The sequence below is a fragment of the Neodiprion lecontei genome, chromosome 5 (assembly GCF_021901455.1).
Source record: "Neodiprion lecontei isolate iyNeoLeco1 chromosome 5, iyNeoLeco1.1, whole genome shotgun sequence".
NCBI classification, from domain to species: Eukaryota; Metazoa; Arthropoda; class Insecta; order Hymenoptera; family Diprionidae; genus Neodiprion; species Neodiprion lecontei.
This window is the reverse complement of record NC_060264.1, coordinates 3,564,495-3,635,349: the sequence shown is the minus strand read 5'-3', so window position 1 is coordinate 3,635,349 and position 70,855 is coordinate 3,564,495. Positions and strand designations below refer to the sequence as shown.

At 39.0% G+C, this 70,855-nt stretch overlaps 5 protein-coding genes and 1 long non-coding RNA gene across 19 annotated transcripts in view; 2 read left to right on the top strand and 4 right to left on the bottom strand.

The window, feature by feature from the left end:
• Positions 1–4,676, top strand: part of LOC107220896 (transcriptional regulator ATRX) — a 7,275-nt gene extending 2,599 nt beyond the window's left edge. The window contains exon 4 of the mRNA XM_015659670.2: positions 1–4,676. This exon is cut by the window's left edge and continues 900 nt beyond it. Coding sequence (XP_015515156.1) covers positions 1–3,884 — 3,884 coding nt within the window. The 3' untranslated portion in view covers positions 3,885–4,676.
• A 14,478-nt stretch (positions 4,677–19,154) lies between these two features.
• LOC107217453 (proline hydroxylase buaE) lies at positions 19,155–41,941 on the bottom strand. Of its 5 annotated transcripts, XM_015654988.2 has the most exons (8): positions 41,171–41,941; positions 40,946–40,999; positions 37,428–37,578; positions 25,834–25,949; positions 22,385–22,500; positions 22,025–22,175; positions 21,245–21,427; positions 19,155–20,834 (listed from the first exon to the last, which is right to left on the bottom strand). In XM_015654988.2, the coding sequence occupies exons 3-8, from the start codon at positions 37,519–37,521 to the stop codon at positions 20,481–20,483; spliced, it is 1,014 nt and encodes a 337-aa protein (XP_015510474.1). In that variant the 5' UTR covers positions 37,522–37,578; positions 40,946–40,999; positions 41,171–41,941; the 3' UTR covers positions 19,155–20,480. The 5 variants fall into 5 exon arrangements, with proteins under 5 accessions (XP_015510474.1, XP_015510482.1, XP_015510489.1 ...); XM_015654996.2 differs by lacking the exons at positions 40,946–40,999; positions 41,171–41,941 and adding an exon at positions 37,873–38,058; XM_015655003.2 differs by lacking the exons at positions 40,946–40,999; positions 41,171–41,941 and adding an exon at positions 37,886–38,058.
• Positions 41,942–42,074: 133 nt separating this feature from the next.
• LOC107217519 lies at positions 42,075–45,453 on the bottom strand. Of its 3 annotated transcripts, none has more exons than XM_015655083.2 (5): positions 45,161–45,453; positions 44,385–44,658; positions 43,979–44,251; positions 43,659–43,768; positions 42,075–43,299 (listed from the first exon to the last, which is right to left on the bottom strand). In XM_015655083.2, exons 1-5 carry the CDS (start codon positions 45,451–45,453, stop codon positions 43,002–43,004), a joined length of 1,248 nt encoding a protein of 415 aa, XP_015510569.2. In that variant the 3' UTR covers positions 42,075–43,001. The 3 variants fall into 3 exon arrangements, with proteins under 3 accessions (XP_015510569.2, XP_046597579.1, XP_046597578.1); XM_046741623.1 differs by lacking the exon at positions 45,161–45,453 and adding an exon at positions 44,810–45,067; XM_046741622.1 differs by lacking the exon at positions 45,161–45,453 and adding an exon at positions 44,957–45,044.
• On the top strand, positions 44,410–46,927 carry LOC124294744. 2 transcript variants are annotated; one of them, XR_006904677.1, is made up of 2 exons: positions 44,410–44,543; positions 46,413–46,927. It is a non-coding gene; the product is annotated as an uncharacterized LOC124294744 (long non-coding RNA). The 2 variants fall into 2 exon arrangements; XR_006904676.1 differs by lacking the exon at positions 44,410–44,543 and adding an exon at positions 45,940–46,032.
• A 244-nt stretch (positions 46,928–47,171) lies between these two features.
• Positions 47,172–53,025, bottom strand: LOC107217125. 2 transcript variants are annotated; one of them, XM_015654503.2, is made up of 5 exons: positions 52,649–53,021; positions 50,098–50,422; positions 48,570–48,803; positions 47,983–48,218; positions 47,172–47,781 (listed from the first exon to the last, which is right to left on the bottom strand). In XM_015654503.2, exons 1-5 carry the CDS (start codon positions 52,680–52,682, stop codon positions 47,555–47,557), a joined length of 1,056 nt encoding a protein of 351 aa, XP_015509989.1. In that variant the 5' UTR covers positions 52,683–53,021; the 3' UTR covers positions 47,172–47,554. The 2 variants fall into 2 exon arrangements, with proteins under 2 accessions (XP_015509989.1, XP_046597584.1); XM_046741628.1 differs by lacking the exon at positions 48,570–48,803 and having other exon boundaries at positions 52,649–53,025.
• A 4,197-nt stretch (positions 53,026–57,222) lies between these two features.
• On the bottom strand, positions 57,223–61,443 carry LOC107217511. 6 transcript variants are annotated; one of them, XR_006904674.1, is made up of 5 exons: positions 60,650–61,443; positions 60,270–60,388; positions 59,970–60,170; positions 57,891–59,797; positions 57,223–57,466 (listed from the first exon to the last, which is right to left on the bottom strand). XR_006904674.1 is itself a non-coding variant. In XM_046741607.1 (5 exons), the coding sequence occupies exons 3-5, from the start codon at positions 60,378–60,380 to the stop codon at positions 57,947–57,949; spliced, it is 2,163 nt and encodes a 720-aa protein (XP_046597563.1). In that variant the 5' UTR covers positions 60,381–60,388; positions 60,650–60,992; positions 61,110–61,443; the 3' UTR covers positions 57,223–57,946. The 6 variants fall into 6 exon arrangements, 5 of the variants coding, with proteins under 5 accessions (XP_046597563.1, XP_046597567.1, XP_046597564.1 ...); XM_046741607.1 differs by having other exon boundaries at positions 57,223–59,797; positions 60,650–60,992; positions 61,110–61,443; XM_046741611.1 differs by having other exon boundaries at positions 57,223–59,797; positions 60,650–60,933; positions 61,110–61,443.
• Between the last annotated feature and the right edge of the window lie 9,412 nt (positions 61,444–70,855).

Sequence of the window (70,855 nt, the reverse complement as noted above, 5' to 3'; positions counted from 1 at the left end):
TTTTTGAAAAACCAATTCTGCCGAGTCGTAGGTCTAGAAAAAGTGGCAGTGATATTATTGAGAAAAAACAGCGGGATACGCAAACAAAGAGATTCTGTTTAAACTTGGAACGAATTGATAATGTTGTCAAGTTTACAACAAAGACCTCGTCCAAAATATCAGCAGATGAAAATGATGACAGCTTGTTGACTCCTCAGTCACAGGTGAAACAAGGTAAAAGGAGACAGTCTTTAGATAAGAAAAATACCAGTGATGAAGAAACAGACAAAACCAATACATCTCCTTCCAAAAATGATCGTCCACTTAATTCTAACATTAAAACTCATGGCGATATAAATTCCAAAAATAATGCTAATGAAGATGAATATCTTGATGAAAAAGAATGCAGAGAAATGAAGAAGCAGTTGGTACGTGAAAATTCGCCCGCAAAACGGCACTCAAAACAGCTTGAATTAGTGACACGTGAGAAAGATCAGCTTTCAGGACACAATTGTCAAAATGTAGTTTCTGACAGCGATGCTAGCATTGGAATTGCTGATTTGTTCCAAGACATATCTGCTGATGAGTGGAATAAGAAGGTGAAGAAAGATATTTCAAAAGCAAGTCCAACCAAAAGTAATCTGACTCCCACAATGAAAAAAGTGTCTGATACTTTAGCAGCATGTGAATCAAAGAATGAAAGTGATTCTGAAGAGGATCTAGTTCTTGTAATGGATAACTCAGGGGGCAAGAATTCAAATAATAAAGATTATTCTAAACACAATGAAGCTTCAGATTCTGATGAAACAGTTATAGTGGACAAAAGTGCCTATCGTGGAAAAGCTGATAAAAAGAGGAGATCTGCGAGTCAAAAAATCGCAGAAAAGTTAGAGAATGAAGATGTGGACATGGATGAAATGGAAGAAGCAACACAGACTGAAAAATCGCTAGGCCAATCTCTGAATCCGAACGCATCGATGGACTGTGGAATCAGCGATCAAGCCAAGGAAGAAAGCAATAGGAAATCAGTAGCAACATCTCAGGAAGAAGACATGGAGATGCAAGAAATCTTGAGTGATGCAGAAACAATACCTATAAGTATAGCAGCTGAAGAAGAGATTGGAGGTGAACAAGAACCATTATCGCCACGAAAGTCTCAGACAGATAAGAAACGGAAGTCAAAATCAAAAACACCAAAAAAATCTATCGACGTTTACAAATTTAATGAAAGTTCAAAAGATGAGAAGAGCGATAAAGCATCTGATGAAGACTCTGGCGAAGATGTAAAAAAAAATGTCGAAAGTTGGGACAAGACATCTCCCATGACACAAACACCTGGTATGTCGAGGGGCCATTTGAACAGAAACTACTCCATCGTAGCTGTTGTAGATTCTGATTCTCGCTCCGACAATCTTGATGATTCAGAAGAGGCAAGTTCGGACGAAAACCTTCCATTAACTGGTTCTCTGTTCAACATCGAGTCCAGTGAAGACGAAGCTATTTCTAATCAAAATAAAGGTGATTTCAATAATACAATCGATCCAGATGTGGCTAAGGAGTTGAATCTTGCCGGAGATGACGATGTTGAGTACTCTGATGATAATGTTGCTGCTGATGAATGTCGTGCGTCGGAATCAGAGCAATCGGATGAAGATGACGATGGATCTGACCTAGAAGACTTTGTTGTCGCTGATGATGCAGTAGAATCATCTGAAGCTTCTGAAGACGAAGTCACAGAAGAAGAAAGTGCGACTGTTAAAAGCAAATACAGGAGAATCTTGAAAAAATCTTCATCCGAAGATGAAGCGGAAAATCAAGAAGAGGGAGAGAATGAAAAAGAGGGGAAGAAAGTAGAAGAGGAAGAGAATGAAAAAGATTACGTCGAAGACGTCGACAACCAAACTGAAACAGAAAGAACAGATAAGAAATCAAAGCGAAAATCGGATCGTTCAACTCCCGTGTACCGTCGTCAAGTCAGAAGTGAAGAGCTGATCACAAAATCCCCAGAAATCAGCGACGGGCCAGAGAGGTTAAATTTCTCCCTAAACAGGAATGAAACTTCATCTGGTAAAAAGATAAGGAAAAACACAGTTGTACTAGACTTGGGCAAAGTTGAACGTACGGCATCGCCACGTGTGGAGGAACTTGAGAAAAGCGTTCCCAAGAAGAAACACTCTAGAGTAGAATTGTGGTCAAATAATACAATAGATCTGTGTACACCAGATCAAAACTCTTCATCTGAAGTTAATGATCAAAACAGAAGTCAATCTTCTAGTTTAGATAATTCGGTTGGTAAAAAGTCTGCAAAGAAACTTAAGCAAAAAAATTTGGTAGAAGAGTTAGCAATTTCTACACCTTATACAATCAACGTGATGGAAGAAGGAAACAAATTGGGAACACCAGAAACTAAAACACCTAAGAGTGGAAAGAAAATCTCTAAAGAGAAGAGCCCGAAATCGAACAACAAAAATCAGAGAGATTCAATACAGATTATAAGAGAATCTGAAGTCCTCAAGGCCAAGGTTTCAGACTTGAATCTAAGCGTAAAAACTCCCAACTCTGAGAGTCCGATAACGAAATTTTTGATGAAAGAAAAACTGAACGAGAGTTTGCCACTGTTGGAATTAAATAAAAAGGTGAAAAAACTTTACGATAAAGAAGGGTTGAGTAAAATGAAAGAAGAGGAGCTCGTAGATAATAATGCATCAGAAATAGATGAAGATAAAAATGAAGATGATGCTGAGGAGTTTAACATTGAAGACAACGATATGAACGATGAGGTCCAAGAAGCAGGTAATGAATTGAACGGTAATCATGAAGACGATAAAAGAGACGATGAAACAGATGAAGAATCCGACAAACGTGAGTCGAATAGAAACGAAGATGGGGAAAGTGATAATGAAGATGAGGATGAAGAGGAGGAAGATTCTAACGACGACGAAGTTTTTGAAAATGAGAAAAATAAGTCGATTACAGAAATAACAGAACAGCCAGAGACTAAAATGTTGGAAAAAAGGCGAAAATCCAAAAGTAAGAAGTTTGAACCAAAACCAGAAGATAGTATAATTAGTCAAAATGAAAGTAGTATCACTTCAAATAGAAAAGCACAAAACAAAGCATCAACAACAAGCACGATGAATGGAGCTGAAAATTTCACAGAAGATCCCAGTGAGGATGAAGAGAATTCAACGAAAAAACGTAAATCTTTGAAAGAATCCACAGCCAGAAAGAAACGTGCAAGATTAGAATCCAGTGGAACACCTCAAACCCCACAATTAACGAAGAAAATGAGATTATTATCAAACACAGGTAAATCACAGCAAGAGGATTCTGATTCTGATGAGGGACCTGACAGCATAGGATTTCGCGAAGCTCGTACTGAGGCACTTCAAGCAATGAAAAATGTTGCGACTAGTTTGAAGGCAGCGAAAGAGGCGAAGAAGAAGAAGAAACAAGATCAGCTCGAAAGAGTGAGACAGGAACGAGAAGTCAAGGTTGGCAAAAAATCAGCTTCCAAAGAACCAGCAATAGGTAGACTCAAGAGGCTACCTGACGATCTACTCAACAACTTATCTGACCTACCTCAGAGGCCTCAAAAGAGAAAGAAGCTCTCAAAGAAGACGGAACAGATAATGCCTTCCAGGCAAATGTTTGCTCCAGGCGAACCACTTAAATCATCAATACGTATAGAAAATCATTCTTCTCCACTTAGCACTGCCGGTGGAACGACACAGTTCAGCGTAGTCAATTTACAGAAGGTCAAAAAACATCCGCCAAAAGCACCAAGCGTTGCTTCATTCCGAGAGCAGATGCTGGCTCGTAATCCCAGACAACCAGTTTCCGCCTTTTTTATGTACCAAGCAAAACAAAAAGCCTCAGGCAAGCATCTGTTGTTTCAAAAATAGGTGTCAAGTATCTTTGAGAGATTACGACACTTCTATTGAATTTCTTTAGCTTTTTACAAGCTGTATACCAATTCCAACTGGCGTTTTCTTTGTAATAGTACTTTTTGAGTATTTTCGCGATACACATGTTTTTCATCGATTGAAATTTTATACGCATGTACGTCACTACCCGTTATTGTTCAATTATATTATTATTAAACAATGTTAAAACTGAAATGAGGCAACAGTCTCTTTCATTTAAGTTCCAAATATTTAGTTCCGTGGATAAATTTGCTTTTCTTCTTATGATAGTCGTGTTCGTTCTAACAACCGATTCACTGTGATACATAGTATGTACTGAGCCTGAACCATTCATGCGTTTATTCATTTTCATCCTTGGTTCAAAATGGTTTTGCAGGTAATTTGCTCGTCAAATCTACTATCTATTAAGAAAGTAAACCATCCTGTGGGATTGTTGTCACGACATTCATTTTTATTATAATATAGCCACGAACTAGGCCTATCATATGTTGCTCATTGGGACAAGTAATACTGAGTAATAAAATGTTTTTAAACTATTTGAAATAAAATATATTATAATTTCAAATTCTTCCCTTTTTACAATGAGTGAGATACATCCCTGTCTACAAATCCTACGTAATGTATCATTACTAAAGACAAAATGTTTGATCGAAAATGGACCCAGTTGTTTATTTTTACCGTTATCGAACAATTTGAATAATAATATTTTTCATACACTTATATCACGTAACATATGCCCACAGAGTAAATAAAAAAAATATTTTTAAAACATTTATAAAAAAGAGAAGAAATCTTTCAAAATATCCTTTTCACGCTTAACTTAAGTTACCCAAAATCACTTTACAATGGCATTAAAATTAGTCATCTCTTGAAAGCTTATAATCACGTGAAAGCTAATTACGTTATCTTCTGAGGTACAGAGAAAAATACGTAGATAAGTTTTTTTTACCTAGCGCTTTGCAGTTTAGCCAGAGATTTTTCTGTAAAACTTCACTCACTTACGACGTCCAGTCATCGGTAATAATCAAAGAAAATTTATCTCGTTATCGCAATCGCTTCAAACTCTGTAAGAACGTATCGCAGTTCACGAATGTACACGTATACATACGCACGTACGTAGGTTATAAAAATCAGGTTTTTGTGATATTCTAAAAATAAAAATGAGTGGTAATAACGGCGAACCACGTTACGGCTAACCCCTTTGCATTTTTGGCAAAAATTTTCGCAATTTTGAAAAGTGCTGGAATAAATTCTTTCATGCACTATTCCGACGTAATTTTGCGAGAGAAATCGATTGGGCGCAGTCCCAATACGCTGCGATCAACGCATCAAAAGTTACAGCCGAAAAACGAAAACCTGTGTTTTCGACATTTTTCAGCAGGTGCTTTTTCGCTCGCCATTTCTCTCCTGTTGGTCCTACGCTCTTTTTGCTGCGTTTTCTGAGTTCCTGGGTGTCCGATTGATCAGAAAACGGTCGTTTGAATCAAATCTGAGACCAAAAGATTTTCGGCCAAAAAAAAAGCAAGGCTAACCCCTTTGCATTTTTGGCGAAAATTTTCGCAATTTTGAAAAGTGCTGGAATAAATTCTTTCATGCACTATTCCGACGTAATTTTGCGAGAGAAATCGATTGGGCGCAGTCCCAATACGCTGCGATCAACGCATCAAAAGTTACAGCCGAAAAACGAAAACCTGTGTTTTCGACATTTTTCAGCAGGTGCTTTTTCGCTCGCCATTTCTCTCCTGTTGGTCCTACGCTCTTTTCGCTGCGTTTTCTGTGTTCCTGGGTGTCCGATTGATCAGAAAACGGTCGTTTGAATCAAATCTAAGACCAAAAATTTTTCGGCCAAAAAAAAAGCAAGGCTAACCCCTTTGTATTTTTGGCGAAAATTTTCGCGATCTTGAAAAGTGCTGGAATAAATTCTTTCATGCACTGTTCCGACGTAATTTTGCGAGAGAAATCGATTGCGCGAAGTCCCAATACGCTGCGATCAATGCATTAAAAGTTACAGCCGAAAAACGAAAACCTGTGTTTTCGACATTTTTCAGCAGGTGCTTTTCGCTCGCCATTTCTCTCCTGTTGGTCCTACGCTCTTTTCGCTGCGTTTTCCGAGTTCCTGGGTGTCCGATTGATCAGAAAACGGTCGTTTGAATCAAATCTAAGACCAAAAATTTTTCAGCCAAAAAAAAAGCAAGGCTAACCCCTTTGCATTTTTGGCGAAAATTGTAGCGATTTTGAAAAGTGCTGGAATAAATTCTTTCATGCACTGTTCCGACGTAATTTTGCGAGAGAAATCGATTGCGCGCAGTCCCAATACGCTGCGATCAACGCATTAAAAGTTACAGCCGAAAAACGAAAACCTGTGTTTTCGACATTTTTCAGCAGGTGCTTTTTCGCTCGCCATTTCTCTCCTGTTGGTCCTACGCTCTTTTTGCTGCGTTTTCTGAGTTCCTGGGTGTCCGCTTGATCAGAAAACGGTCGTTTGAATTAGATCTGAGACCAACAATTTTTCGGCCAAAAAACAAGCAAGGCTAACCCCTTTGTATTTTTGGCGAAAATTTTCGCGATCTTGAAAAGTGCTGGAATAAATTCTTTCATGCACTGTTCCGACGTAATTTTGCGAGAGAAATCGATTGCGCGCAGTCCCAATACGCTGCGATCAACGCATGAAAAGTTACAGCCGAAAAACGAAAACCTGTGTTTTCGACATTTTTCAGCAGGTGCTTTTTCGCTCGCCATTTCTCTCCTGTTGGTCCTACGCTCTTTTCGCTGCTTTTTCTGTGTTCCTGGGTGTCCGATTGATCAGAAAACGGTCGTTTGAATCAAATCTAAGACCAAAAATTTTTCGGCCAAAAAAAAAGCAAGGCTAACCCCTTTGTATTTTTGGCGAAAATTTTCGCGATCTTGAAAAGTGCTGGAATAAATTCTTTCATGCACTATTCCGACGTAATTTTGCGAGAGAAATCGATTGGGCGCAGTCCCAATACGCTGCGATCAACGCATCAAAAGTTACAGCCGAAAAACGAAAACCTGTGTTTTCGACATTTTTCAGCAGGTGCTTTTTCGCTCGCCATTTCTCTCCTGTTGGTCCTACGCTCTTTTCGCTGCTTTTTCTGTGTTCCTGGGTGTCCGATTGATCAGAAAACGGTCGTTTGAATCAAATCTAAGACCAAAAATTTTTCGGCCAAAAAAAAAGCAAGGCTAACCCCTTTGTATTTTTGGCGAAAATTTTCGCGATCTTGAAAAGTGCTGGAATAAATTCTTTCATGCACTATTCCGACGTATCTATGCGAGAGAAATCGATTGGGCGCAGTCCCAATACGCTGCGATCAACGCATGAAAAGTTACAGCCGAAAAACGAAAACCTGTGTTTTCGACATTTTTCAGCAGGTGCTTTTTCGCTCGCCATTTCTCTCCTGTTGGTCCTACGCTCTTTTCGCTGCTTTTTCTGTGTTCCTGGGTGTCCGATTGATCAGAAAACGGTCGTTTGAATCAAATCTAAGACCAAAAATTTTTCGGCCAAAAAAAAAGCAAGGCTAACCCCTTTGTATTTTTGGCGAAAATTTTCGCGATCTTGAAAAGTGCTGGAATAAATTCTTTCATGCACTGTTCCGACGTAATTTTGCGAGGGAAATCGATTGGGCGCAGTCCCAATACGCTGCGATCAACGCATCAAAAGTTACAGCCGAAAAACGAAAACCTGTGTTTTCGACATTTTTCAGCAGGTGCTTTTTCGCTCGCCATTTCTCTCCTGTTGGTCCTACGCTCTTTTCGCTGCGTTTTCTGTGTTCCTGGGTGTCCGATTGATCAGAAAACGGTCGTTTGAATCAAATCTAAGACCAAAAATTTTTCGGCCAAAAAAAAAGCAAGGCTAACCCCTTTGCATTTTTGGCGAAAATTTTCGCGATTTTGAAAAGTGCTGGAATAAATTCTTTCATGCACCATTTCGACGTAATTTTGCGAGAGAAATCGATTGGGCGCAGTCTAAATACGCTGCGATCAACGCATCAAAAGTTACAGCCGAAAAACGAAAACCTGTGTTTTCGACATTTTTCAGCAGGTGCTTTTTCGCTCGCCATTTCTCTCCTGTTGGTCCTACGCTCTTTTCGCTGCGTTTTCTGTGTTCCTGGGTGTCCGATTGATCAGAAAACGGTCGTTTGAATCAAATCTAAGACCAAAAATTTTTCGGCCAAAAAAAAAGCAAGGCTAACCCCTTTGCATTTTTGGCGAAAATTGTAGCGATTTTGAAAAGTGCTGGAATAAATTCTTTCATGCACTGTTTCGACGTAATTTTGCGAGAGAAATCGATTGCGCGCAGTCCCAATACGCTGCGATCAACGCATTAAAAGTTACAGCCGAAAAACGAAAACCTGTGTTTTGACATTTTTCAGCAGGTGCTTTTTCGCTCGCCATTTCTCTCCTGTTGGTCCTACGCTCTTTTCGCTGCGTTTTCTGTGTTCCTGGGTGTCCGATTGATCAGAAAACGGTCGTTTGAATCAAATCTAAGACCAAAAATTTTTCGGCCAAAAAAAAAGCAAGGCTAACCCCTTTGTATTTTTGGCGAAAATTTTCGCGATCTTGAAAAGTGCTTGAATAAATTCTTTCATGCACTGTTCCGACGTAATTTTGCGAGAGAAATCGATTGGGCGCAGTCCCAATACGCTGCGATCAATGCATTAAAAGTTACAGCCGAAAAACGAAAACCTGTGTTTTCGACATTTTTCAGCAGGTGCTTTTCGCTCGCCATTTCTCTCCTGTTGGTCCTACGCTCTTTTCGCTGCGTTTTCCGAGTTCCTGGGTGTCCGATTGATCAGAAAACGGTCGTTTGAATCAAATCTAAGACCAAAAATTTTTCGGCCAAAAAAAAAGCAAGGCTAACCCCTTTGTATTTTTGGCGAAAATTTTCGCGATCTTGAAAAGTGCTGGAATAAATTCTTTCATGCACTATTCCGACGTATCTATGCGAGAGAAATCGATTGGGCGCAGTCCCAATACGCTGCGATCAACGCATGAAAAGTTACAGCCGAAAAACGAAAACCTGTGTTTTCGACATTTTTCAGCAGGTGCTTTTTCGCTCGCCATTTCTCTCCTGTTGGTCCTACGCTCTTTTCGCTGCTTTTTCTGTGTTCCTGGGTGTCCGATTGATCAGAAAACGGTCGTTTGAATCAAATCTAAGACCAAAAATTTTTCGGCCAAAAAAAAAGCAAGGCTAACCCCTTTGTATTTTTGGCGAAAATTTTCGCGATCTTGAAAAGTGCTGGAATAAATTCTTTCATGCACTGTTCCGACGTAATTTTGCGAGGGAAATCGATTGGGCGCAGTCCCAATACGCTGCGATCAACGCATCAAAAGTTACAGCCGAAAAACGAAAACCTGTGTTTTCGACATTTTTCAGCAGGTGCTTTTTCGCTCGCCATTTCTCTCCTGTTGGTCCTACGCTCTTTTCGCTGCGTTTTCTGTGTTCCTGGGTGTCCGATTGATCAGAAAACGGTCGTTTGAATCAAATCTAAGACCAAAAATTTTTCGGCCAAAAAAAAAGCAAGGCTAACCCCTTTGCATTTTTGGCGAAAATTTTCGCGATTTTGAAAAGTGCTGGAATAAATTCTTTCATGCACCATTTCGACGTAATTTTGCGAGAGAAATCGATTGGGCGCAGTCTAAATACGCTGCGATCAACGCATCAAAAGTTACAGCCGAAAAACGAAAACCTGTGTTTTCGACATTTTTCAGCAGGTGCTTTTTCACTCGCCATTTCTCTCCTGTTGGTCCTACGCTCTTTCCGCTGCGTTTTCTGAGTTCTTGGGTGTCCGATTGATCAGAAAACGGTCGTTTGAATCTAATCTGAGACCAAAAATTTTTCGGCAAAAAAAAAAGCAAGGCTAACCCCTTTGTATTTTTGGCGAAAATTTTCGCGATTTTGAAAAGTGCTGGAATAAATTCTTTCATGCACCATTTCGACGTAATTTTGCGAGAGAAATCGATTGGGCGCAGTCTAAATACGCTGCGATCAACGCATCAAAAGTTACAGCCGAAAAACGAAAACCTGTGTTTTCGACATTTTTCAGCAGGTGCTTTTTCGCTCGCCATTTCTCTCCTGTTGGTCCTACGCTCTTTTCGCTGCGTTTTCTGTGTTCCTGGGTGTCCGATTGATCAGAAAACGGTCGTTTGAATCAAATCTAAGACCAAAAATTTTTCGGCCAAAAAAAAAGCAAGGCTAACCCCTTTGTATTTTTGGCGAAAATTTTCGCGATCTTGAAAAGTGCTTGAATAAATTCTTTCATACACTATTCCGACGTAATTTTGCGAGAGAAATCGATTGGGCGCAGTCCCAATACGCTGCGATCAACGCATCAAAAGTTACAGCCGAAAAACGAAAACCTGTGTTTTCGACATTTTTCAGCAGGTGCTTTTTCGCTCGCCATTTCTCTCCTGTTGGTCCTACGCTCTTTTCGCTGCGTTTTCTGTGTTCCTGGGTGTCCGATTGATCAGAAAACGGTCGTTTGAATCAAATCTAAGACCAAAAATTTTTCGGCCAAAAAAAAAGCAAGGCTAACCCCTTTGTATTTTTGGCGAAAATTTTCGCGATCTTGAAAAGTGCTTGAATAAATTCTTTCATGCACTATTCCGACGTAATTTTGCGAGAGAAATCGATTGGGCGCAGTCCCAATACGCTGCGATCAACGCATCAAAAGTTACAGCCGAAAAACGAAAACCTGTGTTTTCGACATTTTTCAGCAGGTGCTTTTTCGCTCGCCATTTCTCTCCTGTTGGTCCTACGCTCTTTTCGCTGCGTTTTCTGTGTTCCTGGGTGTCCGATTGATCAGAAAACGGTCGTTTGAATCAAATCTAAGACCAAAAATTTTTCGGCCAAAAAAAAAGCAAGGCTAACCCCTTTGTATTTTTGGCGAAAATTTTCGCGATCTTGAAAAGTGCTGGAATAAATTCTTTCATGCACTGTTCCGACGTAATTTTGCGAGAGAAATCGATTGCGCGCAGTCCCAATACGCTGCGATCAACGCATGAAAAGTTACAGCCGAAAAACGAAAACCTGTGTTTTCGACATTTTTCAGCAGGTGCTTTTTCGCTCGCCATTTCTCTCCTGTTGGTCCTACGCTCTTTTCGCTGCGTTTTCTGTGTTCCTGGGTGTCCGATTGATCAGAAAACGGTCGTTTGAATCAAATCTAAGACCAAAAATTTTTCGGCCAAAAAAAAAGCAAGGCTAACCCCTTTGCATTTTTGGCGAAAATTGTAGCGATTTTGAAAAGTGCTGGAATAAATTCTTTCATGCACTGTTTCGACGTAATTTTGCGAGAGAAATCGATTGCGCGCAGTCCCAATACGCTGCGATCAACGCATTAAAAGTTACAGCCGAAAAACGAAAACCTGTGTTTCGACATTTTTCAGCAGGTGCTTTTTCGCTCGCCATTTCTCTCCTGTTGGTCCTACGCTCTTTTCGCTGCGTTTTCTGTGTTCCTGGGTGTCCGATTGATCAGAAAACGGTCGTTTGAATCAAATCTAAGACCAAAAATTTTTCGGCCAAAAAAAAAGCAAGGCTAACCCCTTTGTATTTTTGGCGAAAATTTTCGCGATCTTGAAAAGTGCTGGAATAAATTCTTTCATGCACTATTCCGACGTAATTTTGCGAGAGAAATCGATTGCGCGAAGTCCCAATACGCTGCGATCAATGCATTAAAAGTTACAGCGGAAAAACGAAAACCTGTGTTTTCGACATTTTTCAGCAGGTGCTTTTTCGCTCGCCATTTCTCTCCTGTTGGTCCTACGCTCTTTTCGCTGCGTTTTCTGTGTTCCTGGGTGTCCGATTGATCAGAAAACGGTCGTTTGAATCAAATCTAAGACCAAAAATTTTTCGGCCAAAAAAAAAGCAAGGCTAACCCCTTTGTATTTTTGGCGAAAATTTTCGCGATCTTGAAAAGTGCTGGAATAAATTCTTTCATGCACTATTCCGACGTATCTATGCGAGAGAAATCGATTGGGCGCAGTCCCAATACGCTGCGATCAACGCATGAAAAGTTACAGCCGAAAAACGAAAACCTGTGTTTTCGACATTTTTCAGCAGGTGCTTTTTCGCTCGCCATTTCTCTCCTGTTGGTCCTACGCTCTTTTTGCTGCGTTTTCTGAGTTCCTGGGTGTCCAATTGATCAGAAAACGGTCGTTTGAATTAGATCTGAGACCAAAAATTTTTCGGCCAAAAAAAAAGCAAGGCTAACCCCTTTGCATTTTTGGCGAAAATTGTAGCGATTTTGAAAAGTGCTGGAATAAATTCTTTCATGCACTGTTCCGACGTAATTTTGCGAGGGAAATCGATTGGGCGCAGTCCCAATACGCTGCGATCAACGCATCAAAAGTTACAGCCGAAAAACGAAAACCTGTGTTTTCGACATTTTTCAGCAGGTGCTTTTTCGCTCGCCATTTCCCTCCTGTTGGTCCTACGCTCTTTTCGCTGCGTTTTCTGTGTTCCTGGGTGTCCGATTGATCAGAAAACGGTCGTTTGAATCAAATCTAAGACCAAAAATTTTTCGGCCAAAAAAAAAGCAAGGCTAACCCCTTTGTATTTTTGGCGAAAATTTTCGCGATCTTGAAAAGTGCTGGAATAAATTCTTTCATGCACTGTTCCGACGTAATTTTGCGAGAGAAATCGATTGCGCGCAGTCCCAATACGCTGCGATCAACGCATGAAAAGTTACAGCCGAAAAACGAAAACCTGTGTTTTCGACATTTTTCAGCAGGTGCTTTTTCGCTCGCCATTTCTCTCCTGTTGGTCCTACGCTCTTTTCGCTGCGTTTTCTGTGTTCCTGGGTGTCCGATTGATCAGAAAACGGTCGTTTGAATCAAATCTAAGACCAAAAATTTTTCGGCCAAAAAAAAAGCAAGGCTAACCCCTTTGCATTTTTGGCGAAAATTTTCGCGATTTTGAAAAGTGCTGGAATAAATTCTTTCATGCACCATTTCGACGTAATTTTGCGAGAGAAATCGATTGGGCGCAGTCTAAATACGCTGCGATCAACGCATCAAAAGTTACAGCCGAAAAACGAAAACCTGTGTTTTCGACATTTTTCAGCAGGTGCTTTTTCACTCGCCATTTCTCTCCTGTTGGTCCTACGCTCTTTCCGCTGCGTTTTCTGAGTTCTTGGGTGTCCGATTGATCAGAAAACGGTCGTTTGAATCAAATCTGAGACCAAAAATTTTTCGGCAAAAAAAAAAGCAAGGCTAACCCCTTTGTATTTTTGGCGAAAATTTTCGCGATTTTGAAAAGTGCTGGAATAAATTCTTTCATGCACCATTTCGACGTAATTTTGCGAGAGAAATCGATTGGGCGCAGTCTAAATACGCTGCGATCAACGCATCAAAAGTTACAGCCGAAAAACGAAAACCTGTGTTTTCGACATTTTTCAGCAGGTGCTTTTTCACTCGCCATTTCTCTCCTGTTGGTCCTACGCTCTTTTCGCTGCGTTTTCTGTGTTCCTGGGTGTCCAATTGATCAGAAAACGGTCGTTTGAATCAAATCTGAGACCAAAAATTTTTCGGCCAAAAAAAAAGCAAGGCTTTTGAAAACGGTCGTTTGAATCAAATTTTTTTTTTTTCTCACTCCATTTATTTCATACAATCTGTCTTACATATTCAAGACAATAAGTATTTTCTTTATATACAAGCATTTAAATAACATGTTAAGCACTGCTCCATTGAGTAGTGCTTCTTCAATTTTGTTATAATTAACAATTTTAACAATTAACACAAAATAGGTTTATGTACATAAAATATATATAAGGTATAAAAAAAAAACAAAAAAATATAACGTGAATACAATCTGAAATGTTTGTAACAGTTATTAAAATATCGGTTGGTACTTCTTCAGTCTTGAATTTGCTGAATGCGGAGTGGCCAGTGCTTGGGCCAGTTGGTTCGGATGATTAATGATCCTTTCTTTATAATTTGATCGCAGTATTTTAGCTTCCTCTTTGGCACTGTTTATCTTCAGGTCTTTCCTTATAAGTTCATCGGTTACAAACCACGGTGCATTAATAAGCCTCCTAAGTGTTTTATTTTGAAATCTCTCCATGATTTCAATATTTGACTTAGCCGCTGTGCCCCATAGCTGTATGCCGTAAGTCCAGACAGGTTTCAAAATACATTTATATATTAAAACTTTGTTTGACGTTGATAGCTTTGAGTTTCTTCCTGTCAACCAGTAGAATTTTCGTAGTTTAGTGTCTAGGTATTTTCTTTTTATCCAGATATGGTCTTTCCAAGTGAGGCGTCTATCCAAGTGCATACCTAAGTATTTCACCGATTCTGCTTGTGGAATTATAGTGTCGTCCAAATTGACTGGAGGACATGTTTCCTTTTTTAATGTAAAAGTCACTTGGGTAGATTTCAGCGTGTTTACATGCGTTCTCCAGTTTTTACGCCAGATTTCATACTTGTTGAGATACTTTTGAACTAGTGCCGATGCTCGTGATACAATTGGGCTTGTTGCCAACACCCCAGTATCGTCAGCAAACGTTCCAACTGTTACGCCTTGCATTGTAGGTAAATCTGCTGTGTAAAAAATGTAGAGTTTTGGTCCTAAGACGCTTCCTTGTGGCACACCAGCTTTGATGTCGAATAGCTTCGTAACCTCTTCATTTAACTTTACACGAAATGTTCTATTTTCTAAGTAAGATTCGAGCAGCTGATATAGTTGACCTGGTAATTCATTTTTCATTTTACTAAGCAGTCCTTCATGCCGTACTTTGTCGAAAGCTTGTGCTACATCGAGAAATACTGCAGAACAGTATCTTTTTTTCTCGAAGGCATTCCGTATCACTGAGACGATTCTATTTACTTTTCCGATTGTACCATGCTTGTTCCTAAATCCGAATTGATGGTCCGGAATTAGTTTTTCTTCTGATAGTACAGCCGATAACCTTTTAGATATTACTTTCTCGCATATCTTAGAGAGCACTGGTAACAAACTAATCGGGCGATAGGATGTTGTTTGCTCCGTAGGTTTACCTGGTTTATTTATAAGTATAATTTGGGCTACTTTCCATTGAGTTGGGAAATAGCGCAGACGAAAGGTGGCGTTTATTAGTATAGTTATTAGTCTTATTACTTTTGGAGGTAACTCTTTTATCATTTTCCCTGAAACAGCATCATACCCTGGTGACTTTTTAGAGTTTATACTCTTAATAATTCCTTTTATTTCTTTCACCGTCGCATTTGCAATTTTATAGTTATTGAATTTCGGTTTTTCCGATGCTAAGAGTAATAGGTCTTCTTCCTCTTCAGTTATTTCCCGCGGATAAGGTGTAAATACTGACTCTAGGTGTTCAGCAAATACATTTGCTTTATCAGCATCTCTTCTGGCCCAGCTTCCATCTTGTTTTTTTATAGGAGGAATATGCACTTGTGGACGATTTATTTTTTTTGTTGCCTTCCAGAGTGAATAGTCGGTTGATTCAGTGGGAGTTAAATTTACTAGATATTTTTCTATATTTTGATTTTTTTCGTCGTACAACATTTTTTTGAGTTCTTTCACTGCTTTGTTGAACCTTTTTTTATTGTTGTTCGTTCTATTATCTTGCCAGATTTTTCTTAATTTTCGTTTTTCTTCTAATTTATCTAGTATACTTTTACTAGTACTATCTTTTTTATTCGAATGATGTGCTGGTGGTGTTGCATACATTGCTGCTTCGTGTAATTTTATGTTTAGACTTTCTATTGCATTATCTAGATCTACATTTGTTTTTAGTGGTATATTGCACGTAATTTCCTTTTCTAAATAACTTCGGTAGAGTTCCCAGTTGGTCATTTTGTTATGCGGGATGAATTTATTTTCATTAAATACGATATCAGAATACATGTGTATGATTACTGGTGAGTGATCTGATGTCAGTTCAAAACATGATTCAGCTTTCATTAAATTGGGGTTAATACCTTTTAGCACTGCAAAATCTAATAGATCAGGTCGCTTTTTTTTGTCTGTGGGCCAGTACGTGGGTTCGCCAGTTGAAATTGTTGCCAGATTTTCCGTTGTGATCGTTTGGTAGAGCTGCCTGCCTTTTGGGTTGGGGCTTAATGAGTGTGAACCCCACCAAGAGTGTTTAGCGTTCCAATCTCCACCAGCTATAGATCTATTACCTAGTGTTTTGAAGAATTCACTAAATTGATCTTGACTTACCGAATGCCTCGGAGGACAATAAATTGCCGAGAGTGTCATGTATCCACTCTTGTCTTCTACCGTGATGCTTGTTGCTTGCAAGTAATCCTTTGCGTAGTGTTCACTTTCGTGGTGTTTTATGTTCTCTTTTATTATAATAGCAGTTCCACCATGTGCTTTGCCATCTGGGTGGTTGGTGGTATATATCTTGTATTTAGGTATATTTAAGTAGTTTCTTGTTGTAAAGTGTGTTTCAGAGATGAGAACTACATCTATTTTATTTATTTTCAAGAACTTTTTAAGTTCAGTTGTACTTTGGGCTAAGCCGTTTGAGTTCCATAATACTATGTTGAGTTTAACAGCCATTATTTGTTTTCGAACAATCTGAGAATAACATTCATGATTTTGTCAATTTTGTTCATTAGTGTATGAACTAAATTTTCGAGTTTAGCAATGGTATCCATTGGAGATTGGCTTTGGTTTTCGTTTTGTTCTGGTACACTATTTATGTTACTGATATTGCTTGCGAATAGGAGACATTATTTCTCATTCGATTGTCTCTGAGTGGTTCAGTGGTTTACTGCATAGGTTGAATAGGTTGAGGATTTCTCTTTTCTCTTAGTTTTGGATAGAATTTTTGTTGCAGTTCTTTGTGAACACTGCAACCTCTGTAGCTCGCTGGATGGTTACCACCACAGTTTGCACAGACGACATTTTCTGTTTTTTCTTTGATTGAGCAGTTGGAAGTCAAGTGGTTCCCTGCACATTTTACACAAACTGGCTGTTTGTAACAATAATTCTTAGTGTGTCCGAATGCTTGGCACTTGGTGCACTGCGGTATTATTCTCTTTTTTCTAGGTGGTTCGAAAGAAATTATAAGGTTAAGTAGTTTTTCAACCTTATAAATTTCTTTGTTGTTTTCATTGACCTCTAGATCAACGAAGAACAGCGGTAGTGGCTGTTTTGTTTTACTATTTTTAACATTGGTGATTCTAATGACTTTATGTCCAAGCTTTTCTATCTCTGTCTTTAGTTCTTCATTGTCAGCTGAAGGATGCATGTTCCGTAAAACCGTTTTGTATGGCTTATTGTATTTTGCTTGGTATGTATGAAATTCAGTATTTTTTGCTTTAAGTTCAGTTACGACTTTTTGGAACTCTTCTGGAGTGTTGATTTTGAGTTTAATAGCATCATTTGGTAGTACTTTTAGAGTGTACTGGTTTGGAGCTATTTTATCTAATAGTTCATACAATGGTTTGATATTTGTCACGCCATCTATATACAAGGTGGGAGGAGTTTGAACTTTTTCTCCTTTCCCTTCACCTGAAGAATTTGATTCTTCATTTTGTTTGTCAGTCACGCTTTCATTTTGATGTTGCATTGGTGACTGTATTGATAGCGCCTCGAATTTATTATGAGTTGATGCACCTAACCAGTAATCTTTCAAGTTGAGTTGTTTTCGCTTTCGCTGATACAGTTCAGGACTTATGCTTCCTCTTCCTCTCTTGCCTGACGTCATTGTCCATTGTGAAGTGCCTTCAGTTTTATTTCCCGGGCTTTTTGAATTTCCCGCATTTGCGGGGACACCCGCGCCACCTACAGTGAGCATAAGTAGTTTATTAGGCGCATGCGCGCAACTCCGAGTAAACGGGCGCGCAGGACGCTATCCTGGCTCTACCTACTATTTTTACCGCGTAATTTTTCTAGGTTATCTGTTTTAAATTAACTATAAAAACAAGAATCGAATTATTTTTTTTTTGTTTTAATTATTCAAATCTTACTGCTGTTATTTTCTACACTATTTGACCACTTTATATGTATTTTGTACTGTTATTAACGCCTAATAAAATGAAAAATTTTGCTAGCATTACACTGTGTGTTACTGTGCTAACTGCTAGCAGAAGACGTTGAATCAAATCTAAGACAAAAAATTTTTCGGCCAAAAAAAAAAGCAAGGCTAACCCCTTTGTATTTTTGGCGAAAATTTTCGCGATCTTGAAAAGTGCTGGAATAAATTCTTTCATGCACTATTCCGACGTAATTTTGCGAGAGAAATCGATTGGGCGCAGTCTAAATACGCTGCGATCAACGCATCAAAAGTTACAGCCGAAAAACGAAAACCTGTGTTTTCGACATTTTTCAGCAGGTGCTTTTTCGCTCGCCATTTCTCTCCTGTTGGTCCTACGCTCTTTTCGCTGCGTTTTCTGAGTTCCTGGGTGTCCAATTGATCAGAAAACGGTCGTTTGAATCAAATCTAAGACCAAAAATTTTTCGGCCAAGAAAAAAGCAAGGCTAACCCCTTTGTATTTTTGGCGAAAATTTTCGCGATCTTAAAAAGTGCTGGAATAAATTCTTTCATGCACTATTCCGACGTAATTTTGCGAAAGAAATCGATTGGGCGCAGTCCCAATACGCTGCGATCAACGCATCAAAAGTTACAGCCGAAAAACGAAAACCTGTGTTTTCGACATTTTTCAGCAGGTGCTTTTTCGCTCGCCATTTCTCTCCTGTTGGTCCTACGCTCTTTTCGCTGCGTTTTCTGAGTTCCTGGGTGTCCAATTGATCAGAAAACGGTCGTTTGAATCAAATCTAAGACCAAAAATTTTTCGGCCAAGAAAAAAGCAAGGCTAACCCCTTTGTATTTTTGGCGAAAATTTTCGCGATCTTAAAAAGTGCTGGAATAAATTCTTTCATGCACTATTCCGACGTAATTTTGCGAAAGAAATCGATTGGGCGCAGTCCCAATACGCTGCGATCAACGCATCAAAAGTTACAGCCGAAAAACGAAAACCTGTGTTTTCGACATTTTTCAGCAGGTGCTTTTTCGCTCGCCATTTCTCTCCTGTTGGTCCTACGCTCTTTTCGCTGCGTTTTCTGAGTTCCAGGGTGTCCGATTGGTCAGAAAACGGTCGTTTGAATCAAATCTGAGACCAAAAATTTTTCGGCCAAAAAAAAAGCAAGGCTAACGTGACTGCCTAATCGACAAAAAATCGCTTGAACTAATATTCAAATTTCGGTGAAATTTGATTAATAAATAGGATAGCATATACATAATACATATGGAGGAGGAGAATTATAAAATCCAAATATTTATCGAACGGTAAGTACAAATTCATTTTATTATTGCTTGAGACTCCACAGTATGCTCGTGTGTGTGTGTGTTTGTGTGCGTGTTTTTTCTCTATATTTCGCTTTCAATATTGTTATTATTGTTATTATATAATTCACGGTTTTTTCTTTCATATATCAAGCAGTTTATTTTTGTGGTATTTTTTTTTATACAAGAATAATCAGTATAATTTCAATTTCCGATGATAAAGAGTCTATCCGTTCTTTCTCAATTTAGAATATAAAACGGTAAACATGTTATCCAAAAATATCTTATCGCCCGATCGAATAAGTATATCTATCATTAACGTACACTTTTACTTCGGTTTTTTCGATTGTAATTTCGCAATTAATTTATTTACAGTAAAACGTGGGCGTAGTTTTAATTTTTGCGCGTCATTACAACAATTACGGTGACGATACACGGATACATACATCAATACGTGTGAATTACTACAAATATTACTTGGAATTTGTTTAATTAAAATCATGTTGTCGTAAAAAAAAAAAAAAAAAAATAGATTGACACAACACATCAATATTTCATTTATTTCCAAGATGAACTACGTTATCATTAAAAGATTTAAGTAGACAAACTAAGGATGAAAAAAAATAGACGCATGAGCAATGCTGACTTAATTTTCTTTCTCATGTGTTCGGGAGTAAAAGCAACAACAACAATATTAATAATAATAACTAGCCCACGGCATTTGCATGATACAAGTACATTGAATTCATCTAACTAGGAGATAAGAAAAACGGATGAACCGATCTTCTTGAATCGCTGCGTCCACGTCAATAAAACGTAAGCCATTATCAAGTTCATACACAAGGCGTATTCGGTATTGTAAAATGAAAAATAAAAACCTCGTTCTCTGTCCAATAAATACATCTCTTCTTTTTCACGCGCGTGTATTGTATATTGAAATTTCTCAGCGCGATAGGTATTTGATCACCGTGAATTAAACCCGCGGTTTGTTATTTCGTAAAATAATAACAATAATCAAAATTAAACCCGCGACCGTACTGCAAACGATATTATACGCTATGTATATCGTATTATCAATTTTATAATAATAAAAATAAAGATGATAATAATAACAATACATACTGTGTACGAAGAAAAAAATCATTAACGGTAACGAGTAACAATAACTCAACACCTAAGTATAAATCGCATGTGCGGATAATACAAGCCGATCGATCGGCATCGAAGCGACCAAGAAAACAGCAAAAAAGAAATTACATTTCGCTTTGAAGGTATACTTTAATTAAATAAGACAAACGGAAGGAAAGGAAAATTTTCGTTAAGACGCGTATGTTTCCCGAAACCGACGTTGAAGGTGTTGGTAGGCGGTCAGAACGCCGTTCTTCTTCTTCTGCAGTCTGCACGGCGCTGATTCCTGAACGCTGGTAGTCAATTTAGTGTCCAGCGGTTCTATCCGCGTATCGTTGTCCGGATGAACGAAAAATGCTATCGAATGACGTCCTCGACCGCACAACTCTGGTATCACGACTCTGTGTCGAAGGGCTGGAAGCTGATCTCTCGTCCATGCGGCCAATATGTCACCGGTGTTCACCAATATCGCACCCGGCAGATGACCAACACGACTCCAACGCTCGCCGTGAGGCGTTTGCACCTCAAGACCACCTTCGCTGTCCTGCAATTCGTGAATGCCAAGAATAAAAAAACCAAAAAAAAAAAAGATTCAACGGTTAAGAAACGGAAAATGTAAAAACAAAAGAATACTCTGAGTTTCGAAAAGCGTTCTCCAGATCCGAATGTATTTCAAAATCAGGCTGGTCAGTCGTCCTGAAAACCTTAAAAACCATGAATTACGTTTTATGTATTGTATATTGAAAAGTCAGGGAACTTTAGCAAACGTTTGCAGTTTTTCTTGGAAATTTTTGAATTACAGAACTGAGTGGCCAACCTGATTTTTGTTTTCTTGGATATCGCAAGAAACTGGTAAGTATAAGGTGTACAAAGATTTTTCGTGACATGTTTTAATATCAGAGCAACAAACGTTATCGAATAACATTAAATGAATGTTATAAGGATCATCCTCACCTGTGCGAGTAACGTGAAAGTTCCGTAATCTCGATGGGCACCGCAACGCGTTAGTCCTGGAACAGGAGCTCCCAATGGTGGATAATATAGTAGACGCAAGGTAGATTCGTTGCCTGGGCCCAAAATTTTGGTGTGTTTCGAAAGCAGGAAATCCGCCGGTTGTTCAAGCGCCACGGCGAGGGTCTGTTTTAAGAATTTTTTTTTTAAATAAACATAAATATTTGTCAATTAACTCGCCGAAACTTGAAATATAATTATAATCGTTTATCGTAATACGATAAAATGAAAGAATAAAGAATAGAAAAAAAATTCAATACACTTATCTCGATCTTATAATCTTTTCAAATCTGCACGGGTTTGATCGATATTAGGATTATTATACTATAATAATTTTGATGTATAATCTTATCGGGGCAAATCGCGTTTTAAGATTTTAAAACCGCAAACGGCGACGATGATTTTTTTCTATCTCATCTTTCACAGTGAATGCATATTTCTCTCTCTCTCTCTCTCTTAACAATGTACGTATACACATATTTCAATCTTGCCGGTAAAGCACCGCGTGTAATCGGTTCCGCTTATATACTTATCAATCATTATTTGCGACTCCTGATAAACTATGAATCAATTTTATTACAACGACAGATGTTATTGGCATGCCCTGTCTATTAATTTCGTAATTTTCATTAATATTTTGATAAACAACTTGACGGCATGTTTGAAATTAGAATAAATCCTTATTGTTGCTATAACTATTATCGTTATTTTTCAATAACGTACGGTTAGAAGCATCGCAGAGAGAGATTTTAAATCACGGGCAAGTTCGTCGACCGCATCGCGAAAACCGGGAACTTCCTTTTCCGGCAAAACACCGCCGCTCCCAGTTACGTTGAACGCATGCCTCGATTCCTTCTCGTCGTCTTCCGAAACTCTGTAAAAATATTACGTGAATCACACAAAATTTAGATTGTGACAATAGGTGATGCGTGTCAGTATATCTACCGCGCGTAAAACAATGTCTAACGATATTTGATGCGGTGAAATTATGTAAAGACAAAAACAAGAAACGAACAAATTTGCCAATTTTATAATAAGTGTACTCGTATTATACCAGCTGTTAAAAAAATACGAAAAACTCACTTTTCCAGTCCAGGTTTCACGTAGCCGTGATTAGATGCCGAATTTCTTTCATACTTGACGCGCTCCTCGTCAGGTAATTCGCAAAATCCATCCAACGCTCTGTAAACCGCTTTCAGCTGAAATTAAAGATAACTCGTCGTAAGATTAATATATTTAATACAACGATAATCGATTCGAGTAAAATAAATGTCATTCAAAAACCCGACAAAGTAATAAGTTAAAAGATGAAAAAGAACAGTAGAAAGAAAAGAAGAAGTCCGAACAGAAATGAATATTCGCAAATTCGCAGACATCCTTGACCCTATAAACAAAGTTCTGTAATTCAGACGTTTCAAATTCGCGTCTGACACATATGGTCACCGGTTAATCAAGGATTTCAGCTCTTACAATTGTTACACTTGTTCGTATCATTATTACTGTTGTTGTTATTATAACCTCGGGTTGCACAGATGTGAACCTGAGCCAAAAACGTCGTGTCAAAGCGTACACATATACAGGTATAATAATATAATGTATACGCTGCGGACACACTTTAATTGGCACAATTTAATTTACACTATACGTACAAAAACATGATATATACATATATAATATATTGTTAATTTATCGTCGTGGGAAACTAATGAAATTAAAAAAAAAAAAAAAAACAATTTTTTAACAACAACAATGATACAAAGTTACGTATAACGTGGGCGAAAATTAGCCGCGAATGTTGCGAAATGGTTTTCTAAAAATGCCAATAAATTCGTCGGTAAAGACTAACAATAAATAGAATAGCTGACGGGATATAAGAAGACATAAAGCAACGAGACGGGTAAAAGGTGCAAAAATAAAATAAAATAAATAAAAAATAAAGACATAAAAATTCAGGCGATATAATACGAACTATTACACGTATAACATAATATGTATATAATTTTACTACCGTTCGCGCAATAAAAGATTGTTTAATCGCGCGCAGGAAATTTTACGGGGTAGAATAAGGCCCGGAGGAAGTAATTGGCACACGCACACATTGCCCGCAATGTGTTTATAATAACAGTTGTACGCATGTAACATGAATTGGGTATACATGACGTTGGCGGTTTTCAATTGTTTGCACAGATGTTTCGCTTATGCAGAATGTAATTAATAGTTTGCGTGTGTTGCCGCTGCTCTTTACGATGTACGTATAATAACAGTGATAATGATGATGATGGTAAAAATAATAATAATCTACACTGAGAAACATTTCATTTGTTACAGTAACTAGAAAAATTGAGTAAAACAGGTATCGTTAAAAAAAAAACTGTTCGAATATTGTAGGAATAACGAAAAACGAGGTACGCCTAACCATTTTGCGCTATCGTCGATCCTTTTTTTGTTATTGCAAAGCAAAATCGGTTTCCGAGGTTTAATCTACTTTTTTAGTCAAACAAGGCTTTAACGTCAATTTATCCTTGCACGAGCGTTAAATTTTCGCAACAGTTGCAAGAAAATCTAGCAACAGCGATCGCAATGAGAAAGAATAGTAACGGATAGCAGACTTTCCGGTATCAGCTGGTAAACTAATTTTCATTTTTTACCTAGAACTGTATTTTTCGATTGTGGTAAAAAAAAAAAAAAATGAAAATAGTCAAGAACCGAGCGGTAACCGAAACTAAAATTTTTTCTCAGCGTACAGGGTATTCCGTGCAAACTTGAAAAACAAGTTAAACCTGTATTACCGTAAAAATTATTGTATACGGTCAACTGATATAGAAATTTTGCAACACCGATCCTACGTTACAAAAAAAAAAAAAAAAAACCAAATAAAATATTATCTCGCAAGTGAAAATTTACAATTTTGCAGCCTCTCTCTTTCCCTCCCATCTCTGCGCATTACACCTACATCGATACATCATTCCAACTTTCGATACGTTATTCAACTCTATCTGTGTGTATCTATACGTCGGTAATAAGTATATATATAATATATATATATTGCATACACACACACACACACACACACACACACACACACACACACACACACACACACACACACACACGTATGTATGGTATGCACACGATCCACGATGCGCAAGATAATGACTGGGGGACCGGGGGAGGGGGGCGGTTACGAAAGTACGACATTTACGTGCGTACGGTTAATACGGTATGTATATATGCATGTCGAAACGAGTACATCGCATGACGAACATCGAACGCGTCGGTGTATTTTACGTTGCACACACTCGCACACGCTGCACTCTGCGAACGCGATTAGAGACACTAGCGCTGCATACGGGTATACATCTATGTATTTTATGTATGATGCGTGTACATACGAGTAGGCAAGACTCTCTCGCCCTAGTTTCCCTCACTCACTCTCTCTCTCTCTCTGGTGTTGCGATTTTGCAGAGAATCGTATTATACGAACTTAGGCAGCATATACATGCCTATACTAAATCTACATATCTATACGCATATGTAAATTTATATAAATACAGGTATGTATGTATACATACTTATACCACGTGCCAGTCTCTCTGTGTCCTACTGGCCCACTATTCTCAATTCTTCGATATATATGTGTAGCTGGCATGGACCGATGATTCATTATTATACTTTTGAGAGAAAGAAAGAAACAGGTGGGAGGGGGAGGGAAGGGGGGGGGGGGAGGAACGGCGAGAGCGAGAAACGCCTACAGATAAATTATATTTTAAAAACCAGCCGCAGCCATCCGCGGGTATGCCTTTTTATTTATTACATGCCGATTCATTTGCGTATATAATATACATACCTATATAATGCATATAATACCGTGCTTAATTATAATCGTTTGTATTTGTTTAAAGTTTCCGTCGCGAAGGACGTACGAATACATTTATTTTTTTCAAGCGTTACGTTGATGTAGAAAAAAAAAAGAAAAGAAATTTACTATTTTTATTTTTATTTTTTCATTTATACTCCTTGTTCCTACCTTTACCCTCGAATGTCGGGCAAATTTTTTTCAAACCGGCTAGGCGAAAAGAAAATAAAATAAAAAAAAAAAATTAAGAAATGACGCAAAATAACGTGATAAAGTATAAATCGTGTGGTGAGAAGAAAATAAAAAAAAAAAAAAAAAGACGTAATATATCTGCAGGTAAACAATGAAACGAGACGCAATAAATAATTTTAAAATCTCGACTGCGGCGCATAAATATATATTATACGTTATTACAATAAATCAAATTATTCACATTATTTATAAGTATAACAAGGCTGAGAATGTTGATAAGGATGAAAGGCCAAGATATTGTAATATTGTTCGCTAAAATGGCAAAATTAATTACAGACAAGTTTTTGTTTTGTTGTTTTTTTTTTGTTTTTTTAATCCCGATATTGGTTTAAAGAACGGTTTTTTTTTTTTTCTCTCTTGTTCTTCTTTTTCAACGTGTCAATCGTATATAAATATAAGTATATGTGTTAAAAATGAAAGGTACCTTGCAGTCCGGTATCCCGTGGTTAACAAGAAGGGCCAATCCTCTTTCGGAAAGTGCTTTAAGGAGCTTCGGGGCAACTTGTTTAACAACTCCTTTTTGGGGACAGCGTTCCGTCCCTGGAATCAGTCAAAAACCCATTTGTCGCGATATTATTATTATTGTCATTATTATTATTAACAATAACTGTAATAATAATAAAATGAGATACTCGACTTTTTTTTTTCTTTTTCTTTCTTCAATTCGGGGATTTAAAATAGGGAGGCAAAAGTGGAAAAAAAAATTAATGCTACAATTATCTCGCTTCTCAAATTTTACCTTAAAATGGATGGAAAAAAAAAAAAAAATAGTTTTGTTTCCTTTCGCTGACGGTTTTTAATTCTCATGAATTATTATTTGGCAACGCATTATATGTATACGTGATCATGTTACTATATCTGTAGTACATACGTACGTACATATGTTGCGTATAATGTATAAAGGTTTATAAAACGGTGATAATAAATCAGGGATTGATCAACGTTAAATGTTGCATTACGTAATACAGTGTAAACAAAAAGAAGAAAGAAGAAAAAAAAAAAAAAGATAGAAAGAAAGAAAAGCTATAGTGATAAATTAATCAAAGTCGCAATTATCGAACAATTTAACGCAAGATATATTATATTTGTGTGTATTAATGCATAAATACACGTACGTAAACATCTGTGCGGTGTATAATTGTAATAAGATGCTAATTAGAAGAGTACATATCTATTTATATACTGTGTTCGCGCGTTAAAAAGCGAAAAATACACGTACATACGTATGCATACTATATCGTTTTCCAATTAGCATCCGATTGTGATTAACGCGTTATATGCGCGTCGTATGATTATAAAAGCCACCGTGTATAATAATTCGTTTTTTATTATCACCTATGCAAATTAAAACCGCGAACTACGCGGTTATGAAGTTTATTTTTTTAATATTTTCCTTCCATTTTGTGGCCAAGAAAGCGACGTCGTCAAAACACGCTCAAGTATATTCGAATTCGATGAATTTTTTGATCGCAAACATTTTGGCGAAAAAAAACGTTTAACGCTCCGAGTCAGTGGTAAGTAGGATTTTTACTAACCGTGTTATATCCTTTTTTTTGTACAACTAGAAAACTTTTTTACGTATTTCTTTATGCTTTTTTTTTTTGTTATTTAAACCGACTTGTTTTTGTTGCTCATACTTTCTTTCTACAACAAACATCCAGCTCCCTTAGAATATTATTAGTTAATAATTTTTATATATTTCCATACGCGAATGATTAGCTTTTTAAATATTCATTAATTATATGTCATCAATGAAATATTTTTTTCAAAAATATTTAACCTTCTTGTTTTTTTTTTTTTATGCTCGTCTCGAAATAAATTGCGCGCGAAATCGAGAAGGTCTTGCAGCTTGAGAGGAACTCGTTTATAATTATCATTACTATACGTATTTGTCATCTCATATTCAATTAATTCATTATCGTCATTTCTTTTCCGCACGATACCAACGAATAATAAATTTTCTTTTAAATTTCATTTTGATATAGAATATAAGAAATAGAAGATAAATAAGAAAATGATGAATAAAAACGGAATAAAAATCATCTCGAATCTTCTGGGCAATCGATTGACGTCAGAATTACTTGCAAATATTATTTACGCGCGTAACGTTTATAATCTTCGTAGAATTATCATACGAGAATCTAGTTTTACACCTACGAGTCGTTGAAAATGAAGCACAAAAAAAAATAAAAAAATTGCCGCGAAAGAAACTGTTTCGCAAAAATGAAAAAAAAAAGAAGAAGAAATCAAGTCAAATTTTCATTTATGTGTACATATATATATATAATATCAATAATATTTGCGATACACGTCATGATTAGTTTGTCTTTTAATTATTATATATATATATATATATATATATAAATTTTCACTGCAGTAATTATAATTTCATTCCAAATCTTTTCAATCATATTCTGTTTACTTCGCGATATCGTCGCGAATAACGCACACACGTAGGTATATAATATTAATAATTTTCAAACGCGTTTCGTAACTCGACTATACGTGATAATAAATCCTATACGATTCTAATATATAACTTATACAACAAACACTTACGGGCCTATTTGTTATACGAATAGTTTCGCGTTCGCATCAGCGTCGTTTGAATTCTTGTTATCATTATTAGTTTTTCTCTAATTATGTGTTTATATTTAATTTACTTGTAAGTATATATATATATATATATATATATGCACACTTTATAGATAATTTTTTACTCGAATGAGACAATAGATATGTACAGGAAACGCGATTATTATATATATATACAATAATCGCGTCTATATATATATATATATAGACGCACACACACGTACATAACGTAGTTACATACCTATGACGATTGGCACGTATTGTACGTATCTCGTATATGCCGTTTTCATCGAACGTATGCCTAGGCGTATCTCGAAATAGCAAACATTGCACGAACCAACCAACCAACCAACCAAGCAGGAAGTCAAGAATTATAATAAGGCACATACAGCAGTGTAACGCAGTTATGCAGGAAAGACTTTTGTCGTAGGTATGTTTGTATATATACACATTGTTTTAATACCACAGATTATCTCTCTCTCTTTCTGTATTTGTACAAAAAAGAAAAGAAAAAACAAAAACCTAGTATTCTCCTTCTTGTAATAGATAAAAAAAATAAAATAAAAATAAATAAAAAGTAACGACACGCATAATTTGTTACACGTTGTACGTATATTGATGCGTGCATACGCATAATTACAATCGATTGTCCAAGTTGTAAGAAAAAAGAGAAAAGAAAGAAAGAAAGGAAGAATGTTCTGCGGCTCATCTTCGCGCGTCGCTATAATGTTTATGTATTTATATAAAACTGTATTCATTCTATTAACCGACAATATTATGTTGCTACATTTTTTTTAAGCAATCTTTGCTATACCATCTTATTTTCTTATGTGTTACACACACACACACACACAAAACAACATAAAAAAAAAAAATTTTACGTTATAATGTAGTATTTTTCCACCCTTATATTATATGAATATGTGTGTGTGTGTGTGTGTGTGTTTGCATATTTGTAAACGCACGTAAATTACGTGTAATCTACGTATTAATGGATGTCACATGTTTATATATCACCAACGTTATACATAGGTGTATAATAATATAATATACGTCACGTGTATGCGATATGCGACACTTTTGTTGAATGAACAAATTTAGGTACGTTATACCTATATGTATAAACGCGCATGTAAATAATTTACTGCAGATATTTCCTGGCCGATTGTTATAATATATAATATATAATAATAATAATAATAGTAATAATAAATATGTCGATCAGGCTTGATAATATTTTTTTCGGTTTTTCAACGATCCCAACAGATAAAATAAAGAAAAAGAAAACACAAAAAGTTGAAAGATATGTTCATTTATATTTCCTCGGTTCAATTACGACATTATACGCGTGTGTGTTTATATATGTGTACACACAATTGCGGCATATTGTCGACTTTGTAAAACAAGCCGTGAGTCATATACATGCGGTGATGTATACTTTTCATTATATTTCATTTCCTTCTTTTCTTCTTATTCTCCTTCTTCCTCTTCTTCTACCCAGGAAAAAAAACCTTTCGTCTCAATCCTTGTACATACTGTTTCGTTCTTTCTTTCTTTCTTTCTTTCCTTCCTTCCTTATGTATTTCGTCTTTTCCTTTTTTTGCCTTTTGTCTCAACGAGAGAATGGAAAACGGAAACACTCCGCCTCGAAAAATTCCATACTATATATAATATACATATATATACGCATATAAAAAGGTTGCTTAGTTTCCCATACAAGTGTATTTACAATACGTATGTATGTAGATTCTAGATAGTTTCGAAACGACGCAACTCGCCTGACGACAAAACGATCAAGGTGGTATATAGTCGACACGACTCCGTGCTTTTAACTGCCTCGGCGATAAACGATCGCGTTTGTATTGTACGTGTACGTACACTTGGGGAGAATGAATCAAGACGGCTAATTTTTTACACTAGACAGTTACGTTGGCAACGCAGAGAAACCTACAGCGCCACAGTCGGCCGAGCGCGAAACAAACTCAATCTCGATAAACGTAACATAACCCATGACCGTCGAATCTAACCTTAGAATACCGTGGAGATAATGACGTGTTGGATTGGCACGTATTTTAAGGTTAGATTCGACGGTCATGGTTTATGTTACGTTTATTGAGATTGAGTTTGTTTCGCACTCGGCCGACTGTGGCGCTGCAGGTTTCTCGGTGTTGCCAACGTAACTGTCTAGTGTAAAAAATTAGCCGTTTCGGTGTCAGATTCATTGTCCCCAACTGTACGTGACTGTGAGGTCATACGGTGTGTGTATAACGTACATGTAGGTACGTTACACGTTGTACGTAGATTATCGTCGGCAATATTCAGCCACTGACGTCTGCACGAATTCTTACAGTTATAAGCGAATGTAAAAGAAACAGGGAAGGAAGAAAGAGAAACAGAAAAACGGATGGAGAAAGAGAGAAGGTAAACAAACAGAGTCTATATCTAACTAGGTGAACCTGAACGTGAAACAGGAAGTGCAGTATTCAAGCCATAATCGAGTGTCATTGGTATTCTATTTATACGCAGTAAAAATCGTTTTACATAGCGGTAAAACAAAATTGGCCACGTGCAATTTCAATAATATACGAATATAGAAATAACGTTTAATTGTAAGACTTGCGATTAAATTTATCCAAGTTAATTCAGCGTGAATGATTGTTAAAATCGATTTCTTCGTACTGGCTTGAAAAAATCATGACTTATCAAGCAAGTGTACATCATAGAAATAGGGAAAGGATACAATCTTTCTGTTTTTCAACCTAGCTCCGCCTTAATAGCATATATAGATATGCTATAAAATATATTACATACTTGAAAAATAAATATGAAAACAAAAGTAGAAAGAAAGAAAGAAAATACCTGTAAAGAGAGGAAGGAAAATCAGGAGTAAGCGATCCGTACAAAGGATAGAAAGGCTCCGTACACACTGTAGCGTAAAGGCCTTGATGCAGAATACAATGCGCAATGCTGCATCTTTGTCTGTAGCTTTATATGCATATAACATTTAGTATATATTTAACTCACACCGATATATTATAATAAATTTCATTTGAACCTTGCGAAACTTCGAGAACGACGGGAATTAACGGGAAACAATTTTTCTTTTTCGCGTCTTGATCATATTGAAGTTTGGCAATGTATGCATCGTGACGATTCATGCCGAGGAAAAACCGTTATTCCGCCATTTTGGAATTGCCTGAAATTCGGTAAACCGTAATAAAACAAAGTACACTAAAATTTCGAAATCTTACTTCCTGAAAAAACGTTGCAAGATTTAAAAAAATAGTGATTTTATTTTCCCCCAAAGTTTCGTTACGACAACGTTACCAGCTTCAACCTCGTGCTTCTTTTAAAAACTTATTCCAAGTTTCGTCGTATGAAAATTAAAATTCGCATACTTACACATGACTAATGTATAAACTTGTAACTGGGTATATTATAATATAAACGTAAATTGCGTATAACCGGCGTCCACGGTCACCCAGCTTTCGAAAATTCTCGTAACGGTTTTATGCGCATATTATATACATATATACAAACAGATATGCGAATTCAGAGTCGAAGTAAGCGAAATCGGGCTTCGATTATAGGTCGTAAAATCGATTTGTATCCCTGTATAAAGCGTAGAGGAGAAAAAAGAAGTTTCGAAAATCGTTGCGTGTTTTAAATATGAACAAAGTCTTTACGACGGAAAGAAACATTTCATTTTTACAAAGAACGAAAGAAAGCAAAAATAAAACGTACCTACATGTACATGTAGTACATCTACAATAGATCGAATATGTAATGTGCATAATGTACAAGTGTACGTTAAATTGTACGAAAAGACAAGAAATTCAATCAATCAATTAATCAATCAATCGACGATAAGGATATCTTAATTAAATTTTGTCCCCTATACGGTAGTAAGAAAAAAAAAAAAATAGAATTTAAGGCATCAAATCGAATGAAAAATCTAATTTTTAACTTCTGTACCATTATGTATGCATACAGGTATATATGTGTATATATATTTATACAATATGTACACAAGAGGAGGGAAAGTTGACGTCTAGACGCACGACACAGCAGAACGGTGCAACATCAATGTCACGTCACGTTGCGTACAGTTTTAGTACATAAAAGCAGCACATATGATATACGTGTGGGGATGTGTCGTATGTACGTACATATTATCATACATACACGATACGAGCAGCTGTTCAACTGTTAATTTAAAATCACCCGACGAACTAGCGTCATCTCATATGGCAGCATAATATGAAATTAACCGCCTCTTCTTGTAATTCAAAGTCATTCGTTCGTTCACTCGTCGCTTTATTCCATCGTGTTGTACGTAATCTAGATTCTCTTTTTATCGCACCGATAAATAACAGATAAAGATTTCTGGGAAAGGTTTTACACACAGAGACGTATAATAATAATCGGCAGTGAAAAGGGATGAGAGAAAAAAAAAAGCCAAACAAGTAAACATGCAAAAAGAATAAATTCAATAACGGTGGAAGAAAAAATCGCTAGAAGAATAGACACAGAGTATATTAATTTTTGGACTTTTCTTTCTTTTTTCTTCCATCAACGTTGAATACAGACTTTTTTTTTATTCCACGTCGTTTCACTATTAATTTTCTTTCGTTCTTTTTTCTCCTACGTCCGCACTTCGGCGTTATTAACATTTTTTCATATTCGGTTTTTCGTTGTTGTATTTTTAATTTTTTACAATTTATCACGAGGCAAGTAATTAAACGCCACACCGCTTATCGTTAGCCTTGATCAATCAGTCTCGCCAAATGTGTGCAAAGAGGAGAGCAAGAAAGCAAGAGAGCAAGAGAGCAAGAGAGAGAGAGAGAGAGAGAGAGGGCAAAATTTCAACGGTCGTTCTCTCGCGGTTTAAAATCTTTCGGTTGCGAATACGTTACACTGCATATATTTATATATTATATACACGTTATATACGTTATTATATATTATATATATATATATATATATATATATACGTACGAGGAGCGTTCAAGAGGGGATAAACAGACATTCGTATCTATGAGCTGTGTGCATGCACGCACACACACACGCACACGCACACACACACACACACACACGCACACACGCGCGCGCGCGCGCGCGCGTATATAACGTACACTTGCAAAGTTTTTCGTTGTTAAAACAGGTTCGAAGTTACAATATATCCGCGTGCAGAAGTTCGCCGATATAAAATATTCTCAATTTATCGCGATCGTTGTTAATCGTTATTACATACACTCAATATTTCAATACAAAGATCGATTCGATTAAACAGTAAGTAATTGAAGTATATGTAACAATATAGGATCAAGGATAAATCACTGAAGGATAATATTGAAAATTAAGAAAAAAAAAAAAAAACAACGTTCCAAGATTCGAAAACTGCACGTGTATCACACAACTCTGCGATAATTATTACCAATGTATAAATGCTTTGTAACTTTTGCCTACGGACGCACACGCACGCATGAAATTGCAAAAATTTCGTTGACTTGCGAGGTTTTATATAGCAAAACGAAATGAATAATCCGCAACCGCATGCCACTGAAATTATTCTACATGTACGTATATATAATATTCCTCTTATATTTTTTTCAAATTTAAAATTTCATTATTCGAACGTGTTTTTTTTTTTAAACAATATAATATTTATGAAACACAAGATTCGGAATAAAAAAGTAGAAATAAATGACTAGAAATCGATCGAATCGGTAAAATTTTTAGGTAAAAACAATAATTAAAATAAAATTAAACCGCCGTTCAAGAATTTACACAAACATAGCATCATTTATAGGATATATGAGATTATATTTATACAGAGGTTGAAGGTTTGAAATTTTTCTATCTTATCGAAACAATTTTCCCTGTAATATGTGCATGAGTTGTTATTTATTTTTAGACACAAGTCACGTATAATTGATTATACAGTATCAAAAAATTATCGTCTTCGTTCCTATTTTTAATTTTATTTGTTTCATTCAATTTTTCTAATTAAATTAATTCGAAATTACGCGTAATTATTATTCCCAGTATTGCACAGATTATATATATATATATATATATATATATCTCTTCTTATTAGTCGCGCGTTAATATTACAGAATACAGAATATAATCTTTTGAAACAAAGGAGATAAGTGCTGAATATTCTTCAATGATAATACACAGGTACACATACACGTTATTGTTTCGGCATGAGAAGCAGCAGCGAGGTGGGGAAAAAATAAAAAATGAAACTGGCAATCAGGGCCCTACTGATTTTTTCTTACCGAGATAATTCCGAGCCTCTCGCTCTCTCATCGCATGTGTGTTAAGTATATTATACAGGTACATATAAGGTGGACACGTTTGATTGATGACCGAATTGAAAATCACGCAACGCCGTGTACTTCGATTATTATTTTATTTCTTAAACTTTATAATTGCATGTGAAAAAAAAATAAATAAATAATCGAAGCGGTAAATTGAAAATAAAACGATGAATTAAGAAGGTTAAATTATTAACGAAGAGGAAAATATAATTAATACAGTATATATACGTATAATAAATATCAAATACGTACGAATTATCAGTATTAGATTTTACATTTATGCCTGAAATTAGTGGGCGTGAATTTATCTGCACTTTTACGTATGTGTAATAAGAACAAAAAAACCTTTTACACATCATCCGATCGCTCGTGTTTATAATAATAGTTTCGTTATGCAAATAAATCAAATACACAATAAAAAGTGAATAATATACTAGATTGAAACAAATCCCGCGATATGAGAAGTTCAATAGACGCTTTGTGCTCACTACATTAACACGGAAGAGAGATCATAACCTCAAATTTTACGAGCTTTTGAGTGAGTTCCGAGAGCGTCCTGCATTCATCATGTACGAAGAAGGATAGAGGAACGGTAAACATGCATTATACGTACAGCCGAGAGGTTTCAAACAAGACAAAGAAAGAAAAAGAAGAAAGAAGGAAAGAGAGTGGTATAAAAAAGTTAGTGAATGGCGGAGTCGAGAGGCTGAATCCTCTGGAACATTGGCGTAGACCTCACGCAAAATAGCGTGAACAAAGTCCCTCCCTCCCTATTCTTTTTCTTTTTTGCCCCTCTTCGTCTGTCTGCATGGATTCTGGAGAAAAAGGGGTCGAAGTTGAAATTACGAATTTTCTCGCGGCGAAGCTTAAAGTAAAGAAATCAAACTTTGAAGAAACATCAAAGTTACGAATGGTCCTTAAGCCGACGCTCAAAGTTCATTTTGTTGTTTCTTCTAAGTTCGATTTCTTAACTCCAAGTTTCCCCACCAACTAATCCGGAATTAGTCGCTTCCGGAAATTTTCAAATTCGGGACTTCAACTCCGCCCCGGAAAGAGTTATACAGGTATAACAACGCGAGAGAAAGGCAAAATAAACAGCGTGTTTCGTTTGACCCGAGTTGCATCGTTGCGAGTTGCAATCGCTGCAAGGCTGCACGAGATTTTCTCGATTGCTATTCGAGGCAGCGTGCTCCACGCGTCACCAACGCGGAAAGAAAACCGATTTGCACGTATGCAATGTGTGATGTTACGTGCATGCATGTGCGTATTTATGCGACAGGCATGCGTGATGCGGCGAGCTGACATCGCACGCGATATACAAAAGCTACCGCAAGGCAACCTCGATTCATGCATATATATTTTATACGATCAACTGTGTTAAATGTAAATGCAGAGAGGAACAAGAGACGGAAACTCGGAACGTTCTAGCTAAAGAAAAGAGGGGTTATTAAGAGGGAAATCCATCATCTTCCGTCGCGCATTTCCGGTCTCCCAATACATATGTCTGGATATCTATATCTACTCGAGTAGGTGTAAGTAACGTAGCTCCGAGCGACAATGTGTGTGGGACACTATTTTTTCTTTTTCATCGTCATTTTTCTATCTATAATTCTAAATTCCGCGTGCAATTCCAAAGACGTTACATATCGTCGTCGTTCGGGACTAAAGGAGACTGGCTCTGATCTAGAATTTAGATTCTTGATTTCTCTCTCTCTCTCTCTCTCTCTCTTTTTTGATCCTATAGACGAAGACCGTCCTCTTCCTTCGCTCTCCTGCTTCTTCGTCTTCCATCCATCTTTTTCTCCAACGACGATGAGAACTGCGTGAAGGAAGTGATCGTAAAAAGAAACGTACGGTCGGTTGGTCGGTTCGTTGGCCGTGCGCCCAGACGAGGCTAGACGGCCGTTACACATAAATACATTCGTACAAGAGAGGAGGAGAGACAGAGAGAAAGATAGAAAGAGTCGAGTGATACTTATAAAAGAATTACGAGAGTCTAGACGGGACTGAGTCGCGTGTATATACCTACGTAACGCGAAAAAAAAGAGATGCCACTTATCGTTAGACTTTTCAAATCTGCGTCCGTGCGTGAATGTCGTTTTCCGATATCCGTTCATTTATTTATTTATGGATTGAAATGCATCAGAGACAAACTACATTGACGCAAAATCTATCGTTTATCCGTTACAGCAGAAGTTTTATCAGCTGTTCACGTATACATATACAGCTTTTTCAAACCAACAATCTTGTATCGAGTGAAATCGAAACTCTCACAGTCTTTCTTCACGGGATTTAGATATCCGATATATCCACTCGACTGTTGGTGAGGGTGCAACGAAGATCCTTAAAGATAATCCAGAGTCCGAGTAGGTAACCGGTTGTTTTTCGAACAGAGAGAATCGGCAGCGGTGTTCATCGAGAAACTGACAAGAGAGGAGGAAGAGGAGAGAACGATATAGGAACTACGCGGTAAGAGAGAAGAAAGGGGCAGTGATGAGATGAATGGGGTAAAGTAAAAAGGGAAAACGAGAGCCAGAGACGGGCTCTGTCCCCGAAGGCAAAGCCCTGGAGTGTCATGCGTGTCATACATGTGAGCGCGTTTCTCGTTGCTAAGCAACCAAAAAACATCAGCTACTAGCTGCCGCTGTCGCAACAACGATCGAAAAGGCGAAATGTCAATGCTAATGGTCTACGGTGTTTCGTTTTATCGAAATACGAGTTGAACAAACGAACATCTTCGTTCGAACATCTCGGAGCGCGAAGTTGGCCGCATATCGTCCAGCGTGGCGAGTATAAACGATACTCTCCAGTGTTTTGTTTTATCGAAATACGAGTTGAACAAACGAGCATCGTCGTTCGAACATATCGGAGCGCGAAGTTGGCCGAATATCGTCTAGCGCGGCGGCTACAAACAATGAAACGGAAACTATTGTATAATTATAGGAACCCAGACACAACATACTCTCCCCGGTAGGGTGGATACAATAACCTGGAAAATCCCTTTCGTATGAATAAAATTGCACAAATGCTTTGAAAGAAGTGAAAGAGGGCGGACGGCGGTTAGTTAAATTGGCAAAAAGTGATGTCAACTCACCCATATGCTCGAGGTCTATAATCGGGATCTCGCATTTGCTCAGAAGGGTCTCGCAGCCCTTGTTAACAGCAGTCGGTGCCGAAGAGCAGCTCATCTTGTCGTCAAAAGTCTTCCTCTTCTTCGTCGTAAAAGGCCGTCAAAACGATCGCAGCTGTAATAATTTCGAACGTTGACAAATGAGCGTCGTGCGCGCACGTTTTTTGTTTTCACGAACTTTGTTGATAAAATGAGGGGTAGAGGTAATGAAACACGGTGTCAATGCAGCGTGAATATCCAGTAAAATATCATAATAGGTATTAGCAGGAGTGGAAATAGTAGTGAAAATATCGACGGTAACTCAATCACTGAACAGCGTGTAATAAACTCCCTGTCGAAACTACTGCGGGGACCGACTCGAAGAAGCCTCTGTCAACCACCGCGAACGAAATCAAAAACAAACACATACACAGTACACACACCCACACACGTGCGCCCCACGAGTGATTTTCTTCAGGATCGGTCTGACCCTAGCGGTAGCCGTATGAGACAAGTTTATTGTGGGGCTGGTGGTGCGGCAGGTAGACGTGTACGTGGCTATGGACTGGTGGGCACATGCTATGCTGTCTGTGGGGCGGACGACTTGGAACTGAACTTACTCATACTCCTCATACTCACCGAACCAGCCGCGCGGAGTTAATCCCCCCCCCCCCCTTCACTGCCCCTCTCCCGCTTCCCCGCCGCCCCCTCGCCGAGCGGCGAGAAACGTGTTCAAAAACTCGAAAGCGACCTCGCTCGGCTCCAACCTCAAACGCATGCACAGCCAGTGGCGTAGGAGCGGAGAAAACCGAGGGACGCGTTGACCTCGCTCGTTTAAACGTATATATTCTGTACCCGTTTTTTTTTTCCTTGCAAACGAAAACCCGCTGCGAGACGTTTTCTTATCGCCTTTCTTTAAGAGTGGTTATTTCGCTTTTCCTGTACAGTAATTCGATATTTGTACGATATCGATCGAGGCGATGCATGAGATTGTACCGTCGAAATTAAGCAAATGGTTTTTTTTTGTTTTGTTTTGTCGTTCCTGAAAGTTTTATCGATACGTTACACACGGGATATTGTATAACATCGTTGGAATTTATTAACCTACGTATAATACACATGCTTGCCGATTTACCGAACGTAACATTACATCTTTATTACAGTATAATATACCGATTCGTAAAACTGAAACGATTCGATTTTCTTTTAACGACGCGTTTCAAATCTTTGAAGAAACACGAAATAGAAATAAAACATACGCATTCGGATCGATCAATTCCTATCGGTTAATTATGGAATCCGAGGAATATAATAGGCTGACTGATAAACGTTCGATTTTAAAGATGAGCAGTAAACTTTTATGGATTGTAGGATTTGTGTGTGTATATATGAACTGCAAAGAGAAGGCGTAAAATAAAAATAAAATGTATTTTAAAATCAGAAAAGTCAATCTTCCAAGAGATGTAAAACGCGGTCCGATTGTACACACATTATACGTACACGTACGCATACAGAAGGCAAGCGATATTACGAGAGTCGTTTTCTACGAACTGTATTTTTTTTATCCTCATTCTCATTGGTTTATTACAAGGAATAGCGGGCTGTAACAACTATATACATATATATGTCATTTAAGGTTGCTGTGTCTTCGGTTTACGTTTCATAAACCAAACGTGTGCATATTATGACTTTCAAACGTTTATTTCTTTACTTTTAACCGTGTTTATTTTTCCACACACTAATACGTCGACGAATCGATAAAATATTTTTAATTATCTCACCACATGACGTTCGTTAATCGTGTAGTTTCTACGACCTATTCTACGCGTTCGAAATTCAAATCAAGAATTCAAATTTCGAACATTATTAGCTACATGCATTAATAAAATTCTGACATTATTCTTATTATTCCGGTATTTTCTATTTTTCTCTTATATCATTTTCCTGGCAAATGCACTCCGGAGATTGAATAAACTATCAAATCACTAATTGCAATCTCGAGGTGTCGCAACGTCACGACTGTCGTCTGCATGCACCACGTCTCTTTCGGGTGATATTTAGAAGCGATGATATTTCCGTCTTCAGAAATTTTCCTGCTCGCGTATAACGAGGAAAGTGTATCGTTTTACGGATGTGTTTGTCGGGTATAAAATAAGATCGAGTATCTGTGTAGTAATATATGAAAGGATCGGATTTCTCAATGACCACTCTACCGCTTTACGTTATATGTATTCACCAAGCTGCTATTTGTATAAATGTCAAAAATATACGTTCAAGATCCATCATATACGTCGTTATAGGTGAAATTTTTGTTTCAAAAATATACTATATACATACAACGCCTGAAGTGTGAAGAGTCCGGCATTCCAGTGAAAATGTCATTCCCAAAACGTTCTTCATTGGATAGTATTGCAAGTATCGTGTAGAAAAAAAAAATACTTACAGAAGCTCGACTAACCAGAGAATTTATATTCCAAACGATCTACTGATCGTATATATAGAGATGTGTGTGTGTGTGTGTGTATTTTTTCATTTTCAATTTTATTATGAGAATTTAATTGCTCGCGACGTGATGGACTAGAGGGGAAATTATTCACCTAGCGGATCTTTTATACTCGTACTGCGTACGCACCGCGTAATAATAGAGTTGCATATAAGTAGAACCCGTGGTCGGCGACAAACCCGCAACAATGAGAACGATGTGCGGTGTGCAACTGCAGCGGCTTTGAAACGACCTGCAAAGACGAAAGCGTCGCCTTTTTACGAAACCTTCAATTCAAAGTTACAACGGTTCGACGATATATTCAACATTTTTTATAAATTTCAAGACAAACAGATATCTGCATGCGCAGATCTGCGATCGATGTCTATCACCGGGTTGTGAAACGAACTTTAGTTTCTCAAGACCATTTTTCGACATCCCCTTCGGACTAACCATCGATTTCCGACTCTTTCGAGATGCTTCAGTACAAAATTGCTAATCGAGAATTGAAGTGGCACGGATGAACAGAAAAAAAAACAAAACGTGAAAATCCGGAACGATTTAAAGAAACCCGCGTTGATAGACGTTCTATTTTCTAATTTCGCGCGCGGCACTCTTGCTTCTTTATTTGTCCATCTTTTTTTGTTTGCTGTTTTCTTTTTTTTATTTCTCATATACTTCATAAATTCATGTACATACACCGCAGGTATGGTATATTTATAGTGGTGCTGCCGGTATTTATTTATCAATTTATTTCGTTAGGATATTGATGAAAAATGAATCAGCAATGATCGCGAAGAGTTATATTTAGGCGAGCGACATGACGCGATAAATGACGACCGACGATTTATTCATATTATAATATTTATTCCCACAGCTTTGCACCGCTGCAATAACTTTCGCACTGTAATACTCGACTCGTTGAAATTGATAAGAAAACGTCGTCTGAATTCCCCTCACATTTATTACTCAAGCTTCTTATTCCTTTTGCTTAATACACAATATTATTATGTACACTTACATTATTATAGGTAGCCCAGGAATTATCTCACTGCCAATTTCTGCGCCCTGCACGCTGACAAACAAGAAAAATATAGATAAGATATGTTGGAAAAAATATAATTATTTCTAAGCAAAACAAAAAATATCTCTTGAAAAGAAAGAAATAAATAATTAAACTTGTCCGAATGAATAAATCAATGAAATAGCAACGTGCTTCAAGTTTATTTCTACATATTATACCAACCTCATCTAAGTTTTGTAAAAAGTTGTATAAAAGTATATTCCCTATATTCTCAAATTCGATAATACTTTGGGATTGTCCTTCTACGCCGATCACTGAACAAAGCCCACTGGGTTAAATTCAAGAGGAGACAAATTATTGAGGATCGCGGTTCTGCAGTTCCTCCGGTCTCTGGATGTTTTCGCGTCTGGCAAGGAATCGAGTCGCGTATAATACTGAGTCTCTGCATCTAGCACGTGAATGAATAGCCGAACCGATTTTCCCCCTCCAAGCAGTTCCCTCGCCGTGTTTATATCCAATTTAAACGCAGGTCAGCCAATCGTTAACAGTGCATATGTACAACATTATATAAGTTGATGAAATTTGTCACATTGTGAAGCTACAAGAGTATTCGTCCCGCCCACCAACGCTGTTCTCTTATACCTATATAGGTATCTACGAAGCCATTATCTCCTCGTTAGATCTTTGATGGTATAATTGATATTATTTTCTAATCAAAGAAGAATTCATCGTGCACATTACCCTGCCACCGACGTACGCAATTCTTATCGCAATTAAGGAGTTAGAAACCGAGACCAAGGATTTATAATTACTCGCGATTCGCGGGTCTTCCTTTACCGCAAAATCCCCGACGATAACGATCGTTCCGAATTATATTCCGCCTCAACGGCGTCTTTGTACGTATGTACATTATACAGATTAATTTGTAGAAAAATAAGGCAATATTATATATATTCAGAGACGGATAAATAAAGATATGGATACGATCGGATTATAGACTCCAGGTTCCATTTCAGGGTTGAAATTGCAGTTTTTCAATATCGAAATAGGCCTCAGCCCCTAATTTTTCAACAAATACGCAAAGATTTCCGAATCAGATAACGTGCTCATACTCGATATATGTGTATATACTATATATGTATGCTTTATAGATAAAATACGTGTAGATACACAGAATAACATCGATCAGCGGTTGTAGACGCCTCCATATAGATCGTTATTTATCAACAGTTACGAGTTAAAATTAATTAAAAACACATTCACACCGAACGGTGTGCTGAAGACACGGTAGATAATTGACCGACGCCATTATCAGCAGCTTCGTGCAGCGCGGTGTATGTATAAGTGAAAAGTATCGAAAAATCGATTGATCAAGCCTTTTACGATATTATTGCGTTGTGCCACAGGTATAGAGGTGTCCTTGCATCGGGCGCACGCAATCTCGTGCCGCAGACTAGCAGGATATAGGTATAAATAATTATAAATCTCGATGCATCGGCGCTGCGGGAAGCGGAGAACTCACTGCAGTTTATCAGCTTCTCTCTTAATTCATGCCGCGTACGACGGCTGTCGAAGAAAACGGAGCATGGCTGATATTCTATCGCCCACGCAGCCCTTTAATCTCGTAGCTCGTTCTTCATACCGAATTTATCTACCTCGGTGGATTAATTTATCGGTATTGAATCCGTGGCTGCAGCGAGGCCGCAGAATCAGGTTTCCGCCCTCTGTGATCCACACTGCAGTCCTTCACTTCTTCTCATACATCTATTGATTTTTTTCTTCTCTCACGATCTCATATGGCAATATGCGTGTGCACATAATAAATAACGTACCTACATATCCATCGGAAACCGGTTATATATAGGCATATATCTGGCTTGCAAATTCTCGTAAATTCACGTACGCGAGATTCGACTGGAGAATGAGATCAAAGGAGCAAGAATTATAACGCCGGTGAAATTCGTTGCATGATCTCTCGATCTTGGATCTGTTCGCGGATTCCTGACGTAGATCAAATTGGTATCGCGATCAAGACGGCTCGAATTAAGTGACGTCAACTCGGTCGGACGGTGCGTTTTTGGCCGCATCGTTTTTTCGGCACTCGATGCTCGGTGTGAAGACTCGGCCGAATTCTCGCAGCCCCGCAGCCGCCGTTGCACCGCGTCCTGGCCGATGTCTTCTTCGCGGAACTCGTCTTCGACTTTCCCGAGGACGGAGGCGGCGACGGTGACGAGCTACTGCAGGAGCCGGAACTCCGGCTGGATATCGTATTCAGCTTCCCGTTTCTTCTTCTGTTCTTTGCTGCCGACGAGTTTGCACGATCGCTACAAGGCGAGGTGTTGCCGGTGGAGCTTAAATTAAAGAAAGGCATTCAATAGGACCAATATGTCGAGTGTCTCTTAGAGTAGGTACAATTGTTACAATTGTTAGTAAATAGGCTGCAGGGCTTCTACACCACCAAAATTTTCCCAAGTCTCTAAATCGACCCACTCCGCACATTTCAAATTTACCACTTTACCCCCGCTTCCACATGTCGAGTACTTTTGCGCATTCCGCCTGCACACATTTAAAATTTCCACCACTTGCGCATGCATCGTAGATCGATTTGGGGACTTTGAGAAAGATTTTTTGTGGTCTAGAAGCCCTGTGCAGTATAGTTGAAACTCGAACAGGACCACGAAGCGAAACAATTAACGAAACATTAATCTACCTCACGTACGATGTACTGGATTGATGATCAAGCAGCGGGCACACAGACGGACATTTTTCCGTGCATTCGCAGAGGGATGGACAATCCGATCGAAAAGGTCTCTTGGCGATCTGCGGAGAATCGGAGTTATAACGATGGGGGTTCAATTTAACAACGTGAACACTGTTTTACTAGTACCGTGCGATTAATCGATTAATCGGCGGTTTCGATTCATATACCGATTAACCGCAAGTTCGATTAATTGATTAATGCAAAACTTTCGAATGATCGATTAGTTGCAGAGCACCAGTTTTTAAACTTCCAAACTTGTAACGGCCTACTTTTAGCACGAGGATGGCTAGAAGAATCTGCGTGAGGACGAGGAACGCGGAAACGCAGTAGGCGAGTGCGGCACTGCGGAAAACCAGACGGCTCAGGACTTCGGCGCAACCTTTGTCGTTTATGGTATCTGCGTTCATGGTAAAATCCATGTGAAAACAGGGTCTCATCGATCGGAGTCTGCAGCAGCTGAACGGCACCGCCATGGACCGGAGATCCTCGTCAGAAATCCTCCGCTGACTCGACATCTCGTCCCGCGATGCATAGTCCGCTTTCTGTTGACAGTGGTAGAGAAGGTTGCAGTTATAGTATACTAGGTACAAAACACGACATAGGACGGCTCACACTCGGTCTCGTGTAAAAAGGCAAGAAACCGGATATGCTGAAAGAACACGGGCAAATTCTCACCTGCCAATCGAACGCGATCCAGTCGCTGTAGCCGGCGTGACCACAGCACTGCAAGGTGAACTGGAGCTGGTCGATGGTGGTTTTGTGCGACGATTCCTCCGCGTAGAGCATCATCGAGGCGTTGAAAACACCGGCAATATCCTCCCGCCGTATGTTGAGGTAAGCACCGAAAGTCGCGATAACGGCGGCATTCATCAGGGCGCAGAAGAGAACCGCGATTGATAGGCACTTCAGGAGCCCTTTGAGACACCGGTAGCGAGGTTCCCGTCGTCGCCTGTTATATCGATAAGGTTTAACGAACGGTTGGTGTTGAAAAGGACCCCGCAGAATCTTTGTGGAAATTGGCTGGATTTACAGTATGTTACTGGTTTTGGGACTTGTATCCATGAGAACTTTTAATCGGGAGGATATGTACTATAACATACTGGGAGCCAATTTCCATAAAGATTCTGCGGGGCCCTTTGCCAGGAACAGGTTGAAAACTATGCCGTTGGGGAAAAATTGCGTTTTGTTATCGGTGCACAGTGAGCGAGATAGATAAATAGTACAAAGCCTGCGCTCGAGTGTTTTACGCTTCTAGGAAGTCGGGGAAAAGGAAACGAGTCATCCAGCTCAAACACACGCGTTTCACGTGCAGAGCGGCTGATGTGGTATGCATGAATGTTGATGCTGATTGCGATTCAGTCACCGCAGGACTCACAACGCTACCGAGAATCTTTGAATTTCCCACTCTGCCCGGAGATAACGTTTGTTAACTCGATAGTGTTTGTCTTTACTTCTGGATTGCGAAGACTGTGGCGAAGGCTGCCGGCCCGCCTAGACAGGCGGACACTACCGTCAGGATCAGGGGTACCAACCCTCCAGCGAATCGGATCACGTTCCACTCGGCAAATATCCCCACGGCAAGAAGGAAGAGACGTTTCCCTTCCAAGATACCGAGTCCAACGGCTATCGCGTGTCCGGTTTCGACTTCCCACCCGCACTCGCAGCTCACTGCAGCTTCTCGAGGCTTTTCAACGGGTTTTAATCTCTTCGATAAACCGTTGCACAGGCACGCGATACCACCCATCCGTCATTTGTCGTCTCGAATTTGATCGTCAGCCGCGGCTGAAAGTCTTCCTAGCTGTTGTGGCACCAATGGATTTTTTAATAACTGCAGGAAATATTAAAGCGAATTAAATCCACTTGATAAGGGATCGTAAACGTGAAAATTTGTTCAAAATCGAAAGTTAAATTCCATGCTTTTATTATTCTGTGCAGAACACTTCGGATAGAGGTTGAAATGCTGCGTAGTTAGAATTAATATCGGTTTTGCGTCGACATGCATAACTGTCGAATAATAACACATATGCATTATATACATACCGAGGCTGTAATTGCGCACAGCGATTAAACGAGCGAACGATCGAAAACGTTACATCGTTACAAGTTACGTAATTGTTTCTGCTGCAGTATACTGTGCAACGGAATTGTTACCAATGGTTATTACCTTGCGTCGCGCACAGATGTGTACAAGTATAATGTACATATTGTATACATACGTATGGCTGCGTCACTTTATGCGTAATTACATTTTTCCTATACGGGGTTATATACATCACATGAATTATACCGAGACGAAACACGATACCCGGTGCATTCAGTGCAGGTAAATATTTACTCCGCTACTTTATAGCTCGTCAAGTCACGAGGGTAACGAGTGAGCTCGGTAATTACAATATATCATTTTGCCGCATGTATGTGGTATCAATTAATTAAAAAATATATCATGTTTAACAAGAGCGAAAAATCAAGTAATAATGAAAAATAATTATAATGCAGAGCCATGACATTATAAACATACGCAGAGTTGGGTATTGAATATACATATATATATATATTTTTTTTTTTTGACATAAATTTTAACCCAAATAATATTACTCTTACCGCTATCCATCGCACTATGCAGCTGCAATAGACTGAGATTTATCACTCAACTGTGATAACAGCGCAAGGATCGATCAAATTTAATCTTGATATCTGTTTCAGATACCTATAGAAATGTGAGAATGAAAGAATAAAAACGTCAGCTCGTCAACGCGGATGTCACGATCTGTCATAGACGATTTTGCTTTGTTTCTATGAATACGGAGGGATCATCGCCTCTGGATTAGCGAATTTTGTTTTTTATTTTCAAACACACCGCCAGATCTGTTTCGGCTAGCTGCGTGTGAAACGTCGGCGAGATTGAAAAGCGAGACGCGTCATCGCCTCGATAGGTCTTTAAAGAACACCTGTTTTGGCGCCGGATATCAGATTAGATCTTTGTTACTGTCATGTGTACAGTGCTACGTCCAGAATCGCCGATAAAAATAAAACTCGAATGAGCTACACACGTTTGTATAATTGTATTTCTGCAACGATCTAACGTATAGCTATACGGTAACTTGTGTTTATCCAAGTTCCGAATTGAGTCTCATACTTATTGTTAAGGAAAATAGTCGACTTATTATTGTAGAGAAAAAGATACCGTACAAAAAAAAAAAAATACAAAAATAGAAAAACACATAGGCGAAGCTCCAGGATTAACTCAAAATACAGGCTTCGTTCGAACGATTTTTGCATGTATAAAACTGTATTACAGTGCTATAATAAACCTTGTTTTCCGTAGGCTAAATATCTAAGTATACATAGGTATAAGGTACATACGAACACACATTTTTACAACTAAAAATTAATTGTTTCGAGTATTATTAATAAAATTGCAGGTACGCAGATTGCTTTTGTTTCCGTTACGTTTCGTTTTACTTTTTCCAACGTCACGACTGTAGTGAATTTTTTTTTTTTTTCCGTCAGTACTGTGCACTATATGTTATGACTCTGCCAAATTTTGCAAATTTCGGGACGCAGAAGCAGGGAAAAATCGCTGAGATCATGTTCAAAGAAATCATCTAGGAAATTTTCTGTTTCCCTGCGACAGCCTCTGCAATTTCTAAAATAAGTATTTTATATAAAACTTAACAAATTTCCACATTTCCAGACGTAGGATTGCCTTATTTTGAAGCTGTAAACGTGAGCTTCGTCACGCACCTCATTTCGGACGCAAATTCATGTATATATACAGTATATATACAGATTTCCAAAAGAAAAGGAATTTCTACCAGGTACTGCTTATACTACGGTTAACTTTGTCAATCGATTTGCATTTTATAAATATTGACTTGAGATCGCTGCTTCCCGAATACAAGGTAGGCAAGAAACGGCCAATGCTCGGTAAGAAATATCGAAAGTCTCATCTGTGCGTTAAAAAATCCTCGAAATATCGGCGACCACCATAAAGACGTTTGCAATAGGTTTTTGTGCACCCAGGTTTGAAAGCCAAGCAAGAATTTGCTGTAAGACGACATTGATGAAGTATCTAAAACGTAAAAAAAAAAATAACATTATTTACCTCGCTACAATCCTATAAATATAAAATAAACACAAGTGTAACATAGTTCAAATGACGCAATATTCAAGGTTTCCGTACAACTCGATCAACTGCCGACAATTTCCTCAGCAGCGTAAGAGCGTAAAAGAAAAAAATGAGTAGAAAACTTTTTGAGGCAACTGGACTCACCCACTTCAAGGGAATGATTGTTGTTAGAAGTGGCGGACATAGCGAGCCGATAAGTAATGGCGGTAAAAGCGTCGGGATCAATCTGCGGGCTTATCGACCAAACTCCCTCAAGAAGAATTTGTCGCATTTTCTCAAACTCTGGTCTCTTCGCTGCGAGACAGGGCAGAAATACTTCGTCGAGAATCCGAGCGCAGAGAGCCTTCGTCTCTTCTACCGATCCCGTGCAGATATTGAACCTTTAATAAGAGGGAAAATCGATTATTTGTTAAATATTTTTGATAGATATATCTTATTGAAATTGAAGTAGTATAGTATACTGATATTATTACGTGTTTTCGTCTGTTCTTAATTTCACGTTTATTTCTATTTTGCACGATATTATAATCTCATTGCTGTGGCTCCATTTACTTCGTTTGCGAGTAGAAATCAACGAACAACTTATATCTAACTTGTTTTTTAAATAGAAACAAAAAAATTAACGTATATCTAACTTGTCTTCTAAGCTTAAACTGCTTATATACGTATATAAATTTTTTTCTTAAACCTTCCCGGGGATACGGATTGGATAATTGAACTGAATTGAATACCTCTCCTCTATCCCCAGCATGCTTCCAATGACTCGCCAGAGGTGGATAAGCCCCTCGAGGTCTTTCCGAGACACCGCGACGCCGAGTTCGTCGCCACATAGGATAGTGAATCCGATGAACCCGAACTGAGTCACGGCCATATCAAACTGGGAAATCCGATTTATACCCGCTTCGGATGCTCGCTTGGAAGCAACGCAGTGTTTCCTCCTTACGTTTTTCAAGGAGGCGAAGAACCTGCCGACGAATAAGAAAAAACTCAAATTACGATCGTCATAAATTACGTACGGGTAGGGGTAAAAAGAACTAGAATCGTCGATTGATAGAAGGAACTTTGGCGAAAATCTGATTCATAAAAATTTTAAATTAGAAAAGTCTAACTATAGAAAATTGTAAAAATAGCAAGGCAAAGTACAGATTGACAAAATATGAAAAGGTCAAAACATAGAACGGCAAAATCGAGAATCTGTATACGATTCTATGTTCTGACCTTTTTATTCTTTTACTTCTTCACACTTCGACTTTCAATTTTTTTAAATTGTACAAATTAAGTTTGCGCTTCGTTAAAAATTCGATATTGTGGTCCTGAAATTGTTTGATCTTTCTACATTTTTACCCCACCCCCGGTAGAAAGGGAGCAGAGGATCTCGACCCTTTGGCAAAAGGCAGTGAACTCGGTGTTACGGGGTATTGGATTCTTCGTTTTGCGTCTGGAATTCTGTCGCTGTGGCTACAGCCCGTGGCTATATTTAGAAGCAGCTCAAAAATTCGTGGAATTGAAAATGGAAGAAATCCGATGATACGGATAGAGTTACGAAGCAGTTGGGAATAAGCCGGGCGGCCAGTCGTGAGGCTGCAGCATTCACGTATGTGTCCTGATTACTTGCGAGTCTGACCTTATTTGGACGGGTTAAACCCACCGCAGCCTCTCCTGCTCGATTATCCGTGATGTCGTTACACTGGAAACTTCATCTCGATCTACGCGGATCAAGCATTAATGTATGCAAGTATTTGTACGTATTCTTTTCTCAAACGATTACGAAACTCGGAAATTCGTAAACCATGTTTCAAAAACGCAGGACGTCAAAATCGTTTGTACATGAGAAATCGAAAAAAAATTCAGGTAAAATATACGTTGAAATATTTTGAAGAAAATTTCTCTTTACTTATCAAGTATTCATCGCACTTCTTCCGACAAAATTACAAAACAAAATTCAAATAATGTTTCGGGGGAAAAATAAACGCGCCCAATTTAAACTGGATTCAGCACAATGAATATGGGTAATAGTGCGGGATTCGTTTACAGATGGCGCTAGTTTACGGGGCAATCACTGTGAATCCCCAATTACCGTACGCCTGCAAGTAGGCAAACAGCATTGCCAATAACGTTCTCGTCTCACGGAGGCTCAGGTATTTTTAATTTCAGGATCCTCCCACACCATGAACCCAAAAAAACTGAATTATAGAACAATGAAAGGAAGACTGAAAGTGTTTTAGAAATCTGAACATTGAAAATCTCTTCTGCACTTACTCCTTTTGCTTTTCCGGTTCCCGTTCGTACCATATGAAAGTGTGAAGAATCGTTGAAACATATCGACGAAAGGCTGTGCACGGTGTTCCGCTCTGTTTCGTGAATATGAGAATATCGAGGATGGACGGTACGGCTAGAAGCGATAGAAGACCGGCAAGTTTTGCGACCATCATCGTGAACACGTTGTTGTAAAAGACAGTCTGGCCCACCCGGAATTTATCCGCATCGTAGTAGGCGGGTAGATCCATTTCCGGTAATTCAGAGTCGGCCATTGTCTTCGATCCGACTTCAACCAGCAACCGGAAACGCTCCTCGACTACCTTTTCTGCAATATTGTGTTTAGATGTCAATATTAAAAAAAATTTCATGAAAATGAACATCTGCGGACTCGGTAACTTGGAAGAAAAATAAAAACCAAAATTAGGAACTGGTTTTCGCTCGGTGTTTCGAAATTTCAACAAGTTTCGATACCAAACGAGTTCTTAACGATATTAACCGATAAAACTGGATTCTTCCCAAAAGAAAGAAAAACAGTTGACCCTGTGTCTGAATGGGAGTCTGAAATGTTATAACCGAAAAAAGAGAAGAATATAGTTATAATCGGCTAAACATCGATTCTTGAAATGTGGAAAGAACAGAGATTTTACGACATTTTTTGCGTGACAAAAATATTCGCGTACGGCTTGAATGTGAATTTTTGTTACCTTCACAGGCGAAGGAGCATATTAACATACACAGAGAGCAAAAGTCATGTGTCAACAGCGTTCTGTTTCCAAATAAATCAATTTGACATTCACGGAGTCGCGTCGAGTCCGCGAACGTGGGTTATGCCGATTGTATAATGCGCCGATCCGTGCGATTTCCTTGGAGAACGTAGCACAATTTTGACTAATTTGTATTCAGAGTTTGTAAAAGACGGTACATCTGTACCGATTGCTAGCGGCATGTTGAATCGTACGTACATAGTTTCTATGATGTGCTCAACGATCGATCTTATCCGATCGCTGACATCTGTTTAAATATGCAAATCAGCCGGATCCGATCGATTCATTGATCAACACAGGTGTAGACATGTATAGTGACGATGGGTGACACAAATTTCGCGAACCGCCATTCGTGGATTAATTTCAAATGATCGAGTTTCAATGATTCTTAATCGAAGAGTAACGGAAGTATAACACAGTTAAAACGAGTATCGGTGAAAAAATTCTTTATCCTCAGGCATATCTTCAGTTACGCTCTGAATGGTCGCATAAATAATTACAGTTGGTTTTTAATACCAAGTAGAAACAATTGAACCTATAAGGGTTTTTACTCAAGAGAGAGGAAAGGCACATACAACAGGCGTTGGACATGTGAGCCAAGGTCTGTTGTAAATGATTGGCAAGTTACGGAATGCACTTCTACAGAAACGCGTATGTAACGTGTAAACGTGTAACAACACAAATTGGCGGTAACATGCAATGTACACGTATCAAGGTATCCGGCGTGCTAATCACTTCCAAGTTCGAATCACAGCACATCGAAAATCGCGCCGAATTATACGAATTCAAGAAGTCTCGATTTCGAATTTAATAACTTCCCGTTAAATAATTTATGTAACGTTTATATACAATTCGGTCTAAGAATCGGTCGTAGACGTAAAAGAATTTTGTCGCAAAATAGAAATTTCTCATCTCAACTGCGTTTCCATCCATTTTTCACGCGTTCATAATATTTGTCCGCGCTCAAAGTGAAAGAGTGTCAATCGTCGGAGATCGAGGATCAAGCTTCACGCTTCTTGCACAATTCTTACGAAATACTCCAATCGCCGAGATTCTTCGCCTAGCCGTATAACACAATATTGTTGCTTGTAATTCTCGCGTGTTTTTAGTGAAAACTTGTATACCAATGCACGAGTTTTTCTCTGATGTTCGAATGATTTTTGTCAAATCTGGAAAACGAGGATTCAACCAGATGAACTCGGACAACGACGGAAATTTCGTATAAAATAATGTACTGTGAGAGAATTTTTAGTTCCGGTTACCGCTCGGTCCTTAACTTTTTTCATTTATTACCACAATCGAAAAATATAGTTCTATGTAGAAAATGAAAATTAGTTTTCTAGCCGTTTCCGGAAAGTCTGGTATCCGTTACTATTCTTTCTCATTACGATCACTGTTGCTAGATTTTCTTGCAACTGTTGCGAAAATTTAACGCTCGTGCAACGATAAATTGACGTTAAAGCCTCGTTTGACTAAAAAAGTAGAGTAAACCTCAGAAACTGATTTTGCGTCGCAATTACCAAAAAAGGATCGACGATAGCGTAAAATGGTTAAGCGTACCTCGTTTTTCGTAATACCAACGATATTCAGACAGATTTTTTAACGATACCTGTTTTACTCAATTTTTCTAATTACTACAGAAATGACGCAATGAGCGTTTATAGATTTTCAGGCTATCATCGACGCTGTGATCGAACGAATGAGAGTTCGATGGCTACACCGACTGCCGACAAATATGCTATACATACACTGACCGAGCGCGTTACACATCGACTACACCGACTGACCTGTATTCTCGGGGTCCTGTTTCTCCCTGAACATGGCGATGTTGGCGTTCTAAAGCTTCCTCTTCTTTGAAACTTCTGCCGAGCCCAAAATTGCGAAAGGTTTTAAAACCATCTGAAGACTGCCTCAGAATCAGTCTTCCACGATCGTTAATACCGTTTTCAATATCGAACGTAGAGACGATCTTATTGCACGCGGATAGACGGACGACCGAATCACCGAAAACTACGCCGAAACGTTGAATGAAATGCCGGATCACGCGAATGTCCGCGTTTTCGACGTGACAACGGTCAGTTTAAGTTGAACGAGAGAGCTGCTTCTGGTGCTGTTGAGGCTGCCCATCGACTTCACACAACGGTAACCCCGGCTAGGTACCGTCTCTCTAAGCCCATATGACCCCTCTCCATTTAAAATTGAACGAAAGGTGTTTTCCCGTCGGCGGGGGTCTCAATTTGTTGGCCGGCTTTTGAGCGAATAAAGCATCGCTCTTACCGAGGATGAGAACAAGGAAGAATTTCTTTTCCCGGTGATAAAAGAACGTCGGAAGATTAGCAAAGTTTCCGGATTGATTTTTTTATTTTCTTGTCTATCATCCTCGGGTTTGTCATCAGTCATAATCAATAGCGGATTTTCTAAGGTGTTGTCGGAAGCTGGAGAGAGCGAGCGGATCTAAAGACGCAATGACGGAGATTTAAATGCGAATTTTAGTTGCGATCGGAGTTCGAGATGGAAAAATGAAAAATCAAAGGCTAACGAGCGATTTGCGAAAGGGAAAGTATAGAGTGTCGTCCTCTAATGATATTACAATAATATCGTCGTGCGCATCGCCACGTTTGCTCCGATTGCGTTGTTGTATAAGTTCCTGTCAAAAGGAGGGGGAAATTTAACGTACGGTTGAAGCGTTGGAAATACGAGTGAAAGTTCTTCGTCACACATATACAAATGCTCACACACTTTCGTAGATCTAGACACGAGCGTAATATGGATGAATGTTCCGGGCGAAGAGCATAGGTATATAATAAAAAATGTAAATTTAGTAGATCCGCAAAGTTGATCGTTTCGTTTGTCTCGGTGTGTATAAATCGTCAGGAATTTTGACACAATATAAAATAGCAAAAAAAAAAGGCCAAAAATTTTGATGTGAAACAGAGATTATCAATTTATTTTTCATACTTTAGAATCATCAATTTTATACGAGAAATTGTTGAAACGATTCTCACATGAGGATTCTCGACGGTTCGAATAACTTTGAAAATTTTTATTTTTTTATTAAAAAGAAACAAAAAAAAAAAAAAGTTCTAGTATTTGAATAGTAGTAGTAATAATAATAATAGGAAAAAAATATCCTGTTCGAATACGCATGAAATTCGATAAACTCTGGTATAAAAAAGCCTATATGTGTTGGCGTGCACGATTTATAAAAGTGTTTAGTGTGTATTTTTATCTATGCTGTACAAGCGACAATGACAATAAGAGATAGAATTATGCAAAACGCATAATTGTATGAATATTTATGTAACACTGAGTTACAGAATGGCAAATTGACATATATTCACCGCACGCATGCCGAATATTTTCTTATTACGTATGATTGTAATTACTGTAACAGATCGATTATGTTTACATATTTACACGTATGAGTGCGAAAATAAGTTAGGATGAGTCAATTTAATACGTACGTGATACATTTTCTCGAGAAAAAAAATTCGTGTATTATAGAACAACAACAACAACAACAACAATAATAATAATAATAATAATAATGGATGATTAAAAGTAATAATGAGATTATTACCAGCGTAATGATATCGAATAACGTCAATACTGCTAATACATTATGTCTAGACTTATATTATCTAATAGTGATGATAATAACTTAGTATATAATTATTGTGAGCGGGGTGCAGCATGTTTGTTTTAAAAACGAATTATTTCTTAAAACTGTTCAAATAAAAAAAAAATAATAATAATAATAAAATATATACATACATATTTAATTGATCGATTAAACGTCGTAGAAATAATTTCTTTCCGATACAAAATTAGGATAAGAAATGATTTCTACTCAAATATATGTATATATACCAGAAAGGGGATGTTCTGTGTAAGAGCCTGTGACTTATGCATATGTGGACAAAGTAAACGAGTTTTCCAACGGATTTTCACAATATTACTAAACTACCATTATTATATGTATATAATTACAGAGTGAGATCTTAATATCGTGTGAGGCTCCCGATATAACTTATATATTATACATGATATTGAAGAAGCACCCGGTATGTTTCACGCATAAATTATTTGATCAACGAAAACTAAAAGATTGTATACTGCGTAATAATAACAATAATAATAATAATGATAATAGTAATTAGTAGTAGTAGTTGACGAAGTTCGATTATTAGGACAATAATGATATAAATAAGTATAATTATACTATGCGAATGATCAATGTTGGTATGGACTATAATTGCAATTATTAAATATGAAGCGGTACAAAAGAAATAAAAAAAAAAAAGTCGAATAAAAATTATTTTCCGCTGAAATTAGATGGCAACTTTTGTAATATTTATTGTTGGTACGAGTCAAATTTGGTGTTTAATCGAAATTAATATTATAATTTCTTTTTGTTCCTTGTTTTTGTAAAAATTCAAACGCGCATATTTGTTACATGTGATATTCTTCTTTCGTTGTTGAAACATAAAAAGATCGAAAGACACACATCCATGCAAGTATTTAATTTGCGCTAATCTATGCCACGATGCTATGAAACTTTCTTCGCGGTTAAATTCAATTTCTTTTTTTATTATTCGATTTACTTTCAAGGATGTTGCTAATTCCGTGACTATAAACGTAGTTACTAATTTCTCGACTTATAATGGGTTTTAGATGATCGCGCACGCGAGAAAGAGTCGACGCTGGATAGTTCTTGCGATAATAGTAGTAGTAATAATAATAACAACAGGAACAGCAACAAGAATAATTTATTTCTCGTTGAGCGTGAGCAAATCAGAATCATACTTACACATCATAGGTATGCACGCGTATAAGGGGTATAATAAATCATTCGACTTCAAAAACGATGAAATCTTCCGCATCAAATTTCAGATTAACGTAAAGCGTCATTTGGCATAAAGGACGATCATCAACGTTTTGAAGAGGGGTGGAGTACAGAACGGAGGCTAAATGAAATACTCATTGTAACAATTCATTCATTTAATTCGCGTCAAAACTTTGTCGTCTATTTTTTGTGTAATCGGTGCCATATGAAATTGGATTCTAGAATAATTTTTTTTTACTCCGTTTATTCTGTCTTTCTTTTTCTGCTTATATATATATATATAGTCTAGAGTTTGAATCTAACGCTGGTGATTATTGTTGTGAAATTTGACTATTTGACTATTTTTGAAACTAGAGTAGAGGGCATTAGCTAAGGATTCTAACGGTCTAAGGGTACGAAAAATGTGTTATAACAATTTTGGTATCTTAAGCAGGTATAACTGATCTTCTCTGAAAAAAAAAACGAGAAAAAAAAACACAAATTCCAATTTGCTTTAGTTTTTTCATGTATCTGTTATACACGCATATACATCTATATTTATATGCGAACAAAAAATATTAAAAATACAAAAATCAATCGATATCTGATATCGCGATAATAACAAGAATAGGTATATTTAATTACATAACTGTACGGAATAACACGGTTTCATATTTCTACGTAAATAATAAATGGCAATGTTCCGATATTTCTTATTCTGATCATTATTGTTATTATTATTACCATCATTATCATTACTTTTATCATCCTACCATTCATTTTGGAGTGTTCTATAATATCATTGTTATGGGGTATGCCAGGGTATTCACTTGTTGAATGCTATCATGTCAGTTTCACCTACGCAGTTGTATAATAGCAGAAAAATTGGATGAATTCGCTACGTTCTGCAATTTTGGAAATATCAATACATATCGTTATTACACGCAAGTGTATAAGAAAGTCTCAGACATTGGTGCAGGCATTAAAGACGCCGTTACATAAAATAGTCGTTGAACCTATCAGAGGTTGAAAAAAAGAAAAATTAAAAATTTAAGAAGGAATTGAATTATATACACCACGTAATGGTGAAAAAGATAATTTCTTACAACTGAGAATCTTAATCAACTAGGTATATCAGACTTCGTCATATCTTCCTTTGTTCCTCTTTCCTGTCTTCGCTTTTGTATGTTAGCTCTTAGTTTTTTTTCTTCTTCGAAATTTAATATGCAATCACATTTTGGTGCATTACTATGTCGATTGAGAACAGAGTTAGATTCATTGGTTTTCACGGGTTTCCAATTTCCTCTTTAGGCCTCTTGTAATTCTCATCAATCATATTCGGTTTCTTCGCTTTTTCTGTTTTTCATTTTTTTTCTTTTTTTCATCGTTTTTGCATCTTACACTTAGCGTATATACTATAAGTCTTAAAAATCTCGCGTTTTCGGTTAGAACTATCATATTCGTAAAGTTCGTTATATCTACGTGTGGCGTATCTATTCCGATATATCGTATGTATTGCTGATTTTACACGGAATCCGCTTTGGAGAAAGACACAGAAAATATTTCGTTAGGTAATTATATTTCTTTCCGTATTAGTTTCGTTTTTTTTTTTTTTTTTGCTCTTTCAAAGAAATTTTAAACCCTTGGTATCAATGTCCGCATAACTGTCTATTACCGTTTTTCACTATTTCCTTTTTGTTCAATTACACATTCCAGTATTCAAATTTGCAAAAAGTGATAATAAAAACTTGCATCCATTCTTGATCAACAGATGTGAAACCTGAAAAATGATCAGGATTTCAAGATATCAGGTTGTTTTTTTTTTTATCAGCTGTCTGTTTGTGCAGTTTAAAAACGAACACAATATGAAAAAATCGTCAATGATATGACCAATAATCGAGTTTCACATCACAGACAAAAGTGATATTATCAAGGAAACATTACCAAAGATCTCTGGTAATATTTTTACATAATTAAAACGTGATCGTAAATTGGTGACATTCGAAATGCGTAAAAATTCGCACATATAGCCGTTCTAATAGAGTGAAATAAACGGAAACAAAAGCGGATTATGATTGAAGTAATAACGGGCACTAATGTTAAAATTTATTTAGCCTGATCTTAAAAATAAACTTTATAATATAATATATTTTATTTACACACACACTCGCACGCAAGCATACGTAAGACAGACCACTTCTTACCTGGCCTTCCGTACATCTTCAAATATCTTAAACTTGTCTTTCTTCTAGCCAGGCTATCACGAGTTAACAGTATTGCTGTTCTCAGTCGTCGTATCTTTGCAGTCTTGAATTGATATCCGAGCCATTTCTCTCACCACGTCCTCATCATTATGCTGGCTAGTTTCCCCCTTTCTCAGTATCACGTAACCGTGATATACGTCGTCGGTACCCTTGTTGTTAGATTTACAGTTTATAACTTTTGTATGATTATTCACCTTGTCTTTATGGTTATCGTCATTTGATGACGTACTTGGATTTATTTTGAATACGTTTTTTATTAAGTTATTAACCGTTTGCGACCGCTTGGGTCGTTGCTGTTGTTGTTGTTCCTTATGCTGTTTGTGCTGCGAAAATCCATTCCTGCTATTTCCATTGTCGACAGGTTTCTTTTCCGCAGTTTCAGACGGAGCTTGATTCACCAGCTCGTCTCCTTTCTCTTTATTGCTATCGTCTATCCTCTCACTTTCTAAATCGTATATCTGTTGTCCCTCGAGTTTAGTTAATCTTATGGCGTTCTTGACTACCTTCTGATCTTTCGAGCTACTCTTGCCAGAATCGCTGTTGTTAACCTTGGATGAATTTCTTTTCAAAACTAATATCTGCGTCTTTACTGGTTTGGTGTTCAAGTTCTGATTCACAGTACCGTCCTCAGTACCTTCGAGCGGCAGGTCGGTCTCAAGGACGGTTATATCGTCTGAAGAGTTGAGAATCCACTGCCTCAGGTCTTTTTTAGTAGCGATAGCCTGCTGTTTTGCTGTCTTCTGCGCACTCAGAGTTTCCTCCGCGACCGATACTTTCAAATCCTTAGCCTTGTTCTTCTTGGCGTCGAGTTCTTCGTCCAGATCGGTAACTTGAACACTTTGATCATCGCAATCTTTGACGTTGTTCTTCTCTGCCGTCACCACTAGCTTTATCTTTTCAGGCGAGACTTGACCAGCATTTTGTTTTTCTGTTCCCGCCTGGTCGCCGCGCTGAGCCCTAACCCTGAACGCTTTGCTAGGACTTTTTTCCACGCTGTTTTTAGGCTGACGAACGATAGTAGAGTTTGCAGTTTGATTCGAGTGGGTAGGCGAGCTCGATTGTCTCTTATTTGCGTTGCTCTTCTGTGTCACGCCCATGTGCGGTCTACCCAGCCTCAAAACGTTCATCTGCGAAGTCGTCTGCAAGTTGAAAGGCGGAGGCTGCTCGAACTGTATATGAGGAACGTGCATCGCCGGCGGCTGTTGCATATCGCTGTGGGTCTCTCGAACAGCGTGCATGACGTTCTCGATCTGCCTTTGGCCAACCATTTGCTGTTGGAGCGCGATGTACTGCTGATAATAACCAGGGATATTCGGATTCACGTTCGAACCAACAACGTTTGGCCCAGGATAGCTCGGGCTGACGCTAGGATGCATGTTAGAGTTTATGTACTGGGGAACCAGCTGCCTTGGGAGCTGTTGAAATTGATATTGGGGCATCGGATATGCTGGGCAATTCTGCTGTCCTTGATTTTGCTGTCTCACCCCGCCGCGATCTCCGTAGTTGTACTGATCCTGTGGCGAGATCTGCACCCCAACGTTTCCGTGATACTGTTGCGGCACTACGTGACCTGGCTGATAAACCTGCTGGTCATTTACCGATTGGTATGAGTAATCCTGACTCATCTCAAACTGCGGGTACTGCGGCGCTGGTGGTTGTACATCTATCCATGTTTCCTGCTGTGTCTCCTGCTCCTTGTCTCGCTTCACTTGCACCGCCATCCACACTTCCTTCAGCTCGCCTGTTATGTCACGGTCTTTTAGGACTGTGTAGCATCGCGTGAACACCACTCCCTCGTTCATCGCCTCTACAAAATCTAGCAAGAGATCAATCAATGCCGAACGCTCCTGAAAGTAAACAAATAGAGAAGTTATGATACTTCAGTCGTGAAGAATGCGGTTTTCGTTACATTGACTCATATTATCTTCATCTTCTTCGTTACATCACACTTCCGGAAATCAGTGATCTACCAGCATTGATTTTCAAGCTGAAAACACCACGTCGTTGTCTTTCTTTTACCTGTGGATCTTGAGCATTTTTTCCATTGAGTCGAAGTATCTCCGGATTAGCCATAACAGCGAAAACAGAACATTGTGGCTTTTCGGTTCTCGGCGGTAAGACCCTCATACCTCCCCAAAGAGGGACAGGTTCCGAGGGACGATGCGGCATGGCGATTTTACCCCACGACAGTACGTTTACGTAACACGGATCCCACGATCCCTGCAAATGTTTGAAGGTGAATAAAAAACCGTGGCATGTTAAAAACGAGGGGTGATAGAAGGAAACTGGCGGTCCGATAAAAGAAACTGATCCTTTTACCTGTATATAGTCCTGTATGCACATGTGAGGCTGCGGCGGATTCTTAAAAAGCCTAGCTCCATTGCGACGTGATTTTGCCGCCGAGCCACCCTCTCCTTGCTGCACCATCATTTCTGCAGCTGAAGGATTCGATTTTGGAAAAAGAGGTCGTGAGTAAACTTTGTTTCCCAAACGCAAGATTGTGACGGTGAAATAATTTCTGGTGAAAATTTACACAGTGACTGAAATTAGTATGTATGTAAAGAAAAATAATAAACAAAAAGTAGAAACCTGTTTCCTATTGAAAACTAAAATATTTTACGAGTGATCAGAATCGGTGAAACGAAAACAGCAATTGGGGGTGAAAAATTGTACAATTATAATAATAAAACGGTACTTGCCTTATGCATTAAACGTTCATGAGATAAGAAGTGCTTCGGGTTAACGCGACGTCGTCGTTGTCGTCGCGTCGTCGTTAGAAGGGTTACAGAAATAGGAATATTTTTACAACCTCTTCCTTCCCAACGGTTCAAAGCGACTCGATCTTTCGGTCTGATCTGCTTCTAGCGATTTTGTCCGTAGCGTGAACATAACCTCGAATTAATCGGAGGGTTGGACGCTCCCCAACGTCTCGACGATTCCGTGCATTGTATATTCGGGGTGCGGACAGGCCGATTTACGGATACTGAAATAGATTCGACGGTATCGTAGACGAGAGGATTGGGACACAAGTCTCCGCGAGCTCTGCGTCGAGCAGGGACAACGGAAGGAATAGGGAGAGAGGGAGGGAGGGAGGGGGAATTAAACTGTCAAACTTTCATCCTGTCCGCGAGTCGAAATCGAGGACAGACAAAAACTCACCCCGCTTATAGGATGCGGTATATGTACGTATAATACATATAACGCAGGTGAATTAAAAGTCTGGCTGCGCTCGATTCGGACAAACGAACCGCATTAGAATTTAGTAGTTTTTATTCCTACCTCGCGGACTCGGACGGAGAAATTTTTTTACTAATTCTTTTGTTTATATTGTCTTTTACGAGGATGCGCAGCGCAGCTCCTTGGCGGCGTTATTCACAATCTATCTGCTCCGATGATCTTCACCTACGTTCCACTTCGGAACAGAGAAAACTCTCGACTGCTCTCGGCTGCAGGCTGCAGGGAAGACGCATCGTTTTGGAAGACGCTGCGTCTCCAATATGGCCGAACACTAGCCGACTTTACGATTTCAGCGCCTCCTGCCTTTCTTTTTATTCCAATCTCGACCGAGTGTTCACGGTAACGATTCGGTCGGCACGCTGCTCTTCTTATCGACGTTATCGGTAACGCAGATCGCGCGCTCAGGACGTACCGAAAGGAGTTTTCCTCAACCGGTAAGACTAAATCGGTTTTCGAATGGTCATGAAATCAGCGATCGTATACGATGAACATTACATTTTTCAAAAAGTGTCACGAATTCTTGCACTGGTTCCGGCCGTCTGGAGAAATCAAATAACTTGAAAGTAGCGGTTTTAATGTACTTGACTTTAACAAAATTACTGTCGAGATTGAAACGGAGAAGCTCAAGTTGCCTACAATCAGGTAGTTTTAGCTATATTGATATTCAACACAATCTAACAAATGAAAATTGATGGGTTTCTTTGATTTCTCACGAATGTACGTACTTGTAAAATTTCGAATTAAATCGAACGAGAAATATCTCATTTTACGTACTCAGTAAACCGAAAATCTTTCATCCAGACACTGAACTGTCAAATTCATTTTCGTTTACTGATTGCGACTTGATTTCCACGCATGTCTCAATATTTGTTCGATTGTTTGAATCTACAGATATTAATACGTTCGTCCCTTGCCTGGCATTCACGTATTGAAACGATCTTTCGAGTTATACACGTATACTTTGGTAAAGGCAATAATATGCATTCGCCTTTGAAACTCGGTGCAGCAGTTGGCAGAAATCAAAAGCCTTCCAGACCTTCCATAAATTTCAATGAACCGGCGTTAACCATATGATTGAATAATCAGTAGGTACGCCTACAAGGATAGTGTGATAACTCAAATTCGATCTAAGTGCATTCGATATTAATGAATACAAATGCGCGCCTTTCGTGCAGCTAACTTGACACCACCTGGCCCATTTCGGGTCGGGCCGAATTTCGGTGGCAGAAACATTCACACCCCGAAACCATTGTTACCGAACAATGACCACGCCGTAGTTCATTTTAGTAACTCCGCGTCGACCCGTGGAGAGATCTTGATATGATAATCCCGCTCCACATCCAGCTAGAGCCATTGTGGGCGTCTATAACCGTTTCGTTTATAGTTCGTAATCTGTTTTATTTACGGCTCACTTATATCCCATCGCCTCTAATTCTTACATTAGGCTTATATTTACATATTTCGAAGTTCGTCGCGATAGCACGATTAGGCTTATAGGATGTTTTTAACAAATTCTTGATCCCAGACGAACGCTATCGGGTAAAGCATATTGAAGAAAAAAGTGTACACGAGTTTTTTATAAAATTAAGAGAAGAGGGGTGAAAGGTGAAAAAACAAATAAGTCCTCGATTAAACTTCGAAGCGCAACCTTAAAATGTTACAATTATTTTTAATACCGATATCGCGATTCGCGCGTTGCGTATCGCATCTTCCGATATAAATTAATAAATTAAATACCATGTTATTTATTCTTACGTGCCGTTTGGGATTCTCTTTCTTTTTCCCGCTCGAAAACGCGGGCGATTTAGAGAAAGAGAAAGAATGCAGCCGAGTGGCAGGTTCGGTTAGGGATTATTGAGTGGGTGACGGGGATGAGGCCGGGTTAGATGTCGAGTAGGCGGTCGTGGTTACGACCGACTATATTATTATAACGCCTTGCCGGCGCGAGAACTATCGATACCGATCGACGATATTAATAGTCGTTAACTACAGTCTTCTCCACACCCTGCGCAACACGACGCACATCTCTACACCTCGTTTCAAACTTGCCCACGTGGGGCGAGGCAATCATCCAACGGAGAGGGTTAATAACCAACGAAAATATGTTTCGAACAAATACGATTCGAAGGGAAGAAAGAGAACCGTCGAGGAACGACAATTCGATGGTGATCGTATTCCGTAGATAAGGTACCTACGGTAAGGTGAGGTAAGGACGGCTGGTTCGGTGTAGAAGTGACTACATAGATGGAAAAAAGGGGGTGGACGGGGGGGGGGGGGGGGGGGGTGGTGGTGAAGATCGGACGGACAGAAGTGGCCGGAATAAACGAGAGAAAAGAGAGGAGGATCGCACGCAGAGTCCCACACACACCCCACACGCAGCTTCGTTCCTCGGGCACCGGCTCCGGGAAGTATTTATAGTAATGAAGCTTGTCGTTATTTGTCCGCGGAGGGATTTATCGAGATATCTGGTGAGATCTCGCTGCTCGATCTCTTCTCGACTGTCCCCGTCGAGATCTCGGAACTCTTCGTTCCCCCGTCCATTTTCCTCGTTGTTTGTTTATTCCGTTATTATTTGTTAGCTTTAGCGCCTAACTTCAAATCCCAACGCGCTGTCAGCTCTAAGAACAGAACTTGATCATCACTCGCTCGATACGTAGTCGAATTTTCAGAAATTTTTTATTCGAGTGATTCGAATTTCGAACGATAGTAGCCAGTATGTTTTGTTTCGGAATTGATGAGATGGAGGAGGAATCGGTTCCACGGAATTCTAGTTCACCGAATGGTCGTCTTATACAGGAAATCTGCGTGGTGGTTTTTGTCATGAGGTGAAAATCTGTAGAAAATGAAAAATGGAATGAGATAGAAAGACTGTCAATTTTTTATAGGTAAAATTCTAACCAGACGAGTCGGAGTTTGTATTACCGGCGGAGCCCTGAGGGGTGGACGATGTAGCCGAGTATAAGGAACATTATGGTTAGTTCCGAATGATTTACAGAGGATTCCCGCACTCTTCGGAACTCCGCATGCTGCTTCGTGTTAATCCATCTTCGACCTCTCTACCCTACATATATACCTTACGTAGATATACAACACGCGGCACGTGAAACATCCTCCTTCGGTTTATAATACACATACAATTACGGACCTCAACAAGGTGTACACGCATTTAAAATCAATCCCTGCTGCACCTATCTTATAATGCACACGCACGCGTTCTACAATAATCTATTACGTTACAAACGCGGACGAAGTATATACGCGCGTGTAGAAACGTCCGCGTGGGCAGTTTCTTTGTACGCTTGAAAAAAATCGTAATTTTTCAACAAGAAGAATCCTGAGTGGTATAATTTTCTCAGCGTCGAGGCAAGAGTTCCATTAACTCGCCATGCGTTTACAATCATGGTTTCCAGTGGTCCTGGAAATGTTCTTGAATTTTGCTTGTCCCTCGGAAGTCCTGGAAACTATCCTTTAATGTTTCTTGTGTTCTGAAGATATTCTATTTTTAATGTCCTTGAATTTTTTTGCGGAATTTTTACCGTACACCATGAACTAATTGTTCCTCTAATTTTGTCCGGATTATGGAAAAGATCACGACATGTAGAATTTTCTCACCTTGCCGAGGGGATGGATGCGGCATGCAGAAACGTGTCGCGAATAGGAATATTTACGCCGAAGATTGGCAATAATCAGATAATTATTAAAACCCCGTGAGGAAGGTGTGGGCAATGTAAACCTAATGTAATACCGGTTCCACGCCTCGAGCCATGTGACTTTCGATGTGTCCGTTGAGATAGCGCAGGGTTTCAATGAAGCTCGTTGGAACATTGCAGAAGATATTAACCGTAAACATTGAGGAACGGGAAGAAACTTCGATGCAGGAAGATGCGGGGAATGGATTATACCACGAGGTCTGCGAGGTGCAGAATAAACGGAAAAAAGGAAACTGGTGTCGGCGTCGGGGTGAAAGGTACAAAAAGGGGTTGGAAGACCGCGTGGATGGGGGGGGACGTGTGGTGCTAAAGAGGTCTCGTTACCATAATCGTTCGGGGCGTGAGTATAAGTACCTACGTAGTACCTGCCAACCTACCAACGCGTCCAACTATTTTTAAATTTGCAGGGAGAGCGGTCAAGCCGAAGAAGACCTAAACATGGTAATCACCATTTTAACCGTGAAGATCTCCGAAGCTTTCTCGTCGCTGGGCCGCAGAGTCTTGCTGCAGACCTTGGAAGGTCCCTCACACTTGCCTCGTCATTTTTTCATCATGCATGATGCAGCAGCGCGGCAGAGCGGGCAGCGAATCAACGGGCAATAATTTTGCAAGCCGTTAGACGATGCGAGACATAAGAAACGCCACTCTCGTTGTGGCGACCACTCCGTGATACTCGACGCCTCCGAGTATCTACGGGAGATATGCCTGTAGCCAACGTAGGTGCATACCTACGAGCGTGTACGAATATCCGAAGATTGAGATTACCGCTAGGTGCGAAGGTGTGTGAGAACAAGTTTGGTTATACGGGCTGTTCAATACGGTTTTTATCGTCCTGCAGACTTCGATTCAAATTCCTTCCAAGTTATCATATTGAATATTATTTACCTTTTAGCTCGTTCGGACATTTTATTGTACAAAAATTTAGACATATTATTATATCGGTCTCCAAACGACTTCGCACGGTGATTATATTCGATTCTGTACCCTCTCAAGTGTGACTTTATACCATTTCCAATGGCTCGACAACTTCTTCATGTTTATTCACACCGCAGTTAAGTCTTGTCGTACAGCTTTCGAGACGATTATTATGGTGCTGCTCAATTTCAACCGATCATTCTGGTACTCGAAGTTAACCGGCCATGGAGGATTTCACTACATCACCTAATATTGCGTCAAGTGCTTCAAGTCTATAATTTTTACGGCTTGATTCCTGCTTCAATTGACTGTCAATTCCTATCACCATCGTTCGAAAAATATAAATGACTAACGATTCCACCACCTCGATGACTACGAAGAAGACAGATGCCTGTAATGTAGGAAGGCGCATTGAAGGAAAGGAGAAGAAAAGGGGAGGAGATGTTACGTGCGCGCAGACGCGTTAATGGCGGCAAAGGTTGGGGCTCGAGTGTCATTTGTTTGCTATGTGGGGGTTCCCCGAGAAATATCGATCCTAATGACAGGCCGCTTTGAAGCGGTAACGACGCGATCGCAGTCCTTTGGCATTGAGTCCTTATTTTCCATTTTTTTTTCTTTTTCCAAGCTTTGTCCTTCATTCTTCATCTTATTTTTTTTTTACGCCCATTACGCCTACCTGTACCTACTCTCGTTACTCCGGCGGAGAATCAGTGTCTCTATTTATTCTTATTTTTCCTACGTAGGTATACTGCATATTCTTCTTCTTGTTGTTCGTCATCTTCAAACCGTAATTCTCGTATCGTTACATGTTCCAAGAGTATTGCCTGTCTGTTATACGTATGTACGTATAGGTGCGTGTATAGTAATAGCGCACATCTGCATCGCAAGATACCAATTATATTATCCTGCTTGCAGATCAGAGACAAAGTGAATATACCAGCACGTTAAAGTATAAATCAATCTCACAGAATTCGTTCGATTTATTCGAGATTAGATCGACCATGCAGTGTCTAATAGTCCTTCAAATCAAGTCTCCTCAACTTGGTGAACAGTAATTTAGTCACGAAGGTGTTTCGAAGTGTAGTTGCACAATTTGAAAGTAGTGATGCGAACGCAGTTGTAAGAATGTGAATTCATGCATCCAAGTCCAAGAGTAACTGCAGTCTCGAATCAAGTTGTGCACTTCATTATCACAATGTTTGACTACAAGTAACACCAGACCTCGGTGACCAAATTTGATTTACGAACCACTGAATGGTTTGATCAAAGATACGGTTTCTGTTTCGCCTTTTTTTCATCCTTCTTTACAGCAGTATCTAATTCTCTTTACTCACGAACCTTTGTACATGTCAAATGCTCACGTACACCTTGGTATATCCATCTACATTATACATTTATTATACTCTATGGCGATAGGTGAACGTGTGGCGTTACGCGTGTGTACCTTTATTATACACGGTATAATACACACGCATACATTACGAGGTGTATACATAAACGTTTTCGTGAACGCGCATCACGGCCATACATTACGTCTACCCAAAGCTGTTATAGAGGAGAGGTCGTGCAGGCGTTAAGTTATTAGAGAATCAATTACTCCTCGCTATTGTTTATGACGTCCCGGGGGCCTTTCCCCCCCCCCCCCCCCCGCCCCTGTCTCCTCTCCACTTCTTCGACACTCTTATTGCTCGTTTCTCTGGAACCTCGTACATGGCACCCTTCTTTATCCACGTTTCTCTCTCTTTCTCTCTGCCTCTGTTGTTTCCTTCTCCGATGATGCTTTCTCCATGGATTTCACCCGTCGAGTACACGGTGACTTTACTACTTTACCATTAAATGTCCATTTGTTATTACGGTCATGTACAACGTTGCCGATTTGTGCAGAACGAACTTACAACAGATCTGCTCAATGTAGTTATGTATGATCTGACCACAAGTCCCACGGATTACGTAATCCCGTATGTACATATAATGTAGGATTAATATATCCAATGAGATCGCAGGTGGGTCGATAGATAGGTACGAGTACCTGTTTTCAATTCTAGTTTTTTTTCGTCTACGCGTTTTCTACTTTTTTTTTTTTGTCGTCTACTTTATCTCTTTGCAGCAATAATACCAACCGCACGATTATCTGCAGTGACCGGTTACGAAGTCGGACGAAAATAAAAGTCCGACTTTGCAATGCTGTACGAATATGTTTGGATAAGTTCCCCATCAATGTTCTGCACGTTTTTGAGAAAATTCTTCATCAATGTTATCAAACTGCTTTCGCCAACCGCATACTATCAGAGTAGCGTAAACGAACGACTACGGTATTCCATATCGTTAAGGATGGTCCGTACTCGAGCTCTTTCCTGCAGCATAACCGTACACCTAAGCGTGTCACTTCCTACTCCATCGAGTAAAAAGCGTAAATCAACGAAGGGAAACTACTAACTGAAATACAAAAAAAAAAAGAAAAGTAAAAAGTACAAGGGCCTGAGCCTGACTTCACGGCGTCGTCACGAGCGTCGGGCCCATGAAGGGGCCCCCGGAGCCGCGACGGTCTGCGGTGGTCGATCAACCAGGAATGTGTTTCGTGGCTTCTAACTATCCACGAAACATGATCAATGGTGGGTTCGCACTGGCTGGCGTGCGGTGCATCGCATCGCATGGTATCCCACCCCATCGCGTCGCGACGAAGACGACGACGAAGAAGACGACGACGACGACGACGCGAGTCGAGACTCGAGGTAGTTCATAAATACGCGGAGGTACGGTAGTAAATCTCACCGGCCACTGGGCAGCTGTGAAGGTGGCCCTTCCAGGGCTCGCTTGCTGCAGGAAGGAGCAATCCTGATTCCCCGTGGAAGGCAGGTAGGTAGATTGGCTTCGTTCATTCCCGGCGCACCAAATTCACCGCCTGCAGACGCGCGAGCACGCATCTTTCATGCGTATTCCAGATCCTTCGACCCCGACTCCTCCCTGCTTCTTTCCTGATGTTAATTACACCGTTTTAACACCTCCCGATGGGACTCCGGAGGCACGACGACCTCCGTGTTCGCGATTTTCGCAAGCCATGGTGGAAAGAAGCCAATAGCGTAACGTAAAAGATAATGAAAATAAAAATAACAAGGGCAGATCGCTTCCTTGACAAGAGCCTTTGAGGTGCAGCGCATCGATACAACTAATTCTGCCTTTGATATTGTTGACGATGGGACAAGTTGTCAAGCGGAAAGAGAAGCATCGTTGAAATGAGAAACCACCCTGCAGGATATCGAACAGTCCTGCGGGGGGTGTGATTGTTACACTTTCGTCAGAGCAGGAGGAGAAATAACAAATCTATAATGAATCGAGTTTTCGAGGAAGAAGAAAATGATGAAGTGCGGTGTTTCGTTGCTTCCGTCTCAAAAAATGTGGCTCAAATTTAAGGACGTGAAATCTCAGAGTTCGTAGAATCCTGTTGAATAGACGAAATACAATGAAGAAGAAGAAGAAGAAAAATAAAAGGAGGAAGAATAAAAAAGACAAGGATCGGTGGGGCGCGCGCAGCTTGATAATTCGTAATTACCCGATCGTAATCTGGGAGGCAAAGGCGACGGCGGGCGATGAGGCCGTCGCACTTGTGCACCTCTCCGAATATAAAGATAAAAAGAAAGAGAGAAACAAGTGAAAATAAAATGTAAAAAGATGTGTACATACTAAATCGGTGGCACGATCCTTGGTTATCAGTTGGGACCGATCGTGTATGAGCTCTCGACTCGGAGACACCGTCTCACCCTCGAGTCTCCACCACCTCTTTTATCCTCGAGACAATATTGTTTAGGATCGTTTCTCCCTCTTTCTCTCCTTCTCTTCTTTAGTTTTGTTTCTACTTGTGGTGGATTTACAGTTGTCGAGATAAGAGAGCTGACGCGCCCCTTTCTCTCGTTCCTCCGCACCTTCAGATTTCTATCGAAAGGACCTCGTGAAAAGCTCGACATCTTTCTCCCCCCGCCTAGGCGAGTCAAGGAGTCGGAGAAGCAGGAAAATGAAGTGTGAGTATTTTGGAGAAGAAGCAGGGAAAGATTGGCGAGAAAAATTCGTAAGAAATACAAGCGTATATAGTTGGTAGAGAGGTAAGGACGATTCTGTGTACAGATCCAGATACCGACATTTTAACCGCTTTACGCCTCAGACACAACTCCTTTTTTCCGATGGTCAAGAAAGTTGACCAGAGTGGCGATAAACCCTCCACCTGAAAAAGGGTTTATGTTTGAGCTAGAAAGCGGTTAATATGTCGGTAAGATGTCGGTATCGGGATTTACGTACAGAACCGGCCTTACTCGATCTCTGCTGTAGTTATAGAAAATATATCGTCGGACCCTGAAGGAGCGTTATCACTTTCCGGGAGTGTACCTATTATGCATTCATATCTCCGCAGGATTTAAACGGCGAAGAATGGAGTGGAAGAGGGTGGCGAAGGAGAAGGCAAGGAGTTGAGTTAGTTATTACACCCAATCAATTGTTCCCGCTTCTACCGCATACATATTTATGGTGCGTAACGCAATTGTCTTTAGCTGTCCGAGCCGGAACGACCCTGCACAGTAACTCACGTCCAGCTCGTTGACGCCGATGATGAATGAGACCGGAATTGGATTTGGAACGGAGCGTCGAAGAGAAGACCGCTGGGTTCTCAAATGCTTCGAATTCATGGATCCCAATACGGAGGAGAGAAACTTTTCAACTCGGATAGAGAGAAAATTTCCCTCGTTCTGAGTTACCGCGTGCCATGCAGGTTTCTACTTCTGTGGGGTACGATAATTCTCTCAAACACGATTACGGCCTGCAGACGGACGTATGTTAATGCGCGTTCAGGAATCCATCCGTGGAACCTGGGATGATATTTTTTCTCGCGTGCAATCGGAAACACGAAAATCCAGAAGAGGATACAAGACTTGTGATCGCAAGAAGATGGATCAAAGAGTCTTGATCGTTTGTAATATTATTAACACGAAGAATTATTATCCCGCCGGTGCGGAGGTAATTTATAATTTTCCATTTCTCAATTTAGGAGGTGCCTGT

Excerpts from the sequence above, each read along its gene's own strand:
- LOC107217125 (XM_015654503.2), bottom strand. The coding sequence starts at position 52,682 with ATGTTCAGGGAGAAACAGGACCCCGAGAATACAG. Across the intron at positions 48,219-48,569 it reads ATGCTGGGGATAGAGGAGAG|GTTCAATATCTGCACGGGAT; the intron begins GTATTCAATTCA and ends CTCTTATTAAAG. Across the intron at positions 47,782-47,982 it reads CAATCATTCCCTTGAAGTGG|ATACTTCATCAATGTCGTCT; the intron begins GTGAGTCCAGTT and ends TTTACGTTTTAG.
- LOC107217511 (XM_015655071.2), bottom strand. The coding sequence starts at position 60,380 with ATGATGGTGCAGCAAGGAGAGGGTGGCTCGGCGGCAAAATCACGTCGC. Across the intron at positions 60,171-60,269 it reads GCATACAGGACTATATACAG|GGATCGTGGGATCCGTGTTA; the intron begins GTAAAAGGATCA and ends AAACATTTGCAG. Across the intron at positions 59,798-59,969 it reads AAAATGCTCAAGATCCACAG|GAGCGTTCGGCATTGATTGA; the intron begins GTAAAAGAAAGA and ends GTTTACTTTCAG.
- LOC107217453 (XM_015654988.2), bottom strand. The coding sequence starts at position 37,521 with ATGAGCTGCTCTTCGGCACCGACTGCTGTTAACAAGGGCTGCGAGACC. Across the intron at positions 21,428-22,024 it reads TCTCTGCGATGCTTCTAACC|ACCCTCGCCGTGGCGCTTGA; the intron begins GTACGTTATTGA and ends TTCTTAAAACAG. Across the intron at positions 20,835-21,244 it reads CTTTCACGTTACTCGCACAG|GACAGCGAAGGTGGTCTTGA; the intron begins GTGAGGATGATC and ends CACGAATTGCAG.
- LOC107217519 (XM_015655083.2), bottom strand. The coding sequence starts at position 45,453 with ATGGGTGGTATCGCGTGCCTGTGCAACGGTTTATCGAAGAGATTAAAA. Across the intron at positions 44,659-45,160 it reads ACAGTCTTCGCAATCCAGAA|GCGACGACGGGAACCTCGCT; the intron begins GTAAAGACAAAC and ends TCGATATAACAG. Across the intron at positions 43,769-43,978 it reads TAGCCATCCTCGTGCTAAAA|ATCGCCAAGAGACCTTTTCG; the intron begins GTAGGCCGTTAC and ends GATTCTCCGCAG.